The following is a 61,562-nucleotide window of genomic DNA, read 5'->3' as shown; positions in this document are numbered from 1 at the left end:
TAGTACTTACCTACGAGTATTCAATATAGATTTAGATATCATGCAAGTACTTAACAGATACAAAAACACAACTGAATCAAATGATTATTTGCTTATTTTTTTATTCAGATTGTCATACAAAATACTGTAAAATTACATCAAATGCAAAATCTGATGAAATTATTCAGTAGAAGACTAATAACCTTACATTCCCCAGGCATTCAGTTCTCGATTTCGATTCCGTTTTGGTTTTTCGGGTTTTTGGTTTTAGAGGTTTAGGATCCGTTCAGGTATTCAGAAAATTTAATTCAGTTCCGGTTCAATTTTTTGTTTGTTTTCGATTTGGGTAACAAAGTTAGAAACTAGTTAATATCCAAGATAATTCAGATCCCATTTGGTTCCGTTTTTGGTTAATTTGGGTAAAAAATCAGAAAATTGGTTTTTCGCATTTTTTTTGTTTTTGGATAAAAATTTGTATAATTTGGATAAGTTTAGATATTTTCAATAAAAAGCATTCTGATAATTTGTTTTTTCGGTATTTCGGTTTAAAATAGTATTTTAAATTATTTGATTATTTGAATTTATTATTATTTATAAGTATATAAATTTGAGTATCCACTCAGTTCTTGATTCGGTTCTAATTCGATTCCAGTTCGGTTCCGGTTCTTTGATTCTAGAGATATATGATCCATTCTGGTAATGGTTAAGATCCAAAACTATACTGAACCCCTTTTTTGTTTGGTTCTTCGATTCCGGATAAATGGGCCCAAAATACAAAATTTTATGGATAATATCATTAAATTTTGATCTCTATCTGATTTTAGATCCTCGGGGAGCACTACACAAGATTGCTTTGTTTTGTGTTAGATCTGATTTTTTCATGTTTAGATCTAGATTTTTGGCTGTTGTCTAGTGAAAAGGAAGGTTATATTTAGATTTAATAAACAACGTTTATGGATTTATTTCTCGAAAATATTGTTCTTAAGGTTATGGCTCTGTCAAATTTTGTTGAAAATTTTCAGAATTTTTTGTGGAATATTTTTTCCAGATATGTTCTCATATCCGCTCTAGGTCTTGACAGCTGAGAAAATCTGGTTGAGGATTTTCTAAAAATCTAGGTTTTAAACAAATTCGGGAGTGCCTATTTTGTTATTTAGCTCATATCTAGTTTTCTGATTTAAATAATTATTACTCGGTCCATAGGAAGGTGATGTATGGCAGGATATATATATATATATATATATATATATATATATGTGTGTGTGTGTGTGTGTTTGTGTGTCTGTGTGTGTGTGTGAATTCAGGGATATGTTCAATTGGCCTAATAGAAGGTTTAGTGTTTGTCTGAATTGCACATACACCTGTGATAGTTAATACGTGACGATTATATGGTTTTAACATGTGAATGAAAATCAGGCCAGAGGAAGGTTTATTTTTTATATTGTTAGTATTTAATCATTGTAACAAAAGTACCACAAGTAGTCGATATTACTGTCCAAAGACTTGATATTGATGTTACGTTAGTTATCTTGGATGAAAAGTATAATCAATTAAATTTATATTGATTTATTTAGATAGTGAGTTCTTAATTTGGATTTGCTCTCGTTTCAACTACTTTGTCTGCCAACTTAGGATCCATTCCGACACTTGCGCGTTCCAATTTTTCAGCATGGAAAAGTAAAGTTAATGTTCTTCTTGGGTGAATGGATCTTTACATTGAACGTGTAAAGATGATGTTGCTAAGGGTTCTGCCCAAAAGAAACATGCTAAGGTTAAAGATATATTTTTTTCAGGAAAGGTGTACAAATAAAGTGGGACTGCCCTAAGTATCACACATGGTGGTTTAAGAAAGGTATGTTCTTTGTTTTGGTCTGTTCGAAAACGAACTTAGTTGAAGTATCTAGAAAAACTTGGTGGTAAAACTCTGGTGCTTCAGAGTTGCCTGAGCTACTGAACCCCTACAGATGCTGAAAGACGCATTCATGTGGCTAGTGGGGTTCTGAGGCATGTTAAGGCAATTGCGCATTTTAGACTCTTTTTAGTCCTGGTCATTTTTCTGAATTTGAAGACGATATTTGGTATCCAGTCATTGGTTAGAAATATCAGGTTATGCTTGTATAACTTAGAAAGGAACCACTATTTTGTCTTTAAAATCAATATTTATTGGGACTGATAAACTTTTGAAAAATGACAGTCTTTATATGTTCTAAGGATGAAAGTTTTAAGTGTTAAATCAAGAGCTACTAAACAAAAGTTTGAAGATAAAAATTCAGGAACTTGTTGGCACCAACACTTAGGTCACATCTCTAGAAATAGAGTTGAGCGTCTTGTATCATACGGTATATTGAGTTCCGTAAAGTTCATGAATCGTGATATATGTGTGGATTACATTAAAGCAAAACATACCAATCATAAGAAATTAGGTGCATATAGGTCTACGAAAGTCCTTGAGTTGATATATACAGACATTTGTGGGGCGCTCCCTACTGCTTCTTGGAATGGTCAACAATATTTTATATATTTCATTGATGGTTATTCTTGATATGCATACCTATTTCTTATTTAAGAGAAATCGGAATCTATGGATGTTTTCAAAAGGTTTAAGGCTGAGGTTGAGAACCAACCTGGCTTAAGGATAAAATCAGTTAGATATGATCGTGGTGGTGAATACTACAGTCAGTATGATGGTTCAGGTGAACAACGTCCAGAACCATTTGTCAGATACCTAGAGGAGTATGGTATTTTGCCTCAGTATTCCATTTCAGGTTCTCCTAGCATGAATGGTGTGTTTGAGAGAAGGAATCTCACTCCTAGGGACATGGTGAGGAGTATGATTAGTCATTCCTCCTTACTTGAATAACTTTGGGGAAAGGCATTAAAGACTGCATCATACATTCTTAATAGAGTACCAACTAAAACAATTGCTAAAACCCTTTAGAAGCTTTGGACTGGTCGAATATGGGACTGTCCAGCTGAGACAAGGCCTTAGAAGCCATATGAAAAAAATTAAATTGAAGAACAATTAGCCGTCAGTTTATTGATTATTCGGAGCGCTCAAGGGGATATAAGTTTTACGATCCCCCTGCTAAGAATATTTTTGAGATGGGATTATATATGTTCCTTGAGGATATTGATTTTGGGAGAAGAAATAAGGTTAATGATATCATTTTGAGGAAGAATCATCTCTGGTATCTATAACGATTTGTATAGTTACTTCTGATATTAGAAGTAAATTTGGATCATCAGGTTGATCATGAAGTCGTCACTCCAACTCAGGTTGTAGATGATATAATACATGAAGAACAAACTCAAGATCTTCAAGAACTAGTGCAGCAAGATCAAGTTGTTCTAAGGCAATCCACCAGAGTAAGGAGAAATACTATTTCAGATGATTATATAATATTTCTAATAGAACATGAGAAAAATCAAACTCTTTTGAAAGATGATTCCATCACATTCCTTCAGGCTATGAATTGTTCCATGTTTAGCTTGAAGAAGCAAAATAGCTTTTCTTAGGTGATGCAAAATATATGGTTTGAAAATTAAAGAAATCCCTCTATGGACTAAAGAAAACTTCTCGTCAATGGTGCCACAAATTTCATACGTTATCCGCTCCTTTGGTTTTGAGGTGAATTTGGTTGGTGATTGTGTGTGTATCAAAAGTTTAGCAAGAGTAAATGTATTATCCTGGTTTTATATGTCGCGGATAAACTCATGGCCACTAAAGATATTAGAATCCAGGTTGAAACCAAGAGATTTCTTAAGGAAAATTTTGAGATGAAAGATCTTGGTGAAGAAGCTTTTGTATTATGGATCGAGATTCATCGAGATCCCTCTCTAGGAATTCTTGGATTATCACAAAAGATTTATATCGATTGATACCACTCAAATTACCCTAAGGGGAGTTACTCTCATCAAAAGAGGTTCAGATGTAGTACTTAGAGATCGAATCCACAAGGAGCTAGGGAACAATTAAATCTAGTGTTTATTAATTCTAAAGGTTGTAAATGTTTAAATGAAATAGCAATAGTAACAAGCGAGTAAGTAATAAATGTAACTTGGTTGGAAATGATATTAGATGCAGGGCCACTATTCAGGTGTTGGAGATTATAATATCTATAGATGCCTATTTGTTGCATGCATGATATGTTAGAGCTCAATCGCTTAACTCAGTGATCAGCTGTCGCATGTCTCACTGGTTAACAGACTAGATCTCGTGTCTCAACGGTTAGTATGTCGACAACGAGAGAGTGTCGATCGATGGTCTATTGAGACGTCGACCGATACACCTTTGCCAACGTCGATTGATTGTCAGTTGAGGACATCGATCGACGGGTTCTAGCCAGGCCTACTAAGATACTAAATTGGCGGTTAGCCCTCTCTAGCAGTCCTAATATGATAGATAGATGTCAGGATGGGATAACAAGGGTGCTTGAGTATGCAATCCTATGATCAAGTTCTTAATTAGCAAGGCTAAAACAAGCAATGAATACAAATATATCATGAATATCACAGCAAGGCAGATCTATAGTTTGGGGCTAATCCCACAAACCTGTCTGAACCCTGAATCTAATAATTGAACTACTCAGACATAGCAATGCAATTCATAACAATAAAGTAATAGAAACTCATAGTATAGATGAAAAGAAATGATAACAAGGAGTTCCAATCACAAGTGATCTTCTCTCCAAAACTTGTAACAAAAAGGTCTCTACCAAAAAGCTCTCTCTGCCGTCAAAACACTTAGGCAGTATATAATCTACTAGGTTAAAAACTCGTCAGGGCATTTTCGTAATTTGGCTTGGCCTTGGGTTTTAAGTCTGTTGAATCCAAAATGTCGCGTGTCTGATGTCTCGACATCGATCGATGGTACTTGTGTACATCGATCGATATTAATCTTCATCTGTCGAGGCATCTCCTGGTATCGATCGTCAGCACTGATGTGCATCGATCGATTGTTCTTCCTCTCGTCGACCTCTACGTGGTCAGCTCGGGTGAAATGTCCTTTAAGCTCCTAAATGCTCCAAAATCATAGCTTTACTCCGAAATGCACCTAAACCTGAAAACATACCTAGAAGAGTAGAAATCATAGATATATATATATATATATATAGTAAAATACTTATATACCATGGATGAAAACGGGTCAAATCCAAGGTATATCAACTCCCCAAGACTTACCCTTTTGCTTGTCCTCAAGCAAAACATACAGACAGTCTCTCTGAAAGAGGTTTGAAAATATTAGGGACTTAAGATTTTAAAACATAGAAAATTTTTCTTCAACAATTTTGCAACCACATTTAAAAAGTCCTAATCACAAAAGCACACTATGCAATATCCTAGCTTAGCAATCATTTCTAACATAACACATTTCATCAATTCACGTCTGACATCCCCTCTACTGATTTCATTTCTTAGCATAAATATAAAGTGAATGTTTTACCTTGGGAGTATCGATCACAGGATGCAAGGATTTCAGACAGGTATCTGGAGCTGCAGGTAAAAGTTAGTTCCTAGTTTCTCTCTCTCTAATTTTCTCTCTTGAGTCAAAGTCTGCTTCCATTGCAGGATCAGTGACCAAGATTGGACAGGCTTCCATAAATCAAAACTTAATGGTGGTTCCCACCAAGTTCTGTTCACTTCTTTTTGACATATATCCAAGAGTTCTTTGCGAAAGCGAGCCTTGAAGATTGCCGCCTCCAAGTCCCATTTCGAACTCTCTTATTGGAGTCTTTATGAATCAAGCCTTAATGGTTTTAGCCACTAAATCCTGTTCAGACTCATCCTAATTAAACAATAGATCTTATTATTTATTTTTTATTTATTTTTTTATTTATTTTTTATTTTTAAATACTCACTAACTAATCTAGGGTCGAAATTTAGAGAGAGAAAATGTGATAAATAATCCACACCAGGCGTTACCTTCCAGACCTGTCTGCAGAATCCGATCCCATGTATACCAAGCCCCATGACAAGCGGTTATGTCAGGTTTAGTGTTGGAAATCAGCTTTGGTTACTTCATACGTTTCAAGGCAAGTGTGTAGTTGATAGGTTGATCCGCTTTAGCATCTTTAGTGCTATCTGCAATCAGTAAATCTAAAATGGTGCTAAAGATTGGTTAGATATTCAAGTTTAAATCAAAATAAGGTTATAGTCTTTATTTTCAATAGCTAATCATAATTTATTAAAATTCCTTTTTATATAAGAATAAAATAAATTATATCAGTAAATCTCTCCCAGACTTAAATTACACTGTCCCACTGTAACTCAGTCGGAGTTATGATGAAATAGTTCATAATGTAACAAGTAAGGAAGATACATCTGACCGGATTAGATATCGATCGATGTGAATATGTTACATCGATTGATGTGAATATGTTACATCGATCATCGTGTGGTTATCTATGTCGAGTGATATCACTCAAATTACCCTAAAGAGTGTTACTCTCATCAAAAGAGGTTCATATGTAGTACTTAGGGATCGAATGCACAAAGACTCTAGGATTACTCAACAGACTTAAATAATTAGAAATGAAGATAGACTAAAAGGTTTAATAGTTTTAAAAGCAGTAAATGATAAATCGAAAACAATAGTGATTCAATAGATTGATTTGAAGTGGTTTCAAGGTCGGGAAAGCAGCTAGATTCAGGCAATTCTCAGGTGTAAAATGTAAGCACTTAGTTTAGACTAAAGGGTTTAATGGTTCTTGAACTAAACATTGATTTAACCGGATAGGTTATCTTCGCTAGATCTCGGATCTCAACTGTCGTATTTTGATCTCAAGAGAGTGTCGATCGATGTGAATTGATATACATCGACCGATACACCTTTGTAACGATCGACCGACAGAACGATAGTTGCGTCGTTCGACGGTTATTCTAGCGAGCTTTGCGAACGGGTTTAACTTGTTCTCTAACCTTCTCAGACAAACTGTCGTTGCGCCTGAATTAGTTAGATCACGCAAATGGGTTCAGGTATTGAGGGGAAAGGTTAGTTTGACTCAATGAATCCTAAGATCTAAAATGAAGGTGATCAATCTTAATTTTAGCATTAAGTTCATAAGCAATGAAAGAACAATCAAAACACCTTTTTAATAGTCATATTAGCAGTACATAATTTCAACCATGGTGAGAAACCTAAATCTAACAATTAGTTTACTCAAACATATTCATGAGAGACAAAGTCATGATGGTGTGAAATAAACTCAAATGAAACATAGAACACAAATAGATAGAGTAATAGAAATAAAGAGTTCAAGATCTTCTCTGTTTTGCAGTCTCAGATCTATCTCTCCAATCCTAAGCTCTCCTAATGGTAGCCAAAATGCTCCTTCTCCAAACTAGGTCTTTGCAAGTGTCTGCCTAGAAATGATACAAAACCCTAGTACATATAGCCTAACATGCGGCTAGGAACTTAAGTTGTAAATAATAGATCTTCTGGGAAATGAAATCTTTTAATTTGCGATTTCATCCGTGTGACTGGGTATCGATCGATGCACATATATGTATGTCGATCGATGGTAAGTGATTATGATCGACCGATGTTGCTCTTCAAGCATCGATCGATTTTCCTTGCGTAAAAGCATTCCAAAATGTCCCAAAAGTATTATTTCCTTCCATCAGGTGAATAAACCTGTATTTACTTTGAAAAGACTCTAAAACAAGATTAATACATCTTAAAACCTTTATATACCATGTATAAAAACGGGTGAAAATCATTGTATATCAACTCCCCTAGACTTATCTTTTGACTTGTCCTCAAGTTAAACCAACGGACAATCTCTCTGGAAGAGGGTTGAAAACATCAGGGACTCACAGATTTGAAACATTGAAATTATCACCTCTATAATATTGCATTCCACATCTAAGATTCTTTCTTACAGATATACATTATGCATTATCCTAGCTTAGCAACCAAAATCATTTAGCCAACAGTCTTAACTAATCTTATTATCAATCTCCTCAACCAACCTCATTTCTTAATGTAAAAAGTGTAGGCTTTACCTTGGGAGTATCGATCACAGGATGCAAGGAATTCAGACAAGTATCTGGAGCTGCAGGTAAAAGTTAGTTCCTAGTTTTTCTCTCTCTAAATTTCTCTATTGGGTCAAAGTCTGCTTCCATTGCAGGATCAGTGACCAAGATTGGACAGGCTTCCATGAATCAAAACTTAATGGTGGTTGCCACCAAGTTCTGTTCACTTCTTTTTGACATATATCCAAGAGTTCTTTGCGAAAGCGAGCTTTGAAGATTGCCGCCTCCAAGTCCCATTTCGAACTCTTTTATTTGAGTCTTTATGAATCAAGCCTTAATGGTTTTAGCCACCAAGTCCTGTTCAGACTCATCCTAATTAAACAATAGATCTTATTTATTATTATATTATATTATTATTATATATATATTTTTTTTTTTTGAATACTCACTAACTAATCTAGGGTCGAAATTTAGAGAGAGAAAATGTTATAAATAATCTAAACCAGGCGTTACCTTCCAAACTTGTCTGAAAAATCCGATCCCATGTATACCAAGCCCCAATACAAGCAGTGAAGTCAGGTTAGTGTTGGAGGTTAGCTTCGGTTCTTTCTAACAAGCTAGCACGTGTGTATAGTTGACTGGTTGATCCACTTTAGCATCTATAGTATTATCTGCAGTCAGTAAATCTAGAATGGTGCTAGAAAGTGGTTAGACATTCAAGTAGAAATCATTAGTTCATAATCCCCTTCTTGACTCAATAAAATTATTTTTGAAAAGATTTTTGACAAAAACTCAAGAAAATGGTGTTAGTAACTACCTCCCCCAAACTTAAATTGCACCGACTCGGTGCAAAGTGTCCAAGGGTAGGTTAAAATCAAGTTAGATGTTTGAGAATGTTAGAGTGAGAATGAAGTACCTATCCGTACTACACATCGATCGATGTAATCATTTCCATATCGATCGATGTTACTCGCCCAGAATCGATCGATGTAATCCTCTCCATATCGATCGATGGCGAAGCACTGACATTTTCGCATGTGCTTGGGGTCAAAGTTGAAGTTCCTTGCCTAATATTAGCTCTGTTAGACAATCAAGCATAAAAATAATAAGCATCCTCAAACATAAAATATAAGTTTAAAAACATAGATCCTACAAGTTCAGAAAATAAATAAACAAGTTCATAATAAGAGGAGAAGAGATAGAGATGTGAGGACTAGTCGGTGTCCTCATCAGTCGCCTCATCGTCCCCTGGGGAAGGGTCCCTGCGTGCTGCTGGTGCTGGTGCCTGCGCTCCTGTGGCTATCCTGCTCCGACAAGACACTCTGGCCCAGATGGCCTGAAGAGCGTCCACCACGAACCTCTGAAAGTCTCCCTGGTCATGCATAGGGATGTCCGGTATGTTCGGGAAGTCGGGGAGAAGAGGTGCCTGTGCGTCCCGAGCTCTGGTACGGCGAATGCTGGGAGGTCGGCATGACATGTTCCGCGGGTTGCGGAGGAATGCCTCGTCTGCCATGCATCGAAGCTGCTCCACGTTGTTGCCGAAGTCAGTGATCCTCCTATCTGGTAGGGGTAGAAGGCGATGCTCGTCGCGGATCCTGAGACGCCAGAGCTTCCCTTCCTCGAGCCATAGCGAGTGCATCAAGTGCTGCTCGTCGAGGAAGGCGTGGTCGCGGTCGGCAGAGCGAGCGTCGAGGCGGATGCCGAGATACTGGAAAATCGGGGTCAGAAGACTCCCAACTGTCTCCTTCTTGTTCTTACCCTTGCTGGTGAAGGGCTTCTTCTTCAGCTCCACAAAATGCGCGGCAAAGACAGCTCCAAGGTTCGGCGGGCTTACCTCGCCGTCCTCGTCCAACTCAACCAAATCCACCACGCCGTTCACTGCGCAGAAAAGCAGTGTGAGCTCCTTTATCCTGACCTTGTTGGGCTCCATCTTGCAAACAAGTGTGTTTGCAAGGAGCCGTAGGAAGTAGCGAAGTGCAGGATGGCGGATGTCTGATAGCACGGCCCTGTTCGTGTTCCAAACTCATGTGCCGACGATGTCCCAGAATCCCTCAATGTGTGAGAAAGGTGGGATCGTGTAAGAGGCGATGCTCTCATCGAAACCGTAGATGCGGCAGAGCTCGGAGATAGTGATCCTGTAGCGTGTCCCTCTGGCGAAGAAGGTCAAATTGCCATCTCCCGCTACCCTCGCAGCTGAAGTCCTCCTGTAGGTGACCTCGACAGTGGCCATGAACTGGCGGACGAGATCGGGGTAGAGGTCGTAAGCGCGAGAGGGCATGGTACCGAGTCCTAGCTGTGTGATCATGTCCTTAACATCTCCCTCGATCCCGAGTTTCTTCAGGATGGGTCGGTCAAGGAATTTGGTGGGCTCAATAGAGATTCCTAGACAGGCATTGTAGAAGAGGCTGTCGTAGTCGTCCCAGTCATCGGACAGAGGACGCTGACGGCACTCGTTGCTGTTGATCGCTGCCTTAGGATCAGCATAGCCCGGGACATCGAATGGTGTGTTTTCGGCGCGAGGCCATGGATGACGCTGTGGGTTGGAGGAGCTGCTAGTCTCGTCGAACCTCCTTTTCGACCTGAGTTCTCTGTTTCGTGCGTTTGTCTCTGAGCTGCTCATCTGAAACCAAGAAGAAAAGAAAGTTAGTATTATCGATAAAATGTAATATCGATCGATGGGTTGTACTGAACATCGATCGATATCGTCGTGTCGGAACAATCGGACAAGAGAGCATCGGTCGATGCGAACAAGTTCATATCGACCGATGTCGAATCGCGAAACCTGCAAAATCACTCAACTCCAAATCGCGTTTATACGAATCAAAAGGCATGGAAATCACAAACCGAACTCTAGATAAGCAATATGAACTACAAAAACATCTCTCATTCACACAAAATCAAGCGTTCTAATCCAACTCAAAATGAAAACCCTAATTTTTTGAAAAATTGAAAATTTCGAGTGCATACCTTGAATGTTGATTTCGGGAGTGGATTTAATAGTTACAGAGTGAAAAATCGAGTGGATTTAGGCGAAGAATGGACGAAATCCGTCAAGAATCGAGAGAGAAAATGGGTGTTTTTGTTTTCGGTTCGTTTGTGGGTGTGGAAGAGAAAGTGGGCTGATATCGAGTGAAACTAGTGTTAAAACCGTCGATATGTCCGCATCGATCGATGGCAATAATGCCTCGTCGATCGATGTCCTCTTTAAAGATAAATTCTTATTACTAAATTTTCTGAATAATGCTAATATTAAGAAATACGGAAATTACTATTAATTATTAGTAAATATAATTTATTAATTTTAAATAATGATTTTTAAATTATTATATATATATCTTTTTTATAAAAATGGGTTGCCTCCCATTCAGCGCTTAATTTTTAAGTCTTTAGCTCGACTTCCTGATTAAACTAATTATCAGGTTCATATAGCACCATGGGCACCTTCGCTGGTGGTTTTGCCCAATAATGCTTAACTCGTTGGCCATTCACTGTAAATTCCTGGCCTTTCTTATTATGTAAGGTGATAGCTCCGGAGGGTTGAACGTTCGCTACGGTGAAGGGTCCAGACCACCGAGATTTTAGCTTTCCAGGAAATAAAGTTAATCGAGAGTTATAAAGGAGGACTTGATCATCCGGCTCGAAGTGCCGGGATATGATCTTTTTATCGTGATAAGCTTTAGTCCTTTCTTTATAGATTTTTGAATTTTCGAAAGCTAAATGTCTGATTTCATCAAGCTCGTTAAGCTGGATGAGTCTCCTTTCTGCAGCTGGTTTGATATCAAAGTTCAAAAGTTTGGTAGTCCAAGCTGCTTTATGTTCCAGTTCGACTGGTAAATGACATGATTTGCCATAAAGGAGGTGGAACGGTGTTGTTCCTAACGGCGTTTTGTAGGCGGTCCTGTAGGGCCAAAGTGCATTATCTAGTTTCTTAGACCAATCTTTTCTGGAGGTTCCTACGGTTTTCTCTAAGATTTCCTTAATTTGCCGGTTAGAGACTTCTACTTGTCCACTAGTTTGTGGGTGGTAAGGTGTAGCTACTCTATGTTGAACACCATTCTTTTTAAGAAATCTATCAAAGATTTTGTTAATGAAATGAGTTCCACCGTCACTAATGACTACTCTTGGAACTCCAAATCTTGGAAAGATTATACTCTTAAAGAGTTTAATAACCACAGATGCGTCATTGGTAGGTGAAGCTACTGCTTCGACCCATTTGGATACGTAGTCTACAGCGACTAGTATATATTTGTTTCCATATGAAGACGAGAAAGGTCCCATAAAATCGATACCCCAGCAATCAAAGACTTCAACTTCAAGAATGAACTTATGTTTCATTTCATGTCTTTTGCTGATTTTTCCACGTCTTTGGCATCTGTCACATTGGGTTATAAATGCATGGACATTGCGAAAAATGGTTGGCCACAAAAATCCTGCTTGGAGAATTTTTGAAACCGTTTTAAAGGTAGCGAAATGTCCTGCATACTCAGCTCCGTGACATTGGTAAATAATGTCTGGAATTTCAGCTTCGGATACGCATCGTCTGTATATGCCATCAGAACAATGCTTATAGAGGTAAGGTTCATCCAGTGATAGCGTCTTACTTCTCTGAAAAATTTCTTCCTCATATATCCCTTGAGTTCGTCTGGCTCGACCTCAGCTGCCAAATAGTTAACTATGTCGGTATACCAGGGTCGGTTATCCGAGTTTCTACCAATCGCATTTACCTCCCGTTGTGATAATTCCTCAGGTGTGAGATTAATCTCATCACCGGAAACATTAACTTGTAAACCGAAGTTGATCTTAATAAACGGGGGTTCGTGATTTTGGTTATCGGAGAAATGAGAAATTACATCAGTCTCGTCATCGATCGATGTATCACTACGTGAATCGACCGATATGCCATCTCTCTCATCGATCGATAGATCTTCAGATGTGAGAGATATTTGACCGACGAAGGATGTATCTATGTGTGCAACATTCTCTGTGGGAAAGAAATCGTCTATAGGGACATCATCCTCTATCTTTACCCGGGAAAGATGGTCAGCGACTCCATTATCTACTCCTCTCTTATCCTTAATCTCAATGTCAAACTCTTGGAGTAATAGAATCCAGCGTATGAGTCGAGGTTTAGCATCTTTCTTTTGCATTAAAATATTTGATGGCAGCGTGATCAGTGTGAACTAGCACTCGTGAGCCAATCAAGTATTGACGGAATTTTTCAAAAGCGTAAACTACAGCTAATAGTTCCTTTTCTGTTGTTGCGTAATTCCGTTGTGCTTCATCAAGCGTGCGGCTGGCGTAGTAAATGGCATGTAGCTTTTTATCTTTCCTTTGGCCTAGAACTGCTCCAATTGCGAAATCACTCGCATCGCACATGATTTCGAAAGGAAGATTCCAGTTGGGGCTTGTACGACGGGGGCAGTGATAAGGGATTTCTTTAAATCTTCAAAAGCTTTCATGCATTCGAGGGTAAAATCGAATTTAATATCCTTGCATAGTAGGTTATTTAAAGGTCTGGCGATTTTGCTGAAGTCCAGTATAAATCTCCTGTAAAATCCGGCGTGTCCGAGAAAACTTCGCACGTCCTTAACAGTTTTGGGTGGGGGTAAACTGGTCATTACTTCAATCTTAGCTCTATCGACCTCTATTCCAGCAGCAGAAACCCTATGTCCTAACACTATTCCATCGTTTACCATGAAATGGCATTTTTCCCAGTTTAGGACGAGGTTCTTTTCTTCGCATCTTTCCAATACTTTGCATAAATTGTCGAGGCAACTCTTAAAATCTGATCCATAGACTGAAAAATCATCCATGAATACCTCCATGAAGTCCTTGATCATATCTGTAAAGATTGACATCATACAAAGTTGGTAAGTAGCGGGCGGGGGGGGTTACATAGACCAAATGACATTCTGCGATATGCGAAAGTTCCATAGGGGCATGTAAACGTTGTCTTTTCTTGATCATCCGGGTGTATAGGAATTTGGAAAAATCCGGAATATCCATCAAGAAAACAGTAATACTGGTGATTAGCTAATCTCTCCAGCATCTGATCAATAAAGGGAAGGGGAAAATGGTCTTTCCTAGTAGCGGCATTCAGTTTCCTATAATCAATGCACATCCGATGACCAGTAACGGTACGAGTCGGAATGAGTTAGTCCTTTTCATTCTTCACTACAGTGATACCTCCCTTTTTGGGTACAACATGTACGGGGCTTACCCATTTGCTATCCGAAATAGGGTAAATAACTCCAGAATCAAGGAGTTTTATAATTTTCTTTTTAACTACTTCCTTTAGGTTCGGATTCAATCTCCTTTGCTGTTCTATTGACGTTTTAGCGTCATCTTCCAAGTTAATCCGATGCATGCAAAGATCGGGAGAGATTCCAGGAATGTCATCGAGAGAATACCCGATCGCTTTCCTGTACTTGCGTAATTTATTCAGCAATAAAGCAAGTTCTCCGCTAGTGAGATTGGCGTTGACGATAACAGGGTAGGACTGGTCATAAAGGTAAGCGTACTTAAGACCGCCGGGTAGAGGTTTTAATTCTACCTTTGGTGCTTTATCTTTAGACCAATTTGATTGCGAGGGAGGTTTATGATCGACGGTATCTTGAAGGTATCGATCGATGACAACTCCGGAATCGTCATTCTCTTCTACGTTTGCAACTTTGATGCTAGCGTCCATTAATCGGCATGTAAACGTTGTCTTTTCTTGATCATCCGGGTGTATAGGAATTTGGAAAAATCCGGAATATCCATCAAGAAAACAGTAATACTGGTGATTAGCTAATCTCTCCAGCATCTGATCAATAAAGGGAAGGTGAAAATGGTCTTTCCTAGTAGCGGCATTCAGTTTCCTATAATCAATGCACATCCGATGACCAGTAACGGTACGAGTCGGAATGAGTTAGTCCTTTTCATTCTTCACTACAGTGATACCTCCCTTTTTGGGTACAACATGTACGGGGCTTACCCATTTGCTATCCGAAATAGGGTAAATAACTCCAGAATCAAGGAGTTTTATAATTTTCTTTTTAACTACTTCCTTTAGGTTCGGATTCAATCTCCTTTGCTGTTCTATTGACGTTTTAGCGTCATCTTCCAAGTTAATCCGATGCATGCAAAGATCGGGAGAGATTCCAGGAATGTCATCGAGAGAATACCCGATCGCTTTCCTGTACTTGCGTAATTTATTCAGCAATAAAGCAAGTTCTCCGCTAGTGAGATTGGCGTTGACGATAACAGGGTAGGACTGGTCATAAAGGTAAGCGTACTTAAGACCGCCGGGTAGAGGTTTTAATTCTACCTTTGGTGCTTTATCTTTAGACCAATTTGATTGCGAGGGAGGTTTATGATCGACGGTATCTTGAAGGTATTGATCGATGACAACTCCGGAATCGTCATTCTCTTCTACGTTTGCAACTTTGATGCTAGCGTCCATTAGTCGCATGTAATCGTCTGTCCTATCTGATATGCTGAAAACTTCATTTTCCACGTGGTTAAGGGTGTCTTCTAAGGGGTTGTATGAACACATGTTTATGAAAGAGTCTCTTTCATCCTCAGAAACTTTTTTCACGTAGAAGGCCTGGTCATCTATTAGGGGTCGCTTAATCAGTTTCTCCATATCCAAAGTCATCGAGATATCCCCTATGTTCAAATTAATTCGTCCTTCCTTGACGTCAATGATTGCTCCAGCTGTGGCTAGGAATGGCCGATCCAGAATGAGGGGGTCTTTGGATTCTTGTCTGTATTTCAACACAACAAAATCCGTAGGCACGATGCAATCGTTAATCTTTATGGGAACATCTTCGAGAATTCCTTCGGTACCCTAATAGATCTATCAGCTAAAACCAGGGTGATCAGAGTTCGCATAAACTCTTTATATCCTAACGTCACTGCAACAGAGTAAGGCATAAGGTTCACGCTAGAGCCGAGGTCACATAATGATCTAGGGAAGCGCGTGTTTTCTATTTTACAATCTAGGACGAAACTACCAGGATCTGATCTCTTCGTTGGAGTTTCTCCTTTAATCATAGCACTTACTTCTTCTGAAATCATCATCACGCTATGTTCTGCGATTGGATAGTTTGGAGATGTCATATCCTATATATATTTCTTAATTGAAGGTGCTATTTTTATAGCATCACTAAGGGACATCTCGACAGAAATCCTATCTAAGGCTTTCTTGCAGATTGCGTTTTCTAATGATTTCTTAGTTTGCGTTTTAGGAGGAAAAAGGGGTAAAGTTCTATAGACTCTTTAAATTATGGGCTCGGGTTGAGTAGACCGTCGATCGACGGGTTTTTCAGGTTGTTGATCGATGGTGGGTGTTTTGGGTCGATCGACGTCAGTTTCGTACTGTCGATAGATTTCATCCTCAATCTCCGTATCTTCTTCTAGTTCTAAGTCTATTGCCTTTTCCTTAGCCTTTTCAGCGGTGGTTTTCCGGTTCTCTTGAGATGGATTTGGTTTAAGTTCGTCAAGAAAAATAGGATGAGAGTTGCTTTTCCCGGTCTTGTCGGCGTCGTCAAGCTTTCCAACATCTGAATTATTTCTCGTATCTGCTGCGAGGTTTTTCCCGCTGCGCAGCATTACGGCACTGACTTGACGTCTTGGGTTTAGATCAGTTCTTCCGGGAAGACATCCAGCGTCTCTCTTTATGGCAGTTGCAATCTCAGCTACTTGACCTTCTAATTTTCGGATTAGTTCTCCTAAAGAATCTGCTTTCTCCATCAATTCTCCGTAAACCATATTTATCTTTCCGTAAAACTCCGATTTTGTCTTACGGTTGCCAGTAAGAGCTTGTTTGATATTGAACCTTTCTCTTCCGGTACGTGATTTTAAAGCAGTGTCATAAGCTTGGGTAAAGCTCTCGACATGAAGCACAAAGTAGGGATCAGAGCAGTTCGTTCCTTCATCCGAATAATCATTGGTGTCAGACAAAGCGTTGTCGTCGATCTGGGCTATATCAGATCGGTGTTTGTTTTGAAGAAAGGAATGAAGGGATTTAAGGGAATTCTTAATTTCTATTAAATCAGAATTATCTTTTGGATTTGTAGTTTTTTCTATCTCTTCATCCATCTTTTCATAGGATCTTCCCGTTGTCATATTCTTGATAAGGCGTCTAGCTCCTTCGGGATTCCTAGTGATGAAATTTCCATCACTCGCTGTATCGAGTGTGGTTTTATAGCTCAAATTAACACCTCCATAAAAAATGTTAAGAAGTTGTGGTTCTGAATAACCATGATGGGGACATTCAAGTTCATAGCCTCTGAATCTTCCCCAAGCGTTTTTAAATGATTCGCGTGGACCTTGGCGAAATGTAGAAATTTGTTTCCTTACTTCCCAGTAGCGTTCATCAGTGAAAAATTCTCTAAGGAAAGCTCTTCTAATCTCTTCCAACAAGTGAGTGATCCTGTTGCTAAACAGTTTAACCACCTGAGGGCTTCTCCTTCTAGGGAGAATGAGAATAGTTTGCAACGATCATATTCATCTGGTATTAATTCTTCCAAAGTTTCAATGTGATCTTGTGGGTGTTCTGGGAGGGATCCACGGCATGGGTTTTGACGAACCATACGGTAGTAATCTGCGTTAAACTTAGATTTCTTGGTATCGTCTCCTAGTATTCTAATAGCGGACCCATTGGAATAGGTCCTACCAGGATTAAGGTAGTCTTGTATGGATAATTTTATATCTTCACCTTTAGTTAAGGTGGAATTTTCCTTAACAGGGATTTCAGTCCCGTGTTCAGTTTGGCTAGTTTCATTGCTCGTTTGACCATTTAGTTCAGTTTGGACTACTTTCTCATTAGCAGGCTTGGTAAGAGAAAACTTACCTGCTTCCGGCTGGGCGGTATCGATCGATGTTGGCGACTCCGTATCAGTCGATTCTTCTGACTCATCGTCGCTCGATGGAAACGTGTCTCCGTCGATCGATGGTTGGTCGCGCTCTATGTTCTCCATTCTTTGTGTCTGAGTAACAGAGTAAGAAAGAAAACTTTAGCAAGATTTTCGTAACAAGTCTATACTAAATTCTAAATTAAATCTAATGGTAATAAGAAAGAGTCCCCGGCAACGACGCCAAATTTGATATCACTCAAATTACCCTAAAGAGTGTTACTCTCATCAAAAGAGGTTCAGATGTAGTACTTAGGGATCGAATCCACATAGACTCTAGGATTACTCAACAAACTTAAATAATTAGAAATGAAGATAGACTAAAAGGTTTAATAGTTTTAAAAGCAGTAAATGATAAATCGAAAACAATAGTGATTCAATAGATTGATTTGAAGTGGTTTCAAGGTCGGAAAAGCAGCTAGATTCAGGCAATTCTCAGGTGTAAAATGTAAGCACTTAGTTTAGACTAAAGGGTTTAATGGTTCTTGAACTAAACATTGATTTAACCGGATAGGTTATCTTTGCTAGATCTCGGATCTCAACTGTCGTATTTTGATCTCGAGAGAGTGTCGATCGATGTGAATTGATACACATCGACCAATACACCTTTGTAACGATCGACCGACAGAACGATAGTTGCGTCGTTCGACGGTTATTCTAGCGAGCTTTGCGAACGGGTTTAACTTGTTCTCTAACCTTCTCAGACCAACTGTCGTTGCGCCTGAATTAGTTAGATCACGCAAATGGGTTCAGGTATTGAGGGGAAATGTTAGTTTGACTCAATGAATCCTAAGATCTAAAATGAAGGTGATCAATCTTAATTTTAGCATTAAGTTCATAAGCAATGAAAGAACAATCAAAACACCTTTTTAATAGTCATATTAGCAGTACATAATTTCAACCATGGTGAGAAACCTAAATCTAACAATTAGTTTACTCAAACATATTCATGAGAGACAAAGTCATGATGGTGTGAAATAAACTCAAATGAAACATAGAACACAAATAGATAGAGTAATAGAAATAAAGAAGTTCAAGATCTTCTCTGTTTTGCAGTCTCAGATCTATCTCTCCAATCCTAAGCTCTCCTAATGGTAGCCAAAATGCTCCTTCTCCAAAACTAGGTCTTTGTAAGTGTCTGCCTAGAAATGATACAAAACCCTAGTACATATAGCCTAACAGGCGGCTAGGAACTTAAGTTGTAAATAATAGATCTTCTGGGAAATGAAATCTTTTAATTTGCGATTTCATCCGTGTGACTGGGTATCGATCGATGCACATATATGTATGTCGATCGATGGTAAGTGATTATGATCGACCGATGTTGCTCTTCAAGCGTCGATCGATTTTCCTTGCGTAAAAGCATTCCAAAATGTCCCAAAAGTATCATTTCCTTCCATCAGGTGAATAAACCTGTATTTGCTTTGAAAAAACTCTAAAACAAGATTAATACATCTTAAAACCTTTATATACCATGTATAAAAACGGGTGAAAATCATGGTATATCATCGAGCGTTGTCGACGTCTCGTCGGCGGTCGATATTCAGGTCCTCCTACTTGGGTCTCCTAAATCTGAAAGAAATAAAACGAAAGTAAATAAATGCTAGCTAATAAAACCAAAATAAAATACCTAATAGTGGGTTGCCCACTCAGCGCTTGGTTATAGTCATTTAGCATGACTGTAGTAGTGATTGGCTATTGGGTGGAGAAACAGCTGCTGGTTGGGAAACAAGCATCCACTTCATCTATGCACATTCTGGACCAGGATGCAATGAAGCTTCTTGTGGCCTCATCATTTCTTGTCCATTTGTCATCCATCTTCTCAAGTACATTGGAGATGTTCTGTAGCCTTTCTTGAACGTTGTCAATGCTGACCTGGTGCCAGCCTATGTTGTCATAGGCGTATGCTGAAAGTTCTGTCAGTTCCTTTTGCATTGACTCTATCGTCTTATGTATCAGCTGCTCGCCGACTGGTGTAGACTCGGCGTCGATCGATGCGATTAGGTGTTCGTTGGTCGATCTCGGCGAGTTGCCATCGATCAATTTCTCTCGTGTCCTGTCGATCGATGCTGATATCTGGTGTTGAGCTGTGAGTTGCCTCTGAATGGCTTTGACTTCTTTCTGTAGCCATTCTGCGTGGCTGTCTAGTCCACTGATTTTGTTGTCGAATGGAAAGTAGATGTCATCGCAGCGTTTGCCAAATCGTTCCTCCATGGTGTCTATAGCAGTGTAGATCTTGGATGTGATCTTGTCAACCTCTGCTGCTGTGTAAGGAAGTAACTCCACAGGTTTCTTGCCATCGATCTAAGGCCCTCGTAGCCTGTCGATCGATGTTGATTTTGCCTGCAAAATTTTTTTGATTAGTAATGTTATCAATAACCTTTTGGGCATGGAGTAATTGACTAGACAATTTGTTTATATATGTCATGACTGGTGATATAAAGCGGTCATGCATGTCCTGGTAAGTACTCAGCCTCTCATTCATGGCTGAGACCTTAGCGTCGAGCGATGTGAATGTACACATGTCAATCGATGTGGCTGGTTGTTGGTCCTTCTTGCGAATGGTGTCCTGATCTTGCTGTAGTAGCTCGATTTTAGTGCTTAGCCAGTCCACGTTGTTGTTGAGAGGGTAGTACACGTTATTTATCCTCGTGTCGATGTATGAGACTTCCCATTCATCCTTATGTTGTGCTGATCATTGTGGTTCTGCAGGGATCTGGGCTGTAGGAAGACTGACGTCGATCGATGGTGCATGTGGTGTGTCGATCGATGCTGAGGTCGTGGCTTTCTTCTCAAGTTGATGACGTAAACTCTCAATTTATGTCCTCATTTCTGCCATATTTCTGAAAAGCTCATTGTAGCCTCTATCCAAAGGTTGATGTATATCTTCTACTAATGATTTGAGCTCCTCTCCCAGTTTCTCCTGAGCTCCACAAATACCAAACACCATCTCATTGATTTCATCTTTGGTGTAGAGTTCTGGTGCCAGTCTTGAAAGTGTGAAGGAAGTGGCATGTTCTGGAAGACAGATGTGGCTCTCTTCAAAAAGAGATGCTTTTTCCAGTAATTTCCTGATGTTGTCCTTTGTGACAGGTATCATCTCACCAGCTATGCCTCGTGCGTGTCCACACTCATCTCTGTATACTCCATACTCGTCCCTTTGTTCCCAAGTGAACTTTCTGGCTCCGTACATGTCAAAAGCGCGGATTCCAAATTCATAACGTCTGTCGATCGACGTCGGTTGTTCCGTCGATTGATGCTTGCCCTTTTGGTTGGCGTGATAGATCTGGATTGACTTCTGTTGTGGTGACTCCTACGTGGTTGTTAGGATCTGTTTGAATGACGTCTGGAGTGCCACGTTGCTGTGTGAATAGGTTGTCAGGTCCATTGGCTACTTGAAGTATATCTGCTATGTCCTCTCTGGATACTTGTAAGATCCTTCCATCCATTGCACGTGCGTTGCCATCTGTGTCCCTGAAAATACCAAATTCCTCAGGTGTTAGAAAACCGTAATCAATGTTTGCATTATCATTCAATTTAGAAATAGAAAGATTAGGGTTTAGAGTAGTATCGATCGATGTAGATACAGTTGCATCGATCGATGGCAGAGTAATTTCTGCAGAACTTGTGTTCTTGAGATGATTGTTCTTCATGGATTTTCCTGTTGATGTAGATGGAAGAGTGTTCATCTTTTTTGCTTGTGTGTCTGCTCTGGTGTGTGTAGGTGGTTTCGGGGGTGCAAAACGATTTATATAGGTATCTCTAAACCTAGTTGGAGAGGGAATAATCTCCTGCTCCTGAATTTTCGCTGCGGCGCGAATATCGATCGATGTTCCTGTGTGAGTGTCGATCGATGTGAGCGGTTGTTTTGCTGGACGAGGGTGGGTATCGACCGATGTGGAGTGCACAGCGTCGAACGATGTTGGAAACGTGTTGGTGAACTCATGTGTTTCGAATCTTTCATCTTGCAAAAACATTTCTATTGCACGTTCTTTCCAGTAATCCTCATCGTATTCCTCTGTATGTACCTCGTTATGTGAAGTAATTACAGTGTCAACTGCAAAACTTTCATGGAAACCACTGTCTGCCCAACTGCCTATGGAAAAATCATCATGTCCTCTCTTGCTTGGAGGTTGGAAGGCAAAGTGTTGGTAACTATGATTAGGTGGAGCGAAATGGTCAACTGGGTGTTTTACGTCAAGTGACGTGTTGTTGCGGTCATCGGTCACCGTTGACTCATTGGAATCGATCGATGGGAAGGTTGGGGTGTCGATTGATGTAGAGTACTCTGTTTCGTATTCCGATTTGTACTCTGCTCCACAATGGCATGCGCCAATGAAGCCAAGTTCTTTCCCGTAATCCACAAAATTAATGACCTTTTGCTTGGGTCGGATGGGGTCGTAGTGGATGTTGGGGTCTATGAGCGTCAGACACAATTTGTTTTTGTTCATGTCACATACAGCTCCTACTGTAGCTAGGAAAGATCTTCCAAGCAGAAGTGAAGAGTTCCAGTTAAGCTCGATGTCTAGGACATGAAAATCTATAGGGACAAGGGCATTACCAATCTGTACCTCCAGATCTCTTATGATTCCTCCTGATCGTTTCTCTGAAAGATCCACGAAGGTGAAGGATTCCGTTGAAGGTTCAATGGTCAAACCAAGCTGGTCTGCCATGATCCTAGGGAGGATACTAACTGATGCTCCTGTGTACACATCGAATGGGGAAATTCAACACCCTTGACTACGCATGGTATTGCAAACTTCCCAGGATCACTCTTCTTCGTTAATGTGATCCTGTGTTTCATTTTCTCTCTGACTTGATGAAACATTCTCCTAATGTCCTCCTCAGTTACCTTTGTTTCTCTGAAGAACATCCACAACAGGTGTGTGAAGTAAGCTTCATTAAAAGGTTTTTGGATTGGGAAACCATCCATCTCCTTATCGTTAGCTTCCCTCTTAAGGTTCTTAGGAATTTTCTCCTTTCTTCTCCTTAACCTTCTCCCTTCAGTTTCCTGATTTTCTTGAACTGGTTCTGGTGAACTATTTAAAGGGTTGAGTTTTGGTTCGGGTGGGTTAGCTAATGGTTTAGGTGGTGGTCTGAGTGGGTTGATATAATCATTATCGATTGAGGGTAACCGCACTCGGTATGTCAGAAGTGCCGTCGATCGATGGGAGGTGGGTTATGTCGATCGACGTCGGACTCACTCTGTCGATCGATGGTTGGATCAACCGATCGATCGATTTTATCATAGAAAGGGGAGGGTGGGTGAGGATGCTTAGCTGCGAATTCTTCATGAGTTAGAATTCGAACTGCATTGCAATCAGTCGATTCAGCGGACGACGTCGATCGATGACTGGAGTAATCCGTCCATCAATCTTCATCATGGTCTGTCGATCCATGCGAGTTCATCGACATCGGTCGACACCATTGGGATCCGCCGAGACTCATGGAGCTTTCGATTTCGAAGTCTCCTTCCTCAAGCTTTTAATTTCACACCACTTGCCAGAAATCATCATCTATGATGACATTTACGTGGTGTTTTCCTTTGTCGGCTCCTGCCTCTCTAGCAAAAGCTTCTTGCTTCTTTATAGTCTCGCCCGTCTGAATTACTTGGGTTTCAAGTTTTCTCACCTGAGTCCATCAGGTCTCGATTTTGGTGTTCAGATTGTTGTAGGCGGAGTCTATCTTACCGTTGAAATCCACGGTGATTTGTTGTTATCCCAACAGTACTCGATCAAGCATCTCTTCGATCTTGCTTTCCTGAGTCTGGGGTGGTCGATTCTGGTAATAAGAGTTTGAGTAGCTCTTGCTGTTGTTGAAGGGTTTTTGAAATTGTGAACTTTGGTTACTTCTTTGACCATTCCCAAAGAAGTTTCTGTTTCCGCCCTGGTTTCCAAATTTCTCGAATCCGGTACCTCCGATGTAGTTCACATTTTCTTCTCCTTCCGTATCTGCTACTTCTCCTTCAGCTGAATAGACTTGCTTCCTAAGAAGCTCGTGCACCACATCTAACTTAGCTCTTACTTTGTCCATCTGTTCCTTCCCGATAGAGGCTACAGACTTCTTCTGTTCAGAGTCAGTGTTTTTGGTGCTGCTGCTGTTAGCAAGGTTCTCGATAAGTCTCACAGCTTCCAACGGATTCCGAGTAGTGAAGTTTCCTTCACTCGCCGTATCAAGAGCCATTTGATACTGTAAGGCGAGACCTCAGAAGAAAGTGCTTAACAGCTGCACTTCGTTAAAGCCGTGGTGTGGACAGTCTCGCTGGAAGAACCTAAATTTAATCCACGCATCTTTGAAGGACTCTCCAGCCTCCTACGAGAATGTGGAAATTTTGTTCCGAAGTTCTTCAGCGCGCGCCTCATCGAAGAAGTTTCGTAAGAAAGCATTCTTGATGTCGGCCCAGGATGTTAAAGATCATGTGGGTTGCTTCCTAAGCCAGTGCATCGCTTCTCCATTCAGCGTGTATCTGAAGAGCTTGCACAGCAGGTAATCTTCGGGGACTCCTTCCATCCGAATAACAGCGATTAGATCCTCGAACCATTCCAGATGGTCCATAGGATGCTCGTGATGTAACCCAGAGTAGGGTATCTGCGACACGAGAGTGTAGTATTGAGGCTTCAGCTCGAAATTCTGCTTCTTGATCTTCGGAAGTCGAATAGCTGATCTGTTGGAATAATACTCATATGGGCGATTGTAGTCGGCCACTGGTTTCGATCGAGCATCCTCATCTACAGGTTGAGCAGCTCCTGTAGCATCAGCATCAGGGATTACAGTTCCCTGAGCATCTATTTTCTAACTTGTTGCATTACGCAGATGACCGGCCTGGTCATACAGGTTTCCGTTCTCGTCCTGTGTTAGAATAATAATGTTTACCATTTTTGACGACACGGTATCGATGACGGTCTGGTGTCGGTCGACGGTTGGTTGTGCGTATCGATCGACGACGAAGTTGTTGCGTCGAGCGATGTGGAACGTTGACCTCTACGGATGGTGCGTTCCAAATGAGCAGGATCGTCTGAGAACAGCAAGTCTTTCTCCTTGTTACATCTGGTACCGTTGGGCATGCACCTGAAAAGACAAGAAAAAGATTATTAGAAAGGGGGTAGAGAAAAGAATAAGAATCAATAAAACTAAATCTAATGGCGATCAAAGCTCCCCGGCAACAGCGCCAAATTTGATACCACTCAAATTACCCTAAGGAGTGTTACTCTCATCAAAAGAGGTTCAGATGTAGTACTTAGGGATCGAATCCACAAGGAGCTAGGGAACAATTAAATCTAGTGTTTATTAATTCTAAGGGTTGTAAATATTTAAATGAAATAGCAATAGTAACAAGCGAGTAAGTAATAAATGTAACTTGGTTGGAAATGATATTAGATGCAGGGCCACTATTCAGGTGTTGGAGATTATAATATCTATAGATATCTATTTGTTGCATGTATGATATGTTAGAGCTCAATCGCTTAACTCAGTGATCAGCTGTCGCATGTCTCAGTGGTTAACAGACTAGATCTCGTGTCTCAACGGTTAGTATGTCGACAACGAGAGAGTGTCGATCGATGGTCTATTGAGACGTCGACCGATACACCTTTGCCAACGTCGATCGATTGTCAGTTGAGGACATCGATCGACGGGTTCTAGCCAGGCCTATGCGCGAGTATGATATGCCCTATTAAGATACTAAATTGGCGGTTAGCCTTCTCTAGCAGTCCTAATATGATAGATAGATGTCAGGATGGGATAACAAGGTTGCTTGAGTATGCAATCCTATGATCAAGTTCTAGTTAGCAAGGCTAAAACAAGCAATGAATACAAATCTATCATGAATATCACAACAAGGCAGATCTATAGTTTGGGGCTAATCCCACAAACCTATCTGAACCCTGGATCTAATAATTGAACAACTCAGACATAGCAAAGCAATTCATAACAATAAAATAATAGAAACTCATAGTATAGATGAAAAGAAATGATAACAAGGAGTTCCAATCACAAGTGATCTTCTCTCCAAAACTTGTAACAAAAAGGTATCTACCAAAAAGCTCTCTCTGCCGTCAAAACACTTAGGCAGTATATAATCTACTAGGTTAAAAACTCGTCAGGGCATTTTCGTAATTTGGCTTGGCCTTAGGTTTTAAGTCTGCTGAATCCAAAATGTCGCGTGTCTGATGTCTCGACATCGATCGATGGTACTTGTGTACATCGATCGATATTAATCTTCATCTGTCGAGGCATCTCCTGGTATCGATCGTCAGCACTGATGCGCATCGATCGATTGTTCTTCCTCTCGTCGACCTCTACGTGGTCAGTTCGGGTGAAATGTCCTTTAAGCTCTAAAATGCTCCAAAATCATAGCTTTACTCCGAAATGCACCTGAACCTGAAAACATACCTAGAAGAGTAGAAATCAAAGATATATATATAGTAAAAATACTTATATACCATGGATGAAAACGGGTCAAATTCAAGGTATATCATCGATTAAGTTCTTACAAGTTTTGGCATGCATGATTGCAACACATGAGATACCCCAATCGTCAAGGGAGACAAGTTTTGTCTCGAACATTGCCCTAAAAGAAAAATAGAATTTCAGGAGAAGCAGAAGATCCGTTGTGCATTGGCAGTAAGGAGTGTTCTGTAAGCTCAAGTTTATACGTGTCCAGATATTGCGTACATAGTTGGAGTGCTAGGCATATAGTTAAGTAATCCAAGCATGGATCACTTGAAAGCAGCCAAATGATCATGAGGTACTTGCATAGAACAAAAGGCTATATGCTAGCATATCAAAGATCAGATAATTTGGAGATCATTGGGTATTCTAACTCTGATTTTGCGGGATGCAAAAATAGTAGAAAGTCTACATTAGGTTATGTTTTTCTGTTGGTCGGTGGGAGCGATCTCGTGGCGTAGTGCTAAACAATCACTCGTAACATCGTCGACAACGGCAGCAGAACTGGTAGCAGTTTGCAAGGCATTAACTGAGAGAATTTGACTATGGAATTTGGTCACACACCTAAGATTTTTGAGGGAATTGAAAGACCACTCAAGTTGTACTGTGACAATAAGGCAGCTGTTATGTATTCTAACAACAATATGAGGTCTTTGAGGGCAAAGTTTGTATACATTAAGTACCGAGTTGTTAAGGAATGGGTACAAAGGAAATTTTACCATAGAAAACTGATGTGACCTTGTTCAGCATCAAGCAAATCAAAAGAAGTCCAAAGAAGAAAGGTCCACCAAGAAAATACAAGCCAATGTCGTATAATATATCAATCTGACGGCAATTCAGAGACCGTCGATCATGCAAAAGGATGCGACCAGCCAAGGAATTCTGCGAACATAATTTCCTAAATTCGGTCAACAGTTTTGGTCTTTGGTCAATTCAATATTCCTAGTCAAGTCTTCATAGTTTAAAGAGCTTTATAGTTTCAAGGATTGACTAGATTATTTAATTCTACATATTGCCTATTATATAAAGGCTTGCTTTGTATTGTTTTTATGCATTCAACCCTTTTAATAAAAATCTACTTTTTAAATTTGTTGAATCCTTTGTTCTTTGGAACATCGTAATGCTACGAGAGTGATCTCCATAAGCACGGTCTTGTTCACTAGTGGGGCTGCCTCTCACGGACTAAGACCAACCCAGCAAGTATCCGGCCTTCCGCAGCCTTATACTGAAGAACCATCGATCCACCTTTCCTTTGATCCATCTTTGGGTCAAAGCTTATCCTTTCACCAACCTTCGAGTGCATTTCTTGGGAGATTTTCTATTAAAAACTTAGGAACAAATTCTATGATTGTGGATCCTCTTACAAAAGGCATGTTGCCCAAGGTGTTTCATGAGCATACTGCTCGTATTGGTATGTCAATGTTTGAGGATCATTCGGTTTAATGGGAGTTTCCTGTTTGGTTTATGTTCTATGTTTTCGTTGTATTATGCACATTTTCTGATTTGAAATAAAGTTTAAAGTCTTCATCCGACACTTTGTACAATAAAGTTAGGCCAATTCTCTTAAATAGACTGTTTTTAGTTATGGAAATCATGGGATAAGTTATGTCTCCCTAAAGACAGTGGTGGTTTAGGTTTTAAGGATCTTATGAATTTTAACACGGCGATGCTTGGAAAGCAATTGTGGAGGCTGATTGAGAAGCCAAACACTCTTTTCTCTAGAGTTTTTAAAGGACGGTACTATAGGAATGCTTCACCCCTTGAACCAATCCGATCTTACTCCCCGTCATATGGCTGGAGAAGTATGATCTCTGCTAGATCTCTGGTTTGTAAAGGACTAATTAAAAGGGTGGGAACAGGTTCATCTATTTCGGTATGGAATGATCCTTGGATCCCAGCCACTCGCCCGAGACCAGCAAACAAAAATTTTCACAACAGTTACACGGATCTCACATTGGATTCCCTCATTAATTTGGAATCCCGAACTTGGAATCTTGAGGCAATTAAGGCTTTGGTGGATCCTCATGATGCACAAATTATTGAAAGTATTCCATTAAGTAGACATCAGATGGAAGATAGGAATGGATGGCATTTCACTAATAATGGAAAATATTCGGTCAAATCAGGGTATCAAGTGGAACGGGTCTATCCTGACAAGGAAAAACCACCAGAATTTTATGGGCCCACAGTGGATACGTTAAAAGCTTTCTGTTGGGAAATGCGGTGCCCGCCGAAGTTAAAGCATTTTTTATGGCAACTCTTTTCAGGTTGTATAGCGGTAATGAAGAATCTTCGGGGGAGAGGACTACAAGGGGATATTTGTTGTTCTAGATGCGGAGACCCGGAGGAATCAATAAATCATGTGTTTTTTGAATGCCCTCCAGCACGTCAAGTGTGGGCATTATCTAATATACCATCGAATCCAAATTCTTTTCCTACTTGTTCGTTTTTTGGTAACATGGATCATCTTTTTTGGAGAGTTACTCCAAAGATGGATGACCACCAATTCGCATGGATATTATGGTATATATGGAAAGGTCGGAACAATAAAGTTTTTAGTAATCTGGATATTGATCCAAGGGAAACACTTAGATTAGCAGAAGTAGAATCGACACTTTGGACTGAAGCACAGGTAATCACTGATCAAAGAAGGGAGAGGCAAGTGCAGACCAGACCTATATTAGAAACTACAGGACGATAGTGTTTTATAGATGGTTCGTGGAAAGAGAAGGAACTATTTTCGGGACAAGGATGGTATAGTACCTTACCGGGTTTTGATGGTTTATTGGGAGCAAGGAATGTAAGGGCGTGTCTATCACCTCTTCACTCGGAGGTGGAGGCGTTGATTTGGGCAATGGAATGTATGAAGAACTTACGACAGTTTCAGGTTACGTTTGCAACGGATTGTTCTCAATTGGTGAAGATGGTTTCGGAACCAGAAGAATTGCCAGCATTTGAAAGCTACCTAGAAGATATCAAGCTTTTACGAAGAAGCTTCATCAACTCAGACGTCGTCCATGTACCCCGAACGGAGAACCTAATGGCGGATAGCTTGGCACGTAGTGCTAGGAAACAACCGTCTTTCGTCGTTCATATGGATGCAGAGTTGCCGATTTGGTTTACAGAGTCAATATGAGTCTGTGAATATCTTGCTGTCAAAAAAAAAAAAAGACTATTTTTAGTTGTTCTCACAAAAAGAACTCTCAAGCAAGAAAATGATTAAATATGTTTCATTAAAGAGGCAAAAATACTCTTGTGCTCTAGATATATAAATATAAATAAATAAAATAAATAAAAAAGAAATAAAAAATAATATTTTTTTCTATAGTTTCGAATTGTATGTTTTCAAATTCGGACCTTTTATAAATTTCTTTTGTCAAATTATTTTTTATTTTGTTTCAAAGTTTCTTTTTGAAATTCAAAAATGATGTTTGAAAATATTCGTAAATTTTTTATTTTAAAACTTTTAATATATTTTTTAAAAATATTGAACTCCACCCCAAAACCTCACCCCTTACTATAAACTCTAAGATCTAGATTAGTTAATGATATGGGCATAAGTGTATATTTACATATTTAATGAACTGTTTTGGTTTGATTATTTGAGACTATATTTGTGACAAAAACGTTTTAGTGCTATATAAGGATATTTCTCATAAAGTTAAGTTGATCTTACTTTTACAGTGATCAGTATGTACTGACCACCTTTCATGTGATTTTCATGCCACATGTTTCATAACTGCTCTATGTCATTTGGTTGTACTAATGTTAATGACCGTGAAAGGTGTAGTTATGAAAGTATTGTACGGAAAGCCACCATAATCCTATCTTGGTATAATCAATGGACGAGATTATTGATGCTCATGGAATTAATGGCGTAAAGATCACTCATACAGTTTATCACATTATAAGGTGCATATATGATCTAGTGGGCGATGGTAAGATCATTTGGTGAGGATACATATGTTAAGGATTAAATGTGATAAAGCCATTAATTAATTAGCCTATTTAAATATCTACTATTGTGAATAAGGTAGATGATTAAGTATTATGAAATATTTGTACGTGGATATCAAACTAGAATTTCAAATTCTATAAATAGAGGATTATGGTCCCAATGCAACACTAGCTACAGAAATTCTTTATATCTTATCAATAGACAACTCATGTAAATTTAATTTGGAAGATTCATTCCCCAACTCATCAAGTGTGGCATTAGGAGAATGGTGTGTATCTAAAGAAGAAACAAGAAGAAGGGTTAATCTCTTAGGAGGAGAAGAGGTTGTACTTGTTGTTGAGGCTGGTGATGATGAAGGTATTGTGATACAAGACCTTGCTATCATTAGAATAGATGATCATGATGATGAGATAAATAATAGTTTCTAAAGTTCGATGGATTTGAACAAGAAATGTGAGGAGTCCATCAGGAAGATGAAGACTGAGATTCGATTCGAGTCCCGGTCAGATAAGTTATTACTTCATAAGATATGTGATCCTCCAAGAGAAGTTAATGATTGTCTTCTTACTCGAATAGATTTTAATTTTTGGTGCCCTCTTCATTCTAACTTGGTTTTTCGATAACTTTTCAGATGTGTTAAGACTTATAATAAGCAAATGGCTTAATCAAATCTTCGATGTGATGTTAGTTTGTTACTCCTTTTTATAAGTTTCTGATCATAACGTGCATCAATAGAACAGAATGCGACAAGAAACTAATGCAACAAGAACAAAACACATATATAACCACCAGTTTCTTCGTAAACTCAGAAGTCATGCGTCTTAAATTAAAAATACAAACGGAAAAGGTAAATAAAAACCAAACAACACCTTAGATCCTATCGATATCCTCGTCCTCAAACTCAACATAGTCCTCGGCCAGATTGTCATCATCCTCTTCGAGATCACCAACAATTCCTTCGTTAAGACGAGTATTCTCCGGAAGCTCACCATATGCCTTGAGAAGCCTGGCCTCATCAGACATGTACTTAAGGATGACATCAGCTTTGTCATCTTGGTAGTCTCTCAGACCAACAAGTACGATGTCACCTGCTGCAATCCAAACCTTCTTGTGCATCTTACCACGGATATGGCAGAGACGTTTATTGCCATCGATGCACATACACTCACATCTTCCATTACCAAGCATACGAAGGACTTGAGCGTATTCTTGTCCATCTTCCTTGAAAATAAGCTCCCGCTTCTCATCGTCAGCTTCGTTCTTTCCTCTCTTCCTGTTTTTTCCTCCCTTTCCCTTGTTCTTCGGCATAGTAACTGCCAAAATAATATTATAATCGGATTCAGTTCAATGTTCTGTCTTAAAATATGAGAAGCGAAACTCTTCTCTCTTAACTCCAAATAGACTCTTAGCAAAAGCAGACAACTGAATATCAAGCTCCAGCAATGACTAATAATCTAAAAAACAAAAAGCCAAACACTAACAACATAAGCTGGTTCAGCACAAGTTCTTCACTCAACTACGATAATCGGAAAAAAAAAAAAAAAAAAAAAAAAAAAAAAAACTACGATAATCGAAACAAAACTCCAAACAGAGTAACACGATAAGCTATTCCTAACGAAACTGTAGATGCCCATCTAGGGTTTCCAAAAAAAAAAAAAAACTTTGAATTCAGATTAAGCAATATTTCAGAAAAACAAGACTTTTCATGAATTTAAACCCGAGGAAAATCAATTCAAGAAAGATCATCGGAGATACATAGACCTTCGCCGCAGCCTTAATCACTGATTTTTAACCACTAGAAAATCCTAAATCTGCAGGCAAAACATAAAACGAGGCTTACCCACTAAAAGGCGATCAATTAACTCCTTGGCTGAGATAAGATTCGCAAAGTCGTCTTTCAATTTGGATCAACGTTTTCTGCTCAGCTGTGCGGCTGCGAAGTGATATCGATCTTTCTAGACATGTTATATAGTGGAGGACACGTATTTTAATTCCCTTTTGTTTTAGGTTTTATTACCAAACCATACCCCTCATCGGTCTTGGCCTGCGCATTTCGTCAATTTCGACCGGTACGGTTTGGTAGTTCGCGTCAGTGAGTTATTCGGAAAAGGTCCAACTTTAAATCCAAACCATAGATTGACCCGCACATTCGCGCGAATATTGGTTATTACATTTTTATACGTTGATATTTGTTTTACATAATTAGTGTTATATATTTTAGATGAATTGGAAAATAACTAATTGTATTCAAAAATCGTTGACTGAAGTGGTTAATATGGTTATTTTTGGTATAAATATGAGAATCCGTTTCAAATACATTTGTTATTTAGATATTTTTAGATTCCTATACATCAAAACTGAAATCATCCAGACTCAGAAGGACCAAACTCAAAACTCACACATAAAAAACAGGGTCTAAATTAAAAAAAAACATTTACCCGAAAAAAATTTTGTACCTAAATGGATAGGCAATGTTAATGCCTAATTGATTTTATAAACTAATAAAAACTTAATATTTTTATGTGTTTAGCTAAATTAAGTGAATTAGAAAAAAGTTGATTAGTAAAAAAATTATATGGAGTGAAAAAATTAAGTGACATAAATGTAATAGATATTTTATTATTTTGATTTTATTTATTATTTTATTCACAAAAAATATCTTTTAATTATGTTTTGGGCTACGTAATTTTCCACCTGATTGATATTAAAATAATTTTTTTAGTGAAACAAACTAAACCGAACGTTTAACCATACGCAAAAGCCAGTTATTTTACATTTTGATTTTATAACTGGCATAAAGTTAATGTTATTTAACTAATAAATAAAAATTTGCACTATTATTATTATGGTATTATAATTAATGATGTGATGTATTGTTAAGGTAATATAATTAATGAATTTGTTAAGCTGGGTAAAATATGGAAAGACAATTAATGTAATTATATTAATGAAATTACTAAAATGATCTCATGCCTATTTTTTATAATGTTATCCATGTTTTCAAACAATCCCCTATATATTAAAAGAGAAGCATTACAATATTTTTTTGTAGCCACATGTCATCACCACAATCATTATTAGAATCTTTAGAAAAATATGTTGGTCCATCGAAATATATAATAAACTTTTTATTAAACTAATCATAAATGAATTATTAATGTTCTTTATTGTTTCCTTAAATAAAAATAACGGAATTACCAAATGTGGCTAAAATATATATGACAATTAATGATTTTGAATAATAAAGATTTGGTGAAATTAGTCTATTCTCTATCATTTTTTAAATTTTAACCAATTAAAATAAATTAAACAACCACATTGAATATATAGTAAAAATTTATATTTTTTTGTATATGTTATATTTTGAATTTTTTAAAACGATTATAAATGACTAAAGTTTGTAAAAATCCCACATTGAAATTTTTTTGATCCATGGTTTAAATTTTTTATTATAACAAGATATAAATGGTTACAAATTATATAATAAGAAGTCTTATTTAATAAATATTAATATATTAATATTGTTTAAAATAACTTATGTACCATATAAAAATACATATGTATTTTAATTTCGAAATTTGCTTTGATTTTTTTTTTGATAAAAATTTTGAACAATTATTGACAACTTAATATTTTTAGTTTTAAAAGTTTTCATAATGTTTTTAAAATTATAAATAACTAAAACTACTAAGCTTCCCACAAAAAAAAAATTATTATCAGTTGATTCAAAATTTTTGTTATAAAAAATAAAAATTATCAAAAAACAGTATGAGTATAAAATATCGCTTAACAGATATCAATATTAAAAATATACTATACATCTATGTTAATATCATTAAAACTTAATTTTATATCATATAAAATAGAAAAAGGTTTGTTTGAATTAATAAAATTTATTTGTGTGTTTGCACCAATTTAATCATATACGTAATGGTTACTGAATTTTTAATTATCAATATATATATGTATTATTTAATAATATGTAAAACAACATATAATACGTAAAATTAATTTATATATAATATTTATCCCGCGCAAGACGCGGATTTTAACCTAGTTCTCATTTATATTGGTATTCATGTTTCCAAATAGTACCAAAATATACTTGAGTTTTAATAATAATATATATATATTTATATATATATCTATACTATTATTGTGAAGTTATTTTTCGCATTCAAGTTCTCACGTTAAAAGTTAGACTGTTTAATGTCATTGTTACCCTTAATGAAATTTTTTTTATTTTTTTATTATATAATTAAGGAATTTATATTAATAATATCATATTTTTAAAAAAGAAGATAATTATTATATATTATGTAGTTATCTTAATGAATTTTTATATATATAGATATAATTAAAATGAATTTTATATTAATAATATATTTTAAAAATAAGATAATTTTATATATATTTTGTTTTTATCTTGAAATAATATGTTTCTATTATACAACAATTTTAAATTAAATATTAATCAAGTAAAAATATTTGCATAAAGATATTTTTAATAATATTTTAAATATTTGAGTGTTTTTAATAAACAAATTTATCAAATAGAAATAATTTGATGTTTGATTTAGTTTTTTAAAGATATAAATAATAACTCATCAACCTGGTTTGGTTTAAACTAATAAACATTCATAAGAAGATTATGTATGCATGTGCGGTCGAAACACTTTGTTTATATTTATGTTCGGTTCTGATTATGTAGGCCATCTACTGAGTTTCAATATTGTAAAAAAAGAAGCTTAGATAAGTCAGATAATGGACTTTTTAATTATTATCATGAAAATTTTGTTCAGTTCGAGATAATTAATCTAAGAATTCATTCTCCATTTTTAGATCATGACATCAACCTTCATACAACATCTAGTTTCTGAGTCGCGGTTTCCTCCTACCTCTAGATAAAATGAAAAGTTTTCTACTAGATGGAATGATCTAATCTAAATTTCGGCAACAAAGACCAATAAAAAGACTCCTAAACCCTAGAATAGAAAGATTGACTATTGAACACTTCGACTATAGATACATGCAGGTAAACTAGGGCTTATGGACCAATACAATGTACTCATGCTCTATTAATCAATAAAACATTACTTTTGATCCATTCTTCATGCTTTACTGCACAACTTCAATTTTGGTCAAAAACCTATTTTATGATCTTTTGAGAGATTTACCCTAAATTTTATCAATAAAAATAAAAATAATTTTACATATATCAAAATTTAATATTAATTAATCAATCAAAAGATATCATAGTTTCATACAAATTTACTAAATAAATGGTTACTTATGTTAAGATGGTTGAGAAATATATTGTTTTGATTAGTTAAATTGATATATTTTATCGGACAATTCTCATAAATAGACAATTTTCAAGTTTTGGTCACAAAAATAGACCACAAAGAGGAAAATGACCAAAATGTTTCATTTAATAGGTAAAAAGACACTACTATCCTAGATATATAAAAAAAATATTTTTTATAATTTTAGATTATATGTTTTCAAATTCGATTTTTTTTATAAATTTTTTTTTTAATTTTGTTTTTTCGAATTTTTTTTTTTTTTTTTTATTTTTTTCAAATTTTCTTTTGTAATTCGAAAATACTTTTTGAAAATATTTTTAAAATTTTTAATATTTATTTTTTATTTTATAAAATTTTAAACCTCAAACCAAAATCCACATTCCTTAACTCTAAACCCTAAGGTTTGAATTAGTTAACCATAGGAGTATAAGTGTATGTTTACCTCTTTAACGAAACATTTTGGTCATTTTGATTCTTTGAGTTTATATTTGTGATATAAACTTTTTTAGTGCTATCCTAACGTATTTCCCTATTTTATCTCACATTTTTTTTTTTTGGGTAAAAATCTCTGACTAATTTATGCAAGATTGTACATATTTTTATCAAATTTTTTAAAAAAGGAAAAAGGTTGCTAAGCAAAGAAATTTCTTTTTGTAAAATTTATGAAAAAGGTAAATCTGCTATAAATGTAGATTTAACAAATATCTACTAGACAAGTATTAGGAGATTGACACAAATCTGACTACACGTGTTATGTCTCTATCCGAACTGTTTATAGGCGAGTCAGAGAAGAAGAAGCAAGAGAAGAGGACAAGTCGTATAATCTGTTTTATTCTCTCCTCTCGCGGAAACCCAAAACTCCTTCAAGTCTCCCTCCCTCCCTCCCGATTCTTTCGTTTATAAAAAGATTCAATCTTTTCATCTTCCTATATTATCCCTACTCGCCCTATTCGATTCCTTTTCCTCTAGTTCGTGATTTGATCTGATCTTGGGTTCTTCTTGATCAGTAAATTGAATTATGAGGAAGAGAGAGCGAGAGAACCCTTGTTCGCTTTGTGGGCACTATCACAAGTACGAGGAAGGAGAAGTCTGCGGAATCTGTGGCCATCGTAAGCCTGATTCCTCCGATGTCGCGGCTCCGCAAGTCCAGTTGAGCGCTTTTCCGACGGAGATCTTGCCGGAGTTTCTCTACCTCGGAAGCTACGACAACGCCTCTCGTTCTGAGGTTCTCAAGACTCAGGGAATTTCTCGCGTTCTTAATGTCAGTTTCTTTCTCATGAATCTCTTGAATTTGGTTAAGGATTGTGTATTTAGTTTATCCTCTATTTAAATCATTGATTTGGTTTAGTCTTAACCGACTCTTCGAATTTGTGAATTTAGCTTGTGTGATCGATTTAATCTCTCAGTCTAATCATTGGATTGGTTTGTTGTTACCCGGATCATTGAATATCGTTAATGGTTTTGTTATGAATCTGTAAGAGCTTTAAGCTTAATTAGGTTAAAGTTTGTGAGTTAGCTGTGTATAATTGGTTTAATCTCAATCTAATCATTTAATTGGTTAGTCTTAACCAAGTTATTAAATTGGTTTGCTGAAAGAAACATAAGAGAGTCTAGATGAATCTTTCGGTTATCTTGCTTATCAGTTATCATGTACTTGCTATATTACTACTTGAGTGTTTTATAAAGTATCGAACATTAACATTAATCCTGCTTTTGTTCGAACAGACGGTTCCTATGTGCCAGAATCTCTACAGGAACTCATTCACTTACCATTGCCTCTCTGATGAGAAAGTCTTACAGTTCGATGATGCTATCCAGTTCCTAGGTTTTATTCATATATATATTCCTAGCTCCAAAGCGTTGATCTTTGTTTAATTATTCTTATTCTGTTTGATTTTACTCTGTAGACCAATGTGAGAAGGACAAGGCACGTGTTCTTGTGCACTGCATGTCAGGAAAAAGCAGGTGAGTATCATTTATCATTCAACTCCAACTATAAGTCTTACTTTGTGGTTGCTTAACTTACTATGTCTCATAAAGTGTTTTCTTCTCTGCTATTACAGATTTAAAACTGATTTTTTTTTTGTCATGATGTGTTTTTTTGGTCTCATAAACTGATTTCACTATAAACAGATCACCAGCGGTTGTTGTAGCGTACTTGATGAAACGTAAAGGGTGGAGACTCGCTGAGAGTCATCAGTGGGTTAAGCAACGGAGACCCACAACTGACATAACTCTAGGCAACTTCTAACTCACACTTTTAGATTTTAACTTGATTGTTCTCGAAACTGCTCTGTTTATTTACACTTTTTATTTTGTTATTTATTCCCACAGAGTTCTACCAACAACTGGAGGCGTTTGAGCGGACTATACTTGGATCAAGAGAAGGGATGATGGCGGCGATGAACATCAACGATCCTCCAACATTTGGGTTTGGTTTCCCTAAGGTTAATAATAATAGTCAAGCGCAAGTCCCTATGTTCAACAATACTTCTGCTTCTTCTATATTTTCGTCCCCTGCTTCAAGTATTCCTCAAGGATTCACTTTTGGAGCAGCTCCACCAAAGCCAACAACCGGCGATGATACTATCATGGGTGGCTCTTAATACCAAAATATCTTTCTCTTGCATGAATATTCAAACCAAAAACATTATGTTTCCTTTTTTTTAACTGTACATGGATATTGTTGTATGCTTGAGAGAGTTTGAGAGATATTGCATAAGATGAATCTTTGTTGTTTTGCATCTTTGCCAAAAAGATATTGGAAAAAAAGAATGCAGATTGGAGTGAAACAAAATCCGTTATATAATAAGACAAGTTAGCAGTAACAACAGTGAGGTCCTTTCGTTTGAAGGATGGCATACTTGCAAGCAAGAAACATTCATCTATCGCTTGGCATAACTGAGAATAGTCGAAGCTGCTAAATTGCTTGGTGTATATCGATGAGAATCTAAATCACTGTAGTGAACCAATTTGCTGCTCATTCCGCTTTCTGATGGATGCAAGAGCCGTGCCAACTTTTCAGCAGCAACAACTTGTTTTCCTCTCATCTCTTCATCCAATAGCAGTCTCCTACAATCTCAGATCATCATGATGATGCTCATTTCTCAAATATACAGTTAAATTGGGCAGAAATGAAAAAGAAAAAGAAGTGTTACTCGAGAATCAAGGCGAGATTAGAAGGGTTGCAAGCTCGAAACAGAGCTTCAGGAATGATTGGGGAGTCAAGCAAAATGTTTGGGAGAGAAATGTAAGGAATCTTGGCTTTGTAACGAATGAACAGCTCTGTTAAAAAATGTGCTCGGTAAGCTACAAGGGAAGGTAGACAAGCAAGCTGCAACTCAACAGCAACAGTTCCTGAAGTGCATAACGCAGCTTGACTCACCTGTTATTATGGAACACCACACAATGAGAGGAGCAAGACAGAAGAGACACCCCGACAGAGAGAGACTTACACCAAAGGCATCATATTTAAGTTGAGTGGATCCACTAGGGACTAGTATTGCTGGAACAGGCCACTGAGGGAGAGATTTACCAATGTAATGATCAACTTGACTGTTGGATGCAACGTGGATGAGGGTTACTAGGTTAGGAAACGGGTCTTTGAGTAGCTTCATTGCTTTGGAAAATATTGGTAGCATTCTTTCAACTTCTTGTAATCTACTCCCAGGTAGAACCGAAATAACCGTGGAGTCTTCTTTCAACGGATGCAGCAGGAGAACAATCAGAAAATCAACAAAAGTAGATAAAAACCAATGTAATCAATCATTCACATTACCAGATGGCAGCGAGTATTTGCTCAAGCCCTCAAGCTTCGATTCCTGAGGTTTGCAGGTTCTCACCTGTATCAACAGAGAGCAATAAGGAATCCAAGAGAGTATCATGGAAACTGAAGAACAAGTAGAGAGAAAGAGAGATGCGTACAAGGTTGATATCCTCAAGAAGGGGATGTCCAACAAAGGTTGCTTCCACCCCATGCTCCCTACAAACACTTTCCTCGTTGGGAAGAATGCAGAAAAGATGATCAACGAACTCAGACAGACCTCCAAGCCTTGATTCTCCGCCTTTCCAGGCCCAGAACGACGGTGCCACATAATGAAAATGCACGGCAGAATTCTCCAAGTGTTGCTGATTATATCTAGCTGCAAAGCCAAAAAAAAAAAAACACTCCTCCATTGTCCTAACATGAGCATTCATTCCGAAGTTCTTAGCTCTTAAAAGCATTATCCTAGAGACTAGGGTCGGAATAAGCTTAAGCTTGCCATGAATAAAACTTGTGTTTGTGTGTACCTCTTAACTGTTTAAGGAGACGGAAAGAGAAGCCCTTTGAATCAACAGTCACAACAACGTGTGGCTTAAACATAGCTGCAGCATCAATCGTCTCCTTCAACTTCACCTGCAATCTCAAGAAGTAAACTAAAGTTGGTTATTATATCAAAAAAAAGACATTAAACTCAAAAGGAAAAAAGAAAAAGAAAAGACTCACACGGAACTTATAAAGATGGGGCAAAAGCTCCCACAAACCCATTACAGCCAAATCCTCCATGGGAAACAAGGAAGTCAATCCTTGCTTGCACATCATTGATCTTACAGTATAAATACCAATCGAGTTAATTTAATTATACGAGAGATTTCAATTTTCCTTCAAACCCCAGAGACACGCTTGCTTGCTTGCTTACCCTCCAACTCCATGGAAACGGAGGGGTAAAGGAGAGAGCTTTTTGAGGGAGCACATAAGACGAGAGCCGATGTTATCGCCGGAGACTTCGCCAGCTACGATGAAAACTCTTAGCTCCCCATCGACTGCCGCCTTTTCGATCACCGATTTCTTCCTAGCTTCGAATGACGCCAATCTTTGGGTCAAGAGAGGGAAACCGAGTTTGATCTTTGAAACTCGCAACATCATCCTTTCCAAAAACTACCACCAACTAGACTTCAACCTCTTTTTATTACTGCTAAATCAGCTTTAAGAACCGAGTGCTCAACATCAGGCCCGTCTCAGCTGTTAGTAGGGCCCTGTGCCAAAAAAAAAATTTGAGGCCTTTTTAAAGAGAGAGAAAGAAATTTAGGGCTCTTTTTCTTTTAAAAAAAAACATTTAAAATTTTTTTGGACCCTAATCTAAACTACAAAATTTCAGTAATGGACCCTGTGCAAATGTGCTCCCAGCACATGCACAGGGCCGGACCCGCTCAACATGCTGCAAGTAAAACTTGGTGATGCCTGATCTTCATAGGAAAGGTTCAGCTGATGCATTTAGACGTATATCGACATGTAGTATTGTCGGTTATCAGATTGTCTATGTAATCTTTATATAATTGTAATATTATAATAAATCAACTTAAAAAGAAAAAAAAAATAGGCTGCTTTTTTTTTTTTTTTTTTTGAGCAACAATGGACAGCTTAAATAATGCTATAGGAACTACTTAGGAGACATGTGTAAGCTAAAGAAGAAGTTGTTACAAGTTAACGGGAATATTGTTACGAGTTAAAAGAAAGGTTGTTACGAGTTAACAGAAGAGATACGTGTCGACTACAAAAGAAAGAAGTTAACAGAGCCGTTAAGTGTTCACGCGGAAGAAACATATGAGATATAAGAAGAAGTTAATCATTTTTTAGAAGTTAATCAGAAAAATATTGTTGTACTCTCTCTTGATTTTTCTGGATTCATGAACTTCTCGTTTAGCTTTTGAGTTGTTTCTTTGAGTATACTATTGGCTAAATAGAGTGATCCTTTATTGAATAACATTGAATCACATTCTATAGTTACATTTTACTGTTACAAGGATATCAGATGCCAAACAAACCTTGGAATCTATGGCGGAAACACGATTACAGGCACAACAGAAGGAGGTTGTAGCTTGTGATGTGGAAGAAACGTTCGGCGGAAGGATCCAGGCGTTAGAATCCAGGCGTTAGAAGGCGCAATATCGGAGCAGAAATTGTTCGTGGAGACGAAGATCGCTGATATCTTCGAAGCGATTCGATTGATACAGACGAATTCCAATCCGATGAACGCATCGACGAGTGGTGAACGAAACAACGTCGATCCGGTGCAGCACTTTTCCGATACTCAGTATCATGATCAGAATCGTCATCATCGGCAACAGATCCCGTACAATTACGCTGGTATGACGCGTCTGGCGAAGGTAGACTTTCCTCGATTCACCGGAGACGATGTGAAAGAGTGGTTGTTTAAGGTGGGGGAATTTGTCGCGATTGATAACACACCGAGGGAGATCCGTGTGGGTTTAGCCTCTATTAACTTTGATAAGATGGCAGCAGCTTGGCATCAATCTATTGTTCAATCTGAACAAGATGTGTATGTCATTGAGGAATGGGAGCAATATAAGGTTCTATAGAAGGAGAGGTTTGAAGAAGTTGCAAGAGACTGAAGGGATTAGCCACTACCATGCGCAGTTTGAGCTCATTCGTAACAGAGTTAAGCTGAGCGAAAGTTACTTGGTGAGTGATTATTTGGCTGGGTTGAACACGGTTTGCATCTTCAACTGGGAAACATAAGTATCATGAACTGACGTGCGAAGAGCTAAGCCACATAATGTTATACTTGTATGAGGAATATTGAAACTCATTTAAATGATAATCTCTTCTTTTTTCTTTTAGTTATGTCATCCGTTTGTCGACATCTAACACTCATGTAGTCGAGTTGTTTCATTTATTAATCTTGTCGAAGTCAATGATCGATTATCACATTTACATGCTACTGAATATTGACTGATTACTATGAAATTCATGTTGCCGCTGAAAACTTTACTTTTATCCCCTGTTCGAAACTACACTAGACGTGAGTTTAACCGAAAGTCGGGGAGTAGGCTGAATCTAGTTTTAAGTATTTTTCTAGTTTTCAGATACAAATATATATTATAAACATGTTTACAGGAAAAATAGAAAAGAGACAACCTGGTCTAGTGGTTTCTATAATGTCATTATAATGAGGAAGTCACGAGTTTGAACCCACTTTAGCTCTTTTTTGTTGTTCTTTTTTTATTAATGGCAGATTTTAAATATAATCACTTACTGTCTTCTTTTTTTAACAGTGTTGCATACAATATTTCAACATAATCAAATCCATTTATATGTTGTTTTCTTATCATGTATGCATCAGAGTTGAAGATTTGTTACTTAACATCCAATTTTAAACACTTAAACACACTCAAACTTGAATTATCTTGATGAACCTGATTTGTTTTCCGAGTTGGACGGAATCGCCATGTTTGGTCATTGCTGAGCGTTTTTGAACGGGGCTTTTATCTATACTTGAGTCTTTGGGTGCTAAACTTTTTGTCTATCTTCTATTCTTTGTTTATGTATTTTTAATTATTTACATATTGTTAAGAGTTAGTTGTGTATCGTTTATTAATATAATAAACGAAGACAAAAGTGGTACTAATATTATATTGTTAAATGTGCAGATACGATAGCAATAAATGAATGCCGTTAATAACATTACTATAACACAACTATTTTTTATCCAGATTGTTTATGATTCATAATTCATAATTCGAGCTATGATATGTCCTTCTACAATAGCCGAATAATAATACATTTTCAGTGCCAATGAATTATATATATATCCATGTTCTAAAACTCGGCCGAGTTGGTGAATCAACGCCCGGAAAATCGCTGAATGGTTGAGTACCGTGGCGAGTTACAACAACTCGGCCAAAAAATCGGAGTTCCTAAAACGTCTTACAATTTCACTCGTTTTAACCTACAAAACAACTAATCTACATAAGATTCATGAAGTTTACTTGAAAATAACAAGAAAAACAAAGAAATCGATCTAAAACTCGTAAAAATTGCAGGAGATGTCGATTTTTTGTTGCTAAAAATCCAGAAAAACTAATGAGGAAGATTCTAAGTAAATGATAAATTTACCCCTCATTTAAGTTTAAGCTAAAAAACAGCAAAAATGCCATCACCCTTGCTCGAAGTCGGGTTGCTAAGAAGTTATAATTTGATTGGTCGATTGTTCTTAATTTTTATTTATTTAATTTAGATCTAAAAATTAAAGTAAGTCTAAAATCATTTAACATCACTTGCCATATAATCTAAAGAATATTACAAATAACCATTTGTCGAAACTAATTCTCGAAATTATCAAAAGATTAATAATGTTTTATTTATTACTTTTAATATTTATAAACTATAAAATATAATGAAGGAAATTTTATATAAGATAATTATAATAGTTTTATACTCTACTTGATAAATTGTATTCAAATATAATCACATGATAACTATTTTAAATATTACAAAATCCAAACATGTTTATTAATATTATTTTTAAATTATTTATCATTGTTTAAAGAAAAAAATAATCAGAATTTTAAAATAATTTATAAAATGTTATAAATTATTTATAAAAATATAAACCTACTATATATTGATTGACAAGTCACATAAGTGATTTTTTATTACGTGTCGATCATAAATGAACTCTTCAAATTGTTATAATTTGATTGGCCAATGATTTTTAATTTTATTTATTATAATTATATCTAAAAGGAAAGGATAATTCAATTATCACTTTCCAAATAATCTACATAATTTTAGAAATAATTGTTTATGGTAACTAATTGTTGAAACTACGAAAGAGTAATAATGTGATCAATTTTTTTATATATTTATAAATACATAAAATAAGAAACTAAAATGTTTATTTGAACTGATATAATGATTTTATATTCGTAAAGAAAGCCTTATATTTGTATATAAAGTATCATAATAACTATTAATGTCTAATAAATGTCTAATAAATTCCATGCATGCTTTATAAATCATTTATGAAATTATAAATAAATTTATAAAATTATTTATATAGTCTTATCAGATGTTTTAAATTATTATAAGAGATTCTAAGTCATTTATAGAAGCATATATATTAATTTATAAAATGTATTTTGAAATTTTATTTTAAGAGATAAGTGTTTGGCGGAAAACCTGATTTTAGGTTCCCGCTTACTAAAATGTTTTCATAGCGTTTATTTTATAGCACAAAAATTTCAAACTCATCTACGATAGCAATTTGGTAAACAAGCTATCGTATTGTGCTATGAATGTGTACTTTTTTTTTGTAGTAGATATAAAGGTAAATCAAAGCGAAGAAGAAGAAAAAGAACAAAGTTTAAAGAATAATTGAGTTTTTGGTTGAGGGTGAGCGTGTTTTTCATATTTTAACCACATGTTTAATTAAAACTAACGTCATCTTCTGTTAAACATAGTTGACGATTCGTTATCTGTTTTAATTCAAACAAAAAAAATTGGATATCCGTTACTTTACGAAGCAAATCAAATACTAAAATACAATATCCGTAAAAAAAAGCAAATCACAAATATCAATATTTATAGGAACGGATATCCAATTTGATCTGTTATATGCATATATATATATACATATATTTAAAGAATTATATATAAGTTATATATATATTATAATTTATATAAATTTTACAATATTTTTAGTTTTAAATAATTTTATTTTAAGAATTTTATTTTTCATGTATTTTTTTGAAAAAATGTTATTTAATATTAACTAACAGTATCTTTATATATTTATCAACCATCTTTATATTAGTTTACATACACATACATGTGCACATTGATGTGAGCACCTTATAACTAAGTATTTACCACAACTGAAATATCTAATTTTTTGGAAGTTAAAATATTCTTTTTCTTAATGCTTCTTTCACTATCGACCAAATTGTAATAAAATAATTTGTTTTAATAATTTTTTTTTCCTTTTTTAAAACTATTATCCGTTTAGAAATGATTCGACATCACGACTATCTATGATTTATAACATGAAAACAAACAAATAATAGTAATTTTTGATTATCACAGGAAAAAAAACCAAAAACATCAAACATTTTAACCAAACAAATCAAATAAATATTGATTTAAAATGATAGTTATATTTTAGGAAATTAAAAACCAAAAAAACAACCTAAAACCGAACTGATATCCAGATTAAACATATTAATGTCTCTTTATTAAAAATAATGAAACTAATAATCACATTATGCGCCTTGCGCGTAGGGGTGTCAAAATTGGTCAAATGGGTCAACCTAACCCATAACCCAAATGGGTTGACTGTTAATGGGTCATGGGTCAACCCAACCCATTTATTTAATGGGTTGGATTGACCCATGACCCATTAAATTAAATGGGTTAATGGTTGACCCATCAACCCAACATTTTTCTAATGAACCATTTTTAAGTTGAAAACCAACTTGATTAAACCAACATGAGTATTGTCATGAGTATAAGTATCAACCGTATAAGTATCAACCCAACATGAGTATTGTCATGATCAAAACAAGAGAATAATATCAACCCAACATCATTATAATCTAGTCTTCGATAACTTCATCTCCTCGATTTCAAACTTGAGCATTGGATCACAAACCACTTTGTTACTCTTCAGTTTACCTGAGGATTCAAATTATGCCACAGGAATCAAAAACTAGCATAGAGGAGTAAGGAACACGAGAGATATGTGACGTACACGAGAGATATGTGACGTTTGAGCAAAGAAGTATCTTACCAGCTATATCAACTAATCAAGCTGCACCATAACTACAACACAATACACATAACTAAAACGAGTTATAGCTACATCAAGCTGCAACACAATACACATAACTAAAACGAGTTATAACTACATCAAGCTGCACCATAACTAAATACACACAACACAATTTGCCAATATCTATTTAACAGATCCGCAAGGAAGAAAAATAACATGATCTTGCAGAGTTATACAACTAGACCAGATAAAAGAAAATCACAGACCAAACTGACGCCAGTTCACAGACCAAAATAACATTTAAAAGACTCTCAAAACACTTAAGAAACAGAGAAGCAAAGTTGATGTGAGGGATGAGACCACTACCAGCTATAGTTCCATGGTACTAACATGGTCTTGATTTTGAGTTGTTAGTGCTTGACTTGGAGCCTCTCGGATAATGACTATCTCATCTTCATCATCTTCATCTAAAGTTCAGCACTTGAGGAAGAAAAAAGATTAGGAGGGTTTCACTGCAAAGAAGAGCAACCTGAAATTCAATACAAGATCACTGCCAAGTCAGAGACAACACAGATGCACACAACAAAGTATCAACAAAGCTGTATTAACCCATCAACATTCATACCTCAAAATTCAGAGCTTCTCAATGCTTAACAAGTAACCATCTCAAGCTTTGCATTAGAATACTCTTGAAGATCAATAGCTTCCTGTCATATGGTTTATAAGCAAGTTGAAAACAGAGGCAATGTTAGTACATTCCAGATTCTATCACCAAGAGAAAAAAAATCACATGGGGCATAACAAGTTCTATACAAGAATCTCAAAACAGAAACTTGACACAATCAGACTAACATTCTAAATAAACAGACATACAGACAAAATTAGCTTAGTTTTCTACATTCCCAAAATTCAGAAACCGAAACTATAGCAAAAAAAGAGGATTGGATTGGGATGTGATGTAGTAATTGTGGAGGAGATAAAGAACCATTAACAAGGAAATCATAAACCCAAGTGAATCTATAGATCGAATCCAAGCAAAAACGAACACAATCATAAACCCAAGCAAAAACGAACCCAAGCAGAGAGAGACGGCGAGAGAGAGAGAGAGAGAGAGAGAGAGAGAGAGAGAGAGAGAGGAGAAGAGAGAGGAGAGAGAGAGAGAGAGAGAGAGAGAGAGAGAGAAGAGAGAGAGAGAGAGGAGAGAGGAGAGAGAGAGAGAGAGAGAGAGAGAGAGAGAGAAGAGAGAGAGAGAGAGAGAGGGAGAGAGAGAGAGAGGGAGAGAGAGAGAGAGAGAGAGAGAGAGAGAGAGAGAGAGAGAGAGAGAGGAGAGAGAGAGAGAGAGAGAGAGAGAGAGAGAGAGAGAGACGGTCAGAGAGAGAGACGGCGAGATGAGAGCTTCAAGCTCCTTTCATGGTGAGATGAGAGACGGCGAAAGAGAGAGATGGCGAGAGAGAGATACGTGAGTTTTTTTTTCTTTTGGGTTTTCTTAATTAAAAATTAAATGGGTCGGAGTTGACCCAACCCAATAAACCTATTTAACATGTTAATCCATTAACCTATTAACTCATTAACCTATTAACCCATTAAACCATTGGATCAAAAATAAACAGTTCATTTGGATTAATGAGTCAATTTAGGTTGGGTTAACCCATGGATCATGACCCATTTTGACACCTCTACTTGCGCGGGTTATTACCTAGTCTCTACGTATATCAATTGTTCAGTCAACATAGATAAATGTTGACTAATTTTATTATCGTAAAATATCAGACGTTCAGTCAACATAGATAAAGGTTGACTAATTTTATTATCGTCAATTTAGTTTTAAGTACGTAAAAATCAAGGCGCAAAAAGTTGAGTTCAAATAATTCATTTTCCCGTTATTTTCTCGATGCATGTGCTAGATAAATTCCTTTTCTTTTCCTTTGTTGAGTTGCAAATTTTGTTTTGCTTATAACATCATACGAGGTAAACACATGACCACGATATGCCACCAAGAAGGATTGTGACTCATAATAAATACGGTGGACTCGGAAGTTGATGACAATGAACTAAATGCTTAAGACATATAAGTCAACAAGACTCCACAGAGCTCAGCTCTTCAGACCATTATAAAAGACCAGCACGATGACAATCACTCAGAAATAGAAAGCTAAGACCAATGGCTTGAAGAAAGTCTTGTTGATGGTCCACTCTCGGATGCGAAACCGAAGGAGCAAATAAAAGACAGATCAGATGTAACCAAAGATCAAGCAGCCAATCATATGCCAATTCCGGAGCAAAGCCATTGCTATTGGGATTTCCATGCCCGTTTTCTTGGCATGTTAATTTCCGGGATCACGAAATACTTGTTTACTGATCTTGCAATCACCATGTGATCTCTCTACGTTCTTTGACCTCATTTGCACAATATCTCTCGATATGTCACTCATCCTGTGACTATTCATACTCATTCTCTGTTTTATAGTCATATTATAAAATCACTGTTTGTCAGGAGAATACATCAAGAACTCTGGAGAGTCATGAACAGATACTCAAAGCAGAGTATGGTCAAAGCGAAGGCATTTCGCATGTGTTGTTGGTTAAATTATGTACGGCTGTTTAAGATTAGTACAACAAGAGTCTATGTACAGTTTGTTGTTCAGGCAGAACCCGAGTAGTGTTTAATGGAATAGTATGCTTACCATCTTTATATATGTGTATTTCGATTTGGTTCAAATAGGAATTGGTGGTACAACAAGAGTCTTTCTTTGTCGATGGAGCATGTGTGCGTAGATTGGTGATGTATATGATTTGATCCAACCTTTAGTAATGATATTGAGAGAAAACCATCTGTTATTTCCAATACTATCTTTTGCATCACATTTTTGGAAATACAAACAATTATTCTTTCACTTTCAAGCACAAGATGAGACCAAGATTCTGTCCATCCAACCTAGGTACAGAGCACCATCTCTTTCTTCAATCCCATACCCGTTGTTGTAATATTTTAAGAGGGCTCTAATGGTGGCTGAAACGACTGAGCTCAAGGGGTATGGCTCAAAACCCGCCATGGAAAACCTTGACTTCCATTTCCCGAGAAGCTCATGCCTTTCGATTCTCTCAGCTCCTTCACAAGCTATGATGTTGACAACATTACTCGCCAGGCAGTGCTGCTCAACGTTGATCCTCTCTTTGTGATTTCTTGGGAGTATCACGTCGATGGATTCAAACATTGCCGTGTAATAACTTAATGTCTCAAGGAACCTAGGAAGGAAAGGAGAAGTGTTTGTGTTGCATTCTTGTTCCACGAGAGTGACCACTTTAGGTGACAAACTCTTGACTATCCTCAGCACCCGGTCCCTGTGATTTTCTGTGCTTACGCTCTCATCTGGTAAATGGTGTAGCATGTAAGCAAAGTTGACCCCAAGTGCTTCGCCTATTCGGGCATCAAGATTTTCCGCTTCCACTTCACAACTGGACACTGAAACCGGATGAAAGTTGAATGGTACATCGAACTTCTTTGCGAGTTTCTCTAGTCTTCTCCTGACTGCAACCAACTTGGATCCATCACCAATACCGATAATTCGGATATTAGGAGCCCCACCAGGCCTAGCTGAAAAAGCCTGTATAAGTGCAACCCACTGGCTCCCTTCCCCAATTTCGAAGTCAATAATGTGGATTCTCTCCTCATCTTTCATTGCTTCGACAATTGCTCCATTCGCTGACATGTAGCCAAACTTGAAATAAGGGCAAACCTCATGCAGAAGGTAGTCATAAGATAAGAAATCACAACTCTCTGGTTCTCTGGATTGGAGAGATTTGTATATGGAGCTACCAGTGGTAGCGAGCCTAGCCACTAGCCCTTCTAACATGTAAGCTCATAGTCTCTGGATAGGCTCACCAGATATTGAAATCATGCCACGTAACTCTCCCATACACCACTGTGCCAGTAGAAGGTTGTTCGCAGAAATAGCTTTAGCACAAGCAACCAATACCCATTTCAAGTCTCCCCTTGATATTGCATCCACTATCAATATCAAATCATCTGTATCTCCAGGCCAAATGGAGTGTTCATGATTGACAGAAACTCTCAGATATCTTTGGCAATGGCTGCAACATTATTGCTTCAACGTCTCTCAGATTTTGTTCAAGTCTCTTACACTTTCCATCAAAAAAATTCTTACAACGAAATCTGGTATCATTGAAATAAACCAAAGGATCAATGAATCTCTACATTAAGGCCATACGAATCTAATTCAACTATGAACAACATTTCCAATAAACAAGACATGAGTTCCAATCCTAAACTATAGTTCTATTTTCCAATCATACAATTGCTCTTCAGAGTTTGCTGTAAACTTTACTGGAGAAAGAATTAGAAGAGCATCAAAATCAACCAGAAGAGGTTAAATTTTTTTTATGACAAAACTAACCTCTAGCCGGTTAAAGAAGCGATGTTTAGGCGGAACTCAACAACAGCAGATTTTGTTCTGCAAGAGGCAGAGAGAGAGAGAGAGAGAGAGAGAGAGAGAGAGAGAGAGAGAGAGAGAGAGAGAGAGAGAGAGAGAGAGAGAAGAGAGAGAGAGAGGAGAGAGAGAGAGAGAGAGAGAGAGAGCGAGAGAAGAGAGAGGAGAGAGAGAGAGAGAGAGAGAGAGAGAGAGAGAGAGAAGAGAGAGAGAAGAGAGAGAGAGAGAGGAGAAGAAGAGAGAGGAGAGAGAGAGAGAAGAGAGAGAGAGAGAGAGAGAGAGAGAGAGAGAGAGAGAGAGGAGAGAGAAGAGAGAGAGGAGAGAGAGAGAGAGAGAGAGAGAGAGAGAGAGAGAGAGAGAGAGAGAGAGAGAGAGAGAGAGAGAGAGAGAGAGAGAGAAGAGAGAGAAGAGAGAGAGAGGGGCAGAGAGAGAGAGAGAGAGCTGGCAGTTGAAGCAATAGTAGTGTTGGGTTTGCGGTCAACACGCCCCGACCCGTCCTGCCCCGCCCCGCCGCGGTTTGAATCATTTTTCCATTCAAAAACTATATCCGACCCATATCCAACAATTTTTTATATCCGCACCCGTCCCGCCAAAATCCGCAGGGAACCCGCCAAACCCGCAGGTAATCTTAATTATATTAAAAATAGTTATTTTAAATTAAAAATGATTATTTTCTAATTATATAATAATTATTTTAATTAAAAATAATTTTTTTTATTTATAATAGTTATTTTTACAAAATTACTATAGAAATAATATATTTATATTAAAATTATAAAATATTTATTGTTTTTTATATATTTTATGAAAATGTTTTTTTTCAAATTTTTTTTTAATTTGCGGATTGGCGGATTAAATAGAACGGGACCCGTGCACCCGCCCCGCGGCAGGTCAAACAGAACGGGACCTGCAGGCAAAGATTAAACGGAACAGGACCCGCAGGCAAAGATTAAAATTTTCAGCTCTAAGCAATAGGAAGAAAATTGTTCAAAAAAAAAAAAAAAAAAAGCAATAGGAAGAATCTTTAGTGAGGGGCGGCTGTAAAAGAGAAACAACACGCTTCACACGACGTCGTTTGGAGCGTAACCCGAATAAGACCCGACCCACCCACTTTATAATTTGAGTTGACCCATCTCTCTTGTCAAATGGGAAATTGCGTAAGAAGCAACCTAAGAGATTTGGGAGGAAGACGATCGATGGATCCTCGGATATGGCACAAAGTCGCCGCCGTTTCTGGTAAGGAGAAAGATCTCTGATTTGGTGCTGTAACGAAGGTATTGACTTCGTCGTCTACTGTAGGCATGGCTGCTCTTGGTTTAGGAACTTACGGTGCTCATGTCTTTAAGCCAGAAAACCCTTCTTACAAACAGGTTCAGATTACGAAATTCAGCTGCTTTTCTTACATTTTAGCTATCTGGGTTTTACACTTCTTGTGTTGGGTTTAGTCTAAAACAAAGTTATCATCTGAAATCAGGTGTGGCAAACGGCTTCTCTTTACCATTTGGTTCACACTGCAGCTCTTGTTTCTGCTCCTAGTACCAAATATCCCAACATTGTAAGCTTCTTCCTTCTCTTCTTTCCTCTCTTTATACCTCACACATATCTCTTTCTTCCACAGTTTGGTGGCTTGTTGACTGCTGGGATCGTGGCCTTTTCCGGCACGTAAGTTGTTTTCTTTCTCGGTTTGTGTGGCATTTTTCCTTGAATTTTGCAATTTATAACACTCTTGAATGGATCTGTTGGTAGAAATATTATGCTAGAATGTTTGTTAGATGTCTTGTAATTGAGGTTACTTTGCTTCAATGTGATTTGGAGTTTCCAGAACACAATCTAGTCTCTGGCACCATCAATGTTTGGCCACAACACTTTGTAGCCTAGCTAGAGCAATAAATTTTGGAGATTTTATCCGTTTTGACATGTTTCCAAAACTCGGAAGTAGTTTTTATTAGCATATGTAATCTTCTGTATCTAAGTTAATGATTATATTTGCAGTATCCACGATGTTTATGAAATAGTTTGCTCCCTGTGTTCTTGATTTTCTTTTTCATTTGAAAGAATAAAAATATGGTTTTCATTGTGAGTACTTATATTTTAGATCGCTTACTAGGTAACTCCAGTTTCAAACTTTTGGGTGGGTGGTCTTTTACTAGGTATGAATATGTGAAAAGCTTCGTGTTCGTCAATGTTGTAGGTGTTACATGGTAGCATTGCGCGAGGACAGGAAGTTTTCTACATTGGCACCATTCGGAGGCTTTGCTTTCATTGCTGCATGGGCAACTCTACTTTTCTAAAGAATTTCAAATTATCTTTACTGTCAAATTGTGGTCATTCTTGTGCCTTATCCTACTGATGAAGTTACTTATGAACTGAATGTTTCTCCTCAAAGATTGCTTAATAAATCTAAATGACCAGATTATGTTACCTATGTGCTTTACTTGTTGAATTTGTTGCTGAAAGGATTATTTATATAAATGGCCATATTAGTGTTATCTTAATGCAATGCATCTTATTCAATATTCAGAATTAGTGCATTAGTTGTTTCATTAGTTGCAGAAGGTGGTTTCATGTCATCTTTGCTCTTTCCTTAGAATTTGGGGCATACTTAAGTGGCAATAACCATGACCTATCATCAAATAATGAGCCAATCAGACAGTGATGGTTCAAGATCTAGCCCTATGGAAATAACAAGAACCGCCTTTATCCTTATAATACTGGTAGTAAGTATTGAAAACAACAGAGGCATGACCAAGGATAGTGTTGGGCGGACAAGAAACAAGGTTGGCCAGGCTGAATCTTGCTACAGTCTACTACGTTCTGTTGACAAGTCCAATCTATGGCTGCTTGTATCACATGATCCGGTGTCTGCGGATTGACTATACACCATGGCCCAACTGATGCTTTTGTTCATTAAAAGAAGATACATATGTCAATGTGTGAAAATTCACAAGTATGCGAGTGGACGTTACAATTATGTTTTACCTTAATTTTGAAGAAATGTTTCTGATATGAAAAGCAACAGAGCATTTTTTTTTGTTTTCAACAATTGATATTCACAAGATGCAAGTTGGGAGGTTTAAGAGCTTAAGAATGGTTTTAAGGTGAGTATATTGTGGTGTTTACTAGACAATCTCTGTTTAGGACCAAGTAAAATAATTTCGTATTGATGTGTAATTGTTATCGACTGCCAAATCCCTTAGTTGAATAATTATATTATTGTGAAAATATCTAAATTGTTTTGCCTCAGTCGGATGCAAATTCTCTGAGAGCACAAATATTAAGTGGGGTTTATTGGACTAGGGATTTCCTAAAATTCTAGTATTCTTCCAAATCATCTCTTATTGGATGTGTCATTTATAAAACCTCTAACAAATTCAGGGTTATTGGATCTAACATTTATACAAATCCTATCAAATCACCCCTTATTTGAAAATATGGATTTTGTTAGAATATATATCAACAATTATTTGGAATTATCAGAAATATTTGATTTAGGCTACAAGCTCAACATAAAAGAATACTATCTCCGAAAATGTTATTGGTTTATATATTTTGATTTATTTAGAAATCCATATAGTATTTACAAATCCAAGTAAAATATGTAGATTTTTAAATTTTTTCGGATTAGTATTTACAAATCCAGAGGTTTTCCCTCGGATTTGAGTCTTTTGTATTTTTAACAAAAAAAACTCCAAACAAATCCATTCAAATCCATTATAAAATCAAATTTATTAGTAAATCCGTATGATTGAATAACACTTGATTTTTTTTTTTGGACGTCGAAAGGCTATTCTATTACTCAAACTTGAGGTGGTCTGGGTAACCAAACCGGAATAGAACAACCAATAAAAAGTAACTCCCTATGGAAGGATCTGGCAGTCTTAACTAAAAAATCTGAAATCTGGTTCCGCGCCCGTGGAACATGAATGATGCTGAAGTCTGGGAAGCATATCTGTAACGTCTCTATCCTCTCCAACTCCGTCGCAAAACTTGGCCACGCCTGAGGGTCCTTTATCATTGCAATCAGCTCCTTACAATCCGTCCTGAAGCTCTGACTTGTTGATTGTTGAAGCATAGTCTTCATCGCCCATCACAGTGCTTGTACTTCCGAATGCAAGGCTGATTCGCGTCGAGTGAAGTTCTTTGTTCCCATAAGTTGAATGTTCCCACCACTGTCCATCCATGCCCATCCACATCCACTGAATTGAGCAGAAGATGTCCATGATCCATCTAATAAGCATATATTACCCAAGCTTATGACTTGGGTTATCACAAGGTTATTATCTTGTACCACTGGTCGTACCAGTTTGTTAGCATCAAACCAGGCTTTGCATTCACTTTCTGCATGTCGAACTAGTTCCAAAGGATCTCTATATATACCCCTGAAAAGTTTGTCATTCCTACCCTTCCAAATATACCATATTATCCAGGGATAAGAATTTCTGTCTAGTTCTGGCTCAATAATGCTATTCTTCCTCCAAAACAGATAGTCCATATTTGTGTAGGCACTTGATACGGGAAATATATATGGGCTTGTCGGAGTCGACCATAATGTCCAAACTTGGAGAGCTGGCGGACATTCAAAAACGGCATGGGTTACTGTTTCATCTAGTTCTCCACATCTTGGACAGTAATTGCCACACTTCATATTGCGTCTTGTTAAGTTTCTCGTTACTGCCATATAGAATAACACTTGATTTAATATAGAACTAGATTTTGACTCGCACGCCCGTGCGGGTGTATTTTAAAAAAAAATATGATGCTATTTGATTTTTATGTTACTATTTAGGGTTGGGCAAAAAAACTCGAATTCGAAGAATCGAACCGATCCCAATCCGAATAAGTAGTACTAAATCCGAATCTGAATTGATTAAATATCCAAATTATTCAAAATTGGTATTTGAAGAACTAAAACCTAATCCGATCCGAAGTATTTTGGGTATCCAAAATAGATTTATATACTTATATATATATTAATTATTTTTAGATTTAATATATATAAAAACATCCAGAATATATATGATACTCTTAAGTTCGCATAAATGCTTAAAAATATATACAAATAGTCAAACGTAAATATCTTAAATAGTTAAAAAATACTCAAAACTCCAAAATACTTAAATAATTATTAATTCTTTATCCGAATATTTAAACCAAACCTATTTAAATTGGTTATCCAAATCCGAACCAAATCCTCAAAGATCTGAACTGAACACGAAATCCCCAAAAAGACCCGAAAACAAACCCGAACGACCACCCCTAATCACTATTATATATATATATATATATCCTATATGTGTCATCATAAGTTACAAAATATGTGTTATCATATAATTAATCATATTTTATATGTATCATCAAATAAGTTTTCTTATAATTAATAATATTTTATACGTACAATCATATAAATAATCACATATATTATTATTTAAAATTTAATGTGAAATATAAAAACCATAATTTAAGTTGGTGTTTAAAATTGGGCTTTGTATTGTATTTTTCTTATATATATTGAAAGCATTTTTATAATAGTTATTGGAAAATATGTTAGTAAAAATCAAATTTTGAATATATGTATATTTTTGAATGAATTTTGATAAAATTAATTTTAAATTATTATTTTGATTTGAATATATATATCAAGTAACATAGACCCATTACTTTTTAATATAATGTGATGGACTTCCAATTTTTTTAGTAGCATAAGCCATTATTTTTTTTCCTAACTTACTGCTATCCATGTTTCCAAACAGTACTAGACTTTTAACTATTATCCATATTGCCTAACAATCTCAATGTGTACTTCAACTTTAATAATATAGATTTATGAATCATTAAACCAATAACACATGATTTTAATACAGATTTGAAAATCATAAAACCAATAACACTAAATTTAGTTCGGATTTTCAAATCCATTAAAATATAACAACCTATAATCCCCCTAGGGAATCTAAGAAAACAAAACAATTATTTCATCGAACAGTTCGTCGCTCTTTACTTTTCTCTTCGATAAGAGTTGATTTTTATGGAACTTGCATATTCTATTGCTTCATGCACCTGTGCACTATTTGATTGCATGTTTTGGTTTCAGTGAAAGAATTTTTGTTTATGAAATTGTAATGGGATTCTAATACCCGCGAGAGGCTTGTACCAGCCAGAGCGGCAAGTTTAGGAGGAACAGAGGTGCTTCAAGAACATTTCCAGCAGAAACGGCGGCTTCGCACTCAGTGTAGCTCATTCTGTTGCCTGATTCTCTGACAAGAGAGCATCGCTGAGAAGATGCAACTGGAAGAGGAGCAATTTGTACATTACTCACAGCTGATTTGAGACCCGCAAAGAATTTCTTTGCTCTAATTGATAAAGTCCTTGTGAAGATTCTATGGGGAAACTTTTTTTGAATTATCTAAGGGCAGCATTCCACCTATTCAGAAGAAGCCAGTTGAAATATGACCCTGCAAGAGATAGAAATATAAATTCTTTCATGAGTTAATTTACTCTAACAGAACCTGCTTTTTTCCTTCTTTAATATGTCCAAGAGAGTTTCTTGAAAGGGAATTTTAGAGACAGTCACCGAAAGTAAGAGATGAATGATTGATTTTCTCTTGCTATTAGAGAGAACTCAGTTCTGGAAACTGAGTTGGCCTTTGGACCAATTTATGGTGCCACTGCTGTGCAAGGCTTTCTTCTCATGGGTAAAATCATCTGTAGGTTATTGTCCATGTTGACTTATGTACCTATTATGTCACAAAGTATTTAATTGATTAACTCATGTGGCTGTATTTCTGTTTTTAAGAATCGATAGATGGTTTGAAGCTTTGTCAGTTCCAGTACCAGTGTTTGGACATAGAAAGATTCCAGCAATTATTGGTGATATGGAAACTTCTACCCAGGGCCGGCTTATTCAGCTAATGGGGTTTGTGCTAAAAAAAAATTTCTCAATATTGTTGTTATATTTTTTTATAAATCCAAAATTAGGGCCCTAATTATGTATGTTTTTTTGACAAAACAAGGCCCTAGTTCTTTAATAAAAATTACTAGAAAAAATGAAGGACCTAGTACAAAAGCACCTCCAGAACATGTGTAAAGCCGATACTGCTTCTACCAATTCTCTCTGTTGAAGGAGGGAGGGATAGAGCCAAGAATTGGTGATTAAAGTTTTCCAATAAATTTTTATTCTTTAGTGTATGCATTAATATAACTCTTTGATAACTTATCTGAGATGTTTGCCTCCACTGTGGTTTTCGAGTAATGATAAATATCTTTAAAAAGTTATTTCCAATTATTTTTTGTTTTAAATTCTACCAAATCACCCATTAAAATCTCCACCAAATCCTTGAAACTCAATTAAATGACCCCAAATTCCATCTAAATCTAAAATCCTCAAAATATTCTCAAACCTTCAATCCAATGAGACCTCAGATAGTTAACATATAGAAGACATTATACACTTATTTGCCATTTCATAGGGTCATAATATACTTTTATATTTATCTTTTTGAGAACAAAATTTGATTGATTATTTTGTATGTTACATACTTAACTAAGTATGCCACCGTCTCTCTTTTCTTTACCAATTTTTTTTACAACAAATGTTATTCTATTCCTCAAACTAAAGGTGTTCTTAAAATTCATACTGAAATAGAAAAATTAAAGTTTTATGAAAAGTTCGTGCAGTCTTAGCTAAAGAGTATGTTGTCTGGTTTTGCATCCTTGGTATGATCTTGAAGTCCTGAAATCTTCCTTATGTAGATGCTATCCCCGCTAATTTTGTTGAAAACTTGGCCATGTTATCGGATTTGGATCATTGAAATGACATCTTTGCGTCTGTCCCAAATTGTTGACATGTCGTTTGTTGACGCATATCCTCCATAGACCAAATAAGTGCATCCAATTCTGAATGCAAAGGTGACATATGTTTCTATTTGTTTCTCAAACCTAGGAGTTGTTCACCTTCAGACTCATCCAGTCATAAACAACCATATCCACTATAATGTGAATCTGCAGTCCACAATCTTGCTTGTGTATTCTGTGTCTGGTATTGCGGGTGAGCGTCTTCTGGCATCTTTGAGTATGCATCTAACCATGCATGATATTCACTTTAAACATGTTTTACTAGCTCCAGTGGATCTCATATGATTCCTATAAACAATTTATGATTATGAGCATTCTATAGACACCAAATTATCCATGGATAATCCTCTCTATCTAGCTTCAGATCTTATATTTCAAATTGGACTACACACTTGTTATTGGAAAAATACTTGGTCACAATGGTGTCGAAGTGAGAGTCCAAATTTGTAAGGCATGTGGATATTCAAAAATCGCACTGTTAACTGATTCGCCAGGCTCCCCACATCTTTGGAAATGATTATCACATTGCATATGACGATGTGTAAAATTCATTGTGACTGCTAAGTATCCAGATACCATATGCCATGTTAGATGACACATTTTATGTGGAGCATTCATTTTCCAAGCAAAGGCTTGAAGCTTGGTGAGACTGAACTCTGATACCATTACTTCAAGTTCATGACTGAGAATATTCCTTGCAACCCAGTAACCTGATATAACCGTATACATCCCACGTTTGTATAGCTCCCACTATATTTATCATCTCTATTGGATTGACTTACTGCCAAACTCTGAAAGAGTGTATGTGGAAACCTAAATTTGCACTGTCGATTTCTGTTAATGGAGGAAAGGAAAGATTACTTAACTTTTCTTGAGGTCTGGATTCTCTGCGAGAGCCAACGACAAGTAATCAAATAAATACGGAAAATATGAAAAGATAACAAACCGAATTTGTAAAAAGATAGATCTTTATTTCGAATCCGCGTAAGAGCGTAGCGAGACTACAACAGGTTATAGGAGCTACGGACACAATAGATGTCAGTGAGTTCTCTAGTTCAAGCCTCCTAAACCTAGTTTAAGTCGCAGCTCCATAAAAAAAGACGAAAAAGATGAAAAAGGTTTTGTTGATTTTGCACTGGACCTTATGAAAGGCTGCCTACATACCCATTTTTAAGATCAAGCCGAACGTAGTTCAGTTAAAGAGTGGAACAAGAGATCGAACTGCCAGTAGGAGTTCGTCTAGTAATCGAGTGCCAATCATAGAAACCAAGCATGTCGAGAATAAGGCCTAGGGTTTCTAAGGCAAAAAGTTCTAAGTCTAAAGAATCGTCCTTGTGCTTCTTGTCTTGGCTCTCCTTATATATTCCTCGAGCACATTTTTTTCTTTCTGCCCTCGATTCTAATTTATCTCTTTGCGAAAATTTTCCTTATTTTCTCGATCTTCATGTTTATCCTAAAAAAATTTAACATTTATCTTCTTTTCCTTTTATTTCACTTTGAAACTGAATAGACTATCACTGCCGTCGGGCCAAATTTTGTTTTGAACCATAAGTGGGTTTTTGTCACGTTTTAGGCTGTTTCAGGCCGTTCTATGACGTACTTATGCGTTTTATGATTATTCTCGGAGAAATCGTCGATTTGTCCGATGTCCATTTTCTATGTTGCTGGTCTTACGAACTGAAAAAAAAAATCAATTCACTAAGTCGAGGATATGATGGTGTTTAAGTTAACCTATATCATCTTGACGATTTGACTTGAACTTTTACGAGAAACATGTGTAGCTTGTTTTCTTCGTAAAATCTTAATGGAGACTCTTATTGGGACAAAACGAAAGACGTTTCGATCAAAACTCAAAGGAGAATAAAATGGAAGAGCTAAGGGAGACCAGAAGGAGGTGTGGCCGCCCTGAGGCGGGGAGGAAGAGGAGACAAGGGCTCGTGCCCGTCCTAGGGCGGGGAGGAGAGGAGACGAGGGCTCATGCCCGCCCTAGGGCGGGGAGGAAAGAAGACGAGGGCTTGTGCCAGCCCTAGAACAGGGAGGAGAGGAGACGAGGGTGTATGCCCGCCCTAGGGCGGGGAGGATCGAGGCGTGGGCATCGTTCCCGTTGTTTATTGCTTCGTGTACTTTTGGAACCATTTTGTTTGTTTTGTGAGAGCTTTTCCGTTATATGTTTTTCCAAAAATTGTTTTACGAAAGATTACCTCATATATTCTACTATGATGTTTTTCCATGGAAACTTTCCGAATTTTGTTTGACTGAAGATTCCTTTGTAAAAGTCATAATTGGTCGCAAAAACCTTCCACTAGAACGTTAATCCGATCTTTTCATGCTTGGATAGAAATTATTTTTATTTCTTGTCCGGGATGAAATATACTAAGTTATTTCTCGTATCCTTATGCAAATTGGTTTGGCTTATGGCGTATAGTTTCTTTGACATTTCGAGCTCATATTTTCTTAAGGCACGATTTCTCAGAGGTTTTTGATTTTGCCATGACCGATTTTGACCGCAACACGGTATATCGTCTTGAGAAGCCAAGTTTTCCATCATTTCTACATTCCAATATTTTGGCCTATCATGGATAAATTCACTCTTTTTCGTACGTGGATGAACAACCACTGTGTGCATTAGATCGAGCTCGTATAGAAGGGATTCTAGAGATCCAAAGATCATCCCATACTTGATTTGAAAACTCGAGTGCACCTTCTATTAGATCCCTAAGGTCAATAAAGATCTAGCTTCCACCAAAATTTTCCCGGCATAAGAAGGACTCTCAACAGTTGTTGTTCTCAAAGGCGAACATAGTTGATTATACCTTTTGCGCATAACTCTTGTAAGAAGTTAGTCTGAATCAATCTCCACATTTGTTTTGCTAGTAAAATCAGATCAAATTCATGAATTAATCTGAATCTGATACCACCTTCTTCTTTAGGACAACACGGTTTCTCCCATTTCGCCCAGTGCATTCCTCGTTTAGGTGGATTCGAGCTCCACCAGAAATGTGCAATGTCACTTGCTAATTTTTCAAAAATATCCAATGGGAGTAGAAAGGTAGACATGACATATGTTTGTAGTGTTAAACCTTAGCCTTTATAAGGAGCTCATTCCCACCTTTTGTTAACCATCGAACTGACCATCTATTGATTCTATG

The 61,562-nt window shown here is 36.9% G+C and overlaps 5 protein-coding genes and 1 non-coding gene across 9 annotated transcripts; 3 read left to right on the top strand and 3 right to left on the bottom strand.

Annotated features, from left to right (window-relative positions):
- The first annotated feature begins 24,090 nt into the window (after nt 1-24,090).
- Nucleotides 24,091-24,197, top strand: LOC117126985. Its single transcript, XR_004449746.1, has one exon. It is a non-coding gene; the product is annotated as a small nucleolar RNA R71 (small nucleolar RNA).
- A 6,805-nt stretch (nt 24,198-31,002) lies between these two features.
- On the bottom strand, nt 31,003-32,348 carry LOC103828531 (eukaryotic translation initiation factor 1A). The gene is made up of 2 exons (XM_009104135.3): nt 32,100-32,348; nt 31,003-31,571 (listed from the first exon to the last, which is right to left on the bottom strand). Exon 2 carries the CDS (start codon nt 31,564-31,566, stop codon nt 31,129-31,131), a length of 438 nt encoding a protein of 145 aa, XP_009102383.1. The 5' UTR covers nt 31,567-31,571; nt 32,100-32,348; the 3' UTR covers nt 31,003-31,128.
- Nucleotides 32,349-36,306: 3,958 nt separating this feature from the next.
- LOC103828529 (protein-tyrosine-phosphatase IBR5) lies at nt 36,307-38,303 on the top strand. Its single transcript, XM_009104129.3, has 5 exons — nt 36,307-36,825; nt 37,290-37,389; nt 37,472-37,529; nt 37,698-37,804; nt 37,899-38,303. The coding sequence occupies exons 1-5, from the start codon at nt 36,583-36,585 to the stop codon at nt 38,168-38,170; spliced, it is 780 nt and encodes a 259-aa protein (XP_009102377.1). The 5' UTR covers nt 36,307-36,582; the 3' UTR covers nt 38,171-38,303.
- A 42-nt stretch (nt 38,304-38,345) lies between these two features.
- On the bottom strand, nt 38,346-40,549 carry LOC103828530 (probable lipid-A-disaccharide synthase, mitochondrial). 3 transcript variants are annotated; one of them, XM_033275378.1, is made up of 8 exons: nt 40,244-40,549; nt 40,051-40,150; nt 39,855-39,960; nt 39,489-39,706; nt 39,343-39,406; nt 38,950-39,261; nt 38,723-38,849; nt 38,346-38,636 (listed from the first exon to the last, which is right to left on the bottom strand). In XM_033275378.1, exons 1-8 carry the CDS (start codon nt 40,468-40,470, stop codon nt 38,450-38,452), a joined length of 1,341 nt encoding a protein of 446 aa, XP_033131269.1. In that variant the 5' UTR covers nt 40,471-40,549; the 3' UTR covers nt 38,346-38,449. The 3 variants fall into 3 exon arrangements, with proteins under 3 accessions (XP_033131269.1, XP_033131267.1, XP_033131268.1); XM_033275376.1 differs by having other exon boundaries at nt 38,723-38,949; nt 39,020-39,261; XM_033275377.1 differs by having other exon boundaries at nt 38,450-38,636; nt 38,723-38,949; nt 39,020-39,258; nt 40,244-40,470.
- Nucleotides 40,550-45,818: 5,269 nt separating this feature from the next.
- LOC103828848 (scarecrow-like protein 21) lies at nt 45,819-50,369 on the bottom strand. The gene is given in 3 exon segments (XM_033275930.1): nt 45,819-50,182; nt 50,184-50,257; nt 50,331-50,369. Coding segments are annotated over 3 exon segments (1,284 nt in total). The 3' UTR covers nt 45,819-49,011.
- A 1,181-nt stretch (nt 50,370-51,550) lies between these two features.
- On the top strand, nt 51,551-53,051 carry LOC103828528 (transmembrane protein 256 homolog). 2 transcript variants are annotated; one of them, XM_009104128.3, is made up of 5 exons: nt 51,552-51,798; nt 51,862-51,932; nt 52,037-52,117; nt 52,181-52,224; nt 52,754-53,051. In XM_009104128.3, exons 1-5 carry the CDS (start codon nt 51,708-51,710, stop codon nt 52,851-52,853), a joined length of 387 nt encoding a protein of 128 aa, XP_009102376.1. In that variant the 5' UTR covers nt 51,552-51,707; the 3' UTR covers nt 52,854-53,051. The 2 variants fall into 2 exon arrangements, with proteins under 2 accessions (XP_033131637.1, XP_009102376.1); XM_033275746.1 differs by having other exon boundaries at nt 51,551-51,798; nt 52,037-52,224.
- Nucleotides 53,052-61,562: the final 8,511 nt, after the last annotated feature.

This window comes from Brassica rapa, chromosome A07 (assembly GCF_000309985.2).
Source record: "Brassica rapa cultivar Chiifu-401-42 chromosome A07, CAAS_Brap_v3.01, whole genome shotgun sequence".
Classification (NCBI taxonomy): domain Eukaryota; kingdom Viridiplantae; phylum Streptophyta; class Magnoliopsida; order Brassicales; family Brassicaceae; genus Brassica; species Brassica rapa.
This window is presented reverse-complemented; position numbering and strand designations above follow the sequence as displayed.

Excerpts from the sequence above, each read along its gene's own strand:
- LOC103828531 (XM_009104135.3), bottom strand. The coding sequence starts at position 31,566 with ATGCCGAAGAACAAGGGAAAGGGAGGAAAAAACAGGAAGAGAGGAAAG.
- LOC103828529 (XM_009104129.3), top strand. The coding sequence starts at position 36,583 with ATGAGGAAGAGAGAGCGAGAGAACCCTTGTTCGCTTTGTGGGCACTAT. Across the intron at positions 36,826-37,289 it reads GAATTTCTCGCGTTCTTAAT|ACGGTTCCTATGTGCCAGAA; the intron begins GTCAGTTTCTTT and ends TTGTTCGAACAG. Across the intron at positions 37,390-37,471 it reads TGATGCTATCCAGTTCCTAG|ACCAATGTGAGAAGGACAAG; the intron begins GTTTTATTCATA and ends TTTACTCTGTAG.
- LOC103828530 (XM_033275376.1), bottom strand. The coding sequence starts at position 40,470 with ATGATGTTGCGAGTTTCAAAGATCAAACTCGGTTTCCCTCTCTTGACC. Across the intron at positions 39,707-39,854 it reads TCTCCTTAAACAGTTAAGAG|CTAGATATAATCAGCAACAC; the intron begins GTACACACAAAC and ends TTGGCTTTGCAG. Across the intron at positions 38,950-39,019 it reads TTAAATATGATGCCTTTGGT|GTGAGTCAAGCTGCGTTATG; the intron begins GTAAGTCTCTCT and ends CCATAATAACAG.
- LOC103828528 (XM_033275746.1), top strand. The coding sequence starts at position 51,708 with ATGGGAAATTGCGTAAGAAGCAACCTAAGAGATTTGGGAGGAAGACGA. Across the intron at positions 51,933-52,036 it reads AAAACCCTTCTTACAAACAG|GTGTGGCAAACGGCTTCTCT; the intron begins GTTCAGATTACG and ends ATCTGAAATCAG. Across the intron at positions 52,225-52,753 it reads ATCGTGGCCTTTTCCGGCAC|GTGTTACATGGTAGCATTGC; the intron begins GTAAGTTGTTTT and ends TCAATGTTGTAG.